At 63.7% G+C, this 52,386-nt stretch overlaps 4 protein-coding genes across 20 annotated transcripts; 2 read left to right on the forward strand and 2 right to left on the reverse strand.

Annotated features, from left to right (window-relative positions):
* The first annotated feature begins 2,885 nt into the window (after nt 1-2,885).
* Nucleotides 2,886-7,467, forward strand: CCNB3 (cyclin B3). Of its 2 annotated transcripts, XM_065846492.2 has the most exons (12): nt 2,886-2,962; nt 3,551-3,669; nt 3,744-3,827; nt 3,977-4,095; nt 4,626-4,707; nt 4,995-5,093; nt 5,270-5,362; nt 5,612-5,749; nt 6,217-6,372; nt 6,629-6,778; nt 6,973-7,103; nt 7,256-7,467. In XM_065846492.2, the coding sequence occupies exons 2-12, from the start codon at nt 3,577-3,579 to the stop codon at nt 7,326-7,328; spliced, it is 1,218 nt and encodes a 405-aa protein (XP_065702564.1). In that variant the 5' UTR covers nt 2,886-2,962; nt 3,551-3,576; the 3' UTR covers nt 7,329-7,467. The 2 variants fall into 2 exon arrangements, with proteins under 2 accessions (XP_065702564.1, XP_065702565.1); XM_065846493.2 differs by lacking the exon at nt 2,886-2,962 and having other exon boundaries at nt 3,115-3,669.
* Nucleotides 7,468-7,644: 177 nt separating this feature from the next.
* On the reverse strand, nt 7,645-29,820 carry LOC136106150 (diacylglycerol kinase delta-like). Of its 6 annotated transcripts, none has more exons than XM_065846276.2 (30): nt 29,751-29,820; nt 28,546-28,790; nt 19,023-19,133; nt 18,856-18,936; nt 18,519-18,623; nt 18,162-18,294; nt 17,860-17,966; nt 17,376-17,501; nt 17,131-17,233; nt 15,011-15,173; nt 14,809-14,917; nt 14,487-14,626; nt 14,264-14,345; nt 13,699-13,790; nt 13,368-13,467; nt 12,848-13,088; nt 12,447-12,548; nt 12,237-12,336; nt 11,670-11,777; nt 11,031-11,124; nt 10,848-10,955; nt 10,556-10,669; nt 10,233-10,367; nt 9,980-10,146; nt 9,720-9,837; nt 9,547-9,633; nt 9,337-9,453; nt 9,142-9,253; nt 8,490-8,620; nt 7,645-8,068 (listed from the first exon to the last, which is right to left on the reverse strand). In XM_065846276.2, the coding sequence occupies exons 2-30, from the start codon at nt 28,741-28,743 to the stop codon at nt 7,994-7,996; spliced, it is 3,459 nt and encodes a 1,152-aa protein (XP_065702348.1). In that variant the 5' UTR covers nt 28,744-28,790; nt 29,751-29,820; the 3' UTR covers nt 7,645-7,993. The 6 variants fall into 6 exon arrangements, with proteins under 6 accessions (XP_065702348.1, XP_065702346.1, XP_065702344.1 ...); XM_065846274.2 differs by having other exon boundaries at nt 11,031-11,127; XM_065846272.2 differs by having other exon boundaries at nt 9,337-9,633; nt 11,031-11,127.
* A 3,727-nt stretch (nt 29,821-33,547) lies between these two features.
* Nucleotides 33,548-45,830, reverse strand: SHROOM4 (shroom family member 4). 11 transcript variants are annotated; one of them, XM_065846359.2, is made up of 11 exons: nt 45,629-45,830; nt 42,115-42,266; nt 40,820-40,951; nt 38,307-40,248; nt 38,032-38,093; nt 37,015-37,614; nt 36,335-36,760; nt 36,069-36,255; nt 35,241-35,513; nt 34,936-35,170; nt 33,548-34,617 (listed from the first exon to the last, which is right to left on the reverse strand). In XM_065846359.2, exons 1-11 carry the CDS (start codon nt 45,752-45,754, stop codon nt 34,388-34,390), a joined length of 4,365 nt encoding a protein of 1,454 aa, XP_065702431.1. In that variant the 5' UTR covers nt 45,755-45,830; the 3' UTR covers nt 33,548-34,387. The 11 variants fall into 11 exon arrangements, with proteins under 11 accessions (XP_065702431.1, XP_065702429.1, XP_065702430.1 ...); XM_065846357.2 differs by having other exon boundaries at nt 38,307-40,290; XM_065846358.2 differs by having other exon boundaries at nt 36,335-36,757; nt 38,307-40,293.
* Nucleotides 45,831-49,149: 3,319 nt separating this feature from the next.
* BMP15 (bone morphogenetic protein 15) lies at nt 49,150-50,927 on the forward strand. The gene is made up of 2 exons (XM_065846942.2): nt 49,150-49,468; nt 49,974-50,927. Exons 1-2 carry the CDS (start codon nt 49,150-49,152, stop codon nt 50,747-50,749), a joined length of 1,095 nt encoding a protein of 364 aa, XP_065703014.1. The 3' UTR covers nt 50,750-50,927.
* The last annotated feature ends 1,459 nt before the right edge of the window (nt 50,928-52,386 follow it).

Raw genomic sequence — 52,386 nt, forward strand, 5'->3', positions numbered from 1 at the left:
CTTTCCTCCAGTCCCTCGGATGGCTGGGTGGGATTCCAGTACGTGGTGTGAGCCACAGCCTGCAGCAGGGTCTGGGTCCCCACAGCCTCCCCAGGAGCGGCAGCACCGTGGGGACTGGAAAATCCGGCTTCCCCCTGCCAAGCCCGGGCAGGACGGGCAGACACAGACCCATCCCAAAGCGGCAGCTCGCCCAAGCCCCACAGAGCCGCAGGCAGATTTAGATGGGGGTTTTTGGCTGATGATCTTATCCCACAGGCCGATGCACCGTGTTTCCATCTGCAGTGGGCTGTGTCCCAGCTCTGACTCGTGAGTACGCGCCCAACTCCTATATTTGGCTGGAGTACACACTGCCCCAACATGCACAAGGAGAGGCAGACAACCGGATCCTATAAGGATCCCAGACCGACCATGAGTGAACCTCAGGGAGCTCCCAGGCCAGGGATGGCAGCGGTGGCACCAGGGGACCTGGGGCTGGAGAATACAAGTGGCCAAGGAGGAAACAAGGCGGGCTGGAACCACAGCAGCCCTGCCCGGTTTGGGGGACTGAAGGTACCCGACATCTGTGGGACGCAGGTTCAGAGCCCTGTGGGCTCCCCTCGGCCATGCCGCACCCCACAGCCATTCTGCTGCTCCTGGCTGTCAGTGGCCCCAGGTCTTGCTGCTGGAGATGTGGCAGAGCTGCCCACATGCAGCCTGAGCTGCCCTGCTTGTCAGCACAGAGCAGTCCCCTTGGAGGCTGGCACCAGGAGGTTTCCCTACCAAGGGTTCATCAGCTCCACCAGCAACAGCAGCACATGGGTCTGAGATTATCCCAAAGGATTTCCTTGGGTTAAACTTAGGAATCTTCTGGCTGGGGAAAGCTCTCCTCTACTGCAGCGCTGAGCTCTGCTGAGCTTATCTCCACTGAGGTTTTCCCTTGAACCTGAAGCCTGACACAGTGGTGAAAGCCCCTAGGAGCTGGAGAGGGGAAGGGACCTCTCCACGACTGGTGGCACATGTGCCACCCCCCATCCCTGTCCCCAAGGGAATGGGGATCAGGTCAGAGCATCCCTGAAGCCTCTGGGACCATGGGAGCTGCTCAGACATTGTGTGGGCTGGTCAGGGGCAGTCCAGCGACAACCACCCTGCACAAACAGGGCAGGCCCTGCCCTCAGAATCCCCTTTTGCTCCCACCAGTGCAGGTCAGCATCCCCCAGTTGAGCTCAGGTGATGGGCTTGGGGCAGGTGCCAGGTTACTGCTGCCACCCTGCAGCTGCTGCCAGCCCTGCTCCCCCAGGTACTTGTCATGGCCATCTGTGGCATGGATGCTACTCGACACCTCCATTCTCCTCCCAGAAAATGAGACGTTGGGGGCAGAGGGTGGCTGGCTGGGGACTCCTCAGCGAGAAGGTCAACGTCCCCCCTTCTGATCTCAGCAGGGGGTGGGAAGTGGACGGACCCTCTGAGAGCAATCAAGCCCAGGATGAACTCTCTCGGATCCCCCGAGCACAGCAGTCAGGAGCAGAAGGCAGGGGAGGAGGCAAGAGGGACGGACCCTTTCCCCCAGCCATGCTGCAAGGGTTATTTAGGGCAAGCAGGATTCCCCCTGGTGAGCATTGAACAGCACTGTTTGAGGTCATTTGTAGCAGTGGATTGTAGCCCTTAGAACTCAACCAACAAGGGTGAACTGGTGGCTACTGGTGCCATCCCTGCCCAGCCTGGTATAACAGGCTTGCTCGACCCCTTAACTGAACATGCGATATTTGGTTCAGGCCCCACAGGAGGTAAAGTCCTGAGCCATAACTGAGCCAAGAACTTCTCTAGTTCAAATCTGTTCTCTGAAAACCCACAAAGGAGCAGGGACACAGTGAGCATCAATGCATATGAGCTTGGAACACCCATCATGCAATTAACTCACAAAAAGTGGGTGGCTTTTTCAAGACTCATTTATCAAGGAACAAAGAAAGTTGTGGGTACAAGAAGTCTCACGCAGACCTTTTGCGTTGCATACAATTTGACTACGAGTCAACCACTTTATTCTGTAGATCTGACAGCCTGGGTGAGGCTTTTTGAGCTCTCCCTGCACAGCGGGGACACCCTCGAGGTTGCTCCTCGAGACTGCTCCTCGAGACAGGACCCTTCACTGCCTGCGGATCTCTGGTACGTGGGCAATGTCTCACATAACCTTGTCACGTGGTAACTCAGATTTGTGCCTTGCTAACTTGGATTTTGTCCTGGCAGCTTTGATTCTGCCTTGGTGGTCTTGAATCATCACTCCAATGATTGTGCAGTACAGTAACAGTGAACCTCACCATCAAGCTTCATTACATTGCACTTTTACAACATCACATTAAAACCACTTTTGCTGATGCCTTCTTTAAGAGAACTAAATCACCCACTCACAGCACAAGGTGACAGGAGCTGCGTGACCAGCCAGGGTACACCCTGGCCCCGAACCAGAAACCCCCCCACTCGGTGAGAAAGCGCAGCCCCGGTGTCCGGACAGGGCAAAGCGGAGACCCACAGCCCTGGCTGCAGGCAGAAGAAAGGGGGTGGAGGCCCCGCCATAGGGATCTGTGGAGGTCGTTCCATCCCCCCATGAAGGACGGGAGAGCCGGGTCTGCCCAGGCACGGCGGCATCGCGACCAACCCACACTCGCCCACGCTCACCCACCGCCACCATAGTGCCCTGCAACGCCGGCCCCGCGAGGAGGATTTAAACGGCAATCGCCCCACCAATCACCGCGCGCCTCGGTCGGCCCGCCCCGCCTCCTCCGCAAAGTCGCCCCTCCATTGGCCGCCTGGGCTGAATTTTAAACCCTGCCGCCCTGCCCCTTAGCAACCGCATCTCTGACCGCTCGCCGATTGGCCGCACCTGGCACCGCCCCGCGCTCTCACTGGTCGACGCTCGACCAGTGCTGGCCAACCGCTGCCGAACTGCTACTTTCAAAAGCGCCGGGGCCGCTGCGGGGCTGTACTGCAGGTGAGCGGGGCTGGGGCTGGGGCTGGGGCTGGGGCTGGGGCTGGGGCTGGGGCTGGGGCTGGGGCTGGGGCTGGGGCTGGGGCTGGGGCTGGGGCTGGGGCTGGGGCTGGGGCTGGGGCTGGGGCTGGGGCTGGGGCTGGGGTTTCCTGGCTTTCCGCCTCCTGCATCCCCGTAGACTTGCTTTCCCCCCTTTCCACGGTACCTCGTGAGATCGCAGGGGTGCAGACCCCTGTACCCTGGGGTGCAGAGGTGTCCCTGAGCTCGCTTCCTCCCTGGTGTTGGGGTGTAGGGGTGGCAGAGCCCTTAAGTTGTTCTGCGGGATGCAGGGGGCTGGGAACTGCCCCTTCCCTGCTGCTCCCAGCTTCCGATGGGTGTCGTGATGCTCCGTGTCCCTCTTCCTCTGGGGGAGCACACCGATCCTTGTTGCACCCCGCTCAGGGCACTCTGCCTGCCGCGCTCAGAGAGGGGGTTGGGATCTGTCCCTTGCTGCACCTCCTGGGGGTACAAGTGCCCCGTGATCCTGCCCCTGGCTGTTGGGGTGTCCCTGGGGACGGCAGCCACCCCCATCAAGCCCTGCTCTGCTCCCAGCTCGCATATAGAGGCCGACAGACAGAATGCCGCTGCCACGAAATGCCAGGGTGCTGAGCACCAAGCAGCCCCGAGCAGGCAAGGTGGGCCCTGCTGCAGAGAATGCCAACCTGGACAAGGTGAGTCCCAAACCGGGGAGGGGGGGCTCCTGTGGGGCAAATGGCCCCCCATCTTCTAACAGCTTCTATCGCAGGAGGAGAGTGCTCAGGCCAAGAGGTCGCCATCCTCGCCCCAGGGTGGGCCCAAGAAGAGGTCGGCGTTTGGGGACATCACCAATGTGAGTGCTGCTGTGGGGTGGGGGCTTTGGTGCCCCCAATGGTAGTGGGGCTGGGTATCCCCTCCAGCAGCAGGAGGAGGGGTCTCCCTGCAGGACGCAACTCGCTGCCCTATGCACCCCTCTGAACACCCCCGTTCTCCCCCAAACAGGCTCGCAAGAGCCAGGTGGTGGCAGGAAAGAAGGAGGCTGTCAAAGCGGCACCACACAAAACACAGAGGGCCCATACTGCCCTGGGGGTGGCCAAGAACAATGAGATCAACCTGAAAAAGTGAGTATCCGGTGGAGATGGTGACAGGGACCAGGGCAGGGGGACGCTGCAGGGCCAGCACCTGTAAATCTGTTTCATGGGGAAGAACATGCAGTGATCGGGGCTTTTTTTTGGCCCATGGAGACCATGAGCCAGAAGGGAGGGGCAGACAGTAGATGAAATAGCCTCAAGTTGCGCCAGGGGAGGTTTAAGTGGATATTAGGAGAAATTCCTTCATGGATAGTATTTTCAGGCATTGGAACAGGCTGCCCAGGGAAGTGATGGAGTCACCATCCATGGAGATACATAGAAGGCCCCTATATGTGGCTCTTAGGGACATGGTTTAGTGGTGAATTTGGCAGTGTTAGGTTTACTGTTGGATTTGATGATCTTAAAGGTCTTTTCCAAACTAAATGAATCTTAGAGTCTCTATGGGGATACTTTAAGGGTGGCTTAGCCCCTTCCTGAGCAGCAAGGAGGTCTGGAGAGCCACTTTCATCCAGAAGATGTGGCCTCCTATCAGCAATGATTTATGCTCTTGTCCTGTCCAGATCAATGAAGAAAACTCCCCCAATTGAGACTCCTGCAGAGCCCAAGGAGGATCCTGTTCCAGAGAAGCCAGTGCCTGTGCAGGTACCCAAGCCCTCTGGGCCCCCAGCCTCATCCTGATGGTGCTGATCTGCAGATGCTGCTGGTGATATTGGGGCACCAGGCAGTGCTTTGGACCTTGGAGATGCTTGGGCCCGTGTGGTGGGAACCCCACCACCTTCTTCCCATGGGAAGGAGTGGGGTGGGGGCTGTGGGGTGGTGGGGGCAGATGGGAAGAGGATACAGAGCTGCAGTAGCCTTGCCCTGAGGGGTTGACCAGCACCTGCAGAGCTTGGGGCCTCCCCTCACCGCTGTCTCCTTTGTCCCACCAGGCACCAGCAGTGGAGGACATAGACAAGGAGCAGCTGGGTGACCCCTATGCTAATGCGGAGTACGCCAAGGAGATCTTTGAATACATGCGGGAAAGAGAGGTGGGTGATACCTGGCCGGGGTGGCAGCCCTGTCCAGGGATGGAGTGACCAAGTGAGCAGGGCCATCTGCTGCCCAGAGGCTCTGAGCACCTGGTGGGGGCCCACATGAGGTGGCAGGGTTCTCATTTGAGGATCGTGGTGTCCAGTGAGTCCCTGACAAGCTCATACCTTGGCAGGAGAAATTCATCCTCCCTGACTACATGGAGAAGCAGCCAGACATCAGCGGGGACATGCGTGCCATCCTGGTGGACTGGATGGTGGAGGTGCAGGTATATGGGCAGGGGCAGCAGGCATGGCCTTCTGCAGCACAGCCCCCACCCTGGGCTGTACCTGTGGGACCCCAGTGTGTTGGCAGAGGCTCCTGCAGCTGTCCCCAGTGCAAAGCTGGTCTTGCTGCTCCCCAGGTTGGGGATGAGACTACATCCCTTCCTCTGAGCCCAGCCCTTGTGGGGGGAAGCAGGGGTCAGCAGGGCCTAGCTTCTGCCTGATACCCTGTCCCCCTGCCCGCATCCTTGCAGGAGAACTTTGAGCTGAACCATGAGACGCTGTACCTGGCTGTGAAGCTGGTGGACCACTACCTGGTGGAGGTGGTGAGCATGAGGGACAAGCTGCAGCTCATCGGCTCCACTGCCATCCTCATCGCCTCCAAATTTGAGGTGACTCCTTGTGTGCTGTCCTGGGGTGCTGGGGCAGAGGAGGCTATGCCTCTCTGGTCCCCATGGGTAACTGGAGAAGGTCAGGTCCCCACAGTGTGAGACTGCTGCCCTGAGGGCTGCTGGGGTGGTATCTGTCCTTGTGTTACCCCTTGCATTAGCCCTCCCTATCCCAAGGTGAATGCAGTTCCCAATGAGCTGGATCCCATCTCCTGGTGTCACTGGAGACCTGGCTCCCCTCTGCCCTGCAGAGACCAAAAGGACACCCAAGTCTACCTCATACAAGCAAGGCTTGTAGTTAGAGCCCAGGACTGGAGCAGTAAACACAACATACAAGCCCCAGGGGATGCTGTAGAGTCCCTTTGGGGTCTGGCAGAGCACAAGCTCTTACAGGGCCTCCAGACCAGTAGGATTTCCTAAGCGTTGTCAGGATGAGCCCATCAGTGTGCTGAGCAGTTGTGCCCCATCAGGAGCGCTGCCCACCATGCGTGGATGATTTCCTCTACATCTGCGACGATGCCTACAAGCGGGAAGAGCTCATTGCTATGGAGATGAACATCCTCAGCACCCTCAAGTTCGACATCAACATCCCCATCCCCTACCGGTTCCTGCGACGCTTTGCCAAGGTGGGTGCAGCAGGAGGGTGGGCTGGTGTCCAGGTGCCTCCAGGGCCCCTTTGTGTTGGCTCCCTGGGCTCCCAGCTGGCAGCAAGGAGCGTTGGGCCAGACCTCCCGATAGAGCTGAGGATGCTGGTCTGTGTCAAGCTTGGGGTGTGAGGTCTGTGTCTTGTGCCCCAGAGGCAGCACTCTAGATCCCCAAAAAGGTTGCGGGGGAGCAGTGTTGCTAAAAAAGTTCAGCCTTTTCCTGCCTGCCTGGCCGTAGTGCGCCCGTGCCACCATGGAGACGCTGACGCTGGCCCGCTTCCTCTGCGAAATGACGCTGCAGGAGTATGACTATGCCCGGGAGAGCCCCTCCAAGCTGGCTGCCAGCTGCCTGCTGCTGGCACTCACCATGAAGAACCTCGGTGGCTGGGTAAGCGCCTGCCCAACCTGCTGTCCGCCTCCAAAGCCCCCTGGTCAGCACCACAGGGGTGCAGGAGCAGATGGATCAGTGTGGGGATGATGTTCTGGGGCTATGCTCAGATTTGGGGGAGAGGGCTGGAGAGGGAAGATGATGGGTGTTCCATCACCGAGAGGGCCCAGCTCAGCCGTGCTGCCCCTTTGCAGACCCCCACACTGGAGTACTACAGCGGGTACCACTCCCAGGACCTGCACCCCCTGGTGAAGAGGCTGAATTTCCTGCTCACATACCAGCCCCATGACAAGTTGAAAGCTGTGCGCACCAAGTACTCACACAGGTGAGCAGCGTGGGTCTCTACCTCGTGTCTGCTCCCTCCACAGAGGGCGGCACCACCAGCATGCACCCTTGGGTGCTGCAGAGAGCTGGGGGGCCCTGGTGGATGGGTGTCAGGGCTGTGGCTGAGCCCTAGTCATTGTGGGTTCCTTCCAGAGTCTTCTTTGAGGTTGCCAAAGTCACCCCCATGGACATGCTCAAGCTGGAGGAGATACTGAAGAGCTGCTAGCCCGGTCTCTGTAAATAAATTGTAAATAGCTGGGTGCTCTCTGGCAGGGAGTTCCATGTACATAAATAATACTAATTTTAACTGATGGGGAGGGAGGGGGGTGGAAAAAAAAAAAGTCATATGAAGCTGTCAATAAAATATTCTGTTTGTGTCACACGCCGGTGGCGGCTGCTGGGCCGGGGCTATGGGACGGTGCTGTGGTTCCCCTTGCCGGGGTGGGGGTGCATGGTGGGGAGCAGGAAGCTGAAGGGGCCCAGTTCTCATCCCCATTTCCCCCCCTCACCCTGCCTTCCCTGAGGTAATGACACTACACAAGCAGCAGCAATGAGTATCTCTTCTCCAAATATTTACACAGCTTAAATACCCACGGAGGGGAGGGGGATCATGGCTTTGGCCCCAGCTCCTGTAGCGACCCCACCATGGGCTGGACTGGCAGTCACACCATGTTCCCTACAGGGCTAGACCTCTGCTTTAGTGTTTCCAGCCCCACAGGCTCGGGGAGAAGCAGCAGCTCCAGGGACGCTGGGGGACAAACAGACGAAGCGAGGCAAGCAGGGGGGCTCCACACGCGTGGGGTGGGGCAGGGAGCTGGAGCCCCCCTGCCTGACCCCTGGTCCTGAGGGGCGGTGCTGGGGCTGGGCTCGGGCTCCTGCCCTGCTGCTGCCCTAGGGAGGGTTGCTGAGCTCCTTAATGGCCTGGAGGATTCTCTTCATGTGGCCCACTTTGGTGATCCCCAGGTCCTGCAGAAGGAGCGGGGAGCTGATGTGTTTGTAGGACCCCAGCCCTCGGCCCTCCCTGGCGAGGAAGCCATGGGATGGAGGATGAGGCTGCCAAGCCCAGCTCCCCATGCTCTTGCTGCCAGAGCAAGGTCCTTGCTGGGAGCCCTCTGTCTTCTGGCAAGCGCAGGAGAGGGCATGGTGCTGTTGATCCTGCTTTGGGCAGGTGCACAGAGCATTGCAAGGTAGGGGCCAGGGCCAACCTTCTCCCCTGCTTCCAGCCCCTGCGTGCAAGCTAAGCAAGCGGTGCAAGCTCAGCCCCGTGGGGCTGGGTGCAGGGTCAGCACATGCCTTTTATCCCCATGAGGGATGGTGAGAGGAGGAATGGAGGACACCATGCTCCCCAGGGCTGGGAGTCCCTCAGAGGGCACAAGGGAGGTTGTACCTTCAGGTCTCTCCTCTCCAGCAGGATCAACTCAGAGCCCTGGATGTCATGTCGGACAAAAATGTCTCTGTACTCCCCTAAACCGAGCGCTTCCAGCCAAGCTGCCACCTCCTCGGAGCCCCACTTGTCCGCTAGCAGGGAGGAAAACCACAGCGGTGGCCCGGGCTCCGGCGCAGGCAGCTGGGCGCGCGGGCAGACCGGGGCAGCGCTGGCAGCAGGCTGCAGACAGCACCCCCGCACCCCCAGCTCTGGCAGGGCCAGAGGCCTCAGCAGGCTCAGCCTGGAGCAGTTTCTACTCTCTTTAGCTTACAGAGCATCCAAGCTTCTCCCCCTCAACGAGACCCCCCCAGCCCTGGGGCAGGGACTTACCCAAAGGGCTGAGCGGTACCAGAGCCCCCTTTTCCCACTTGCAGTGGTGATGGAGTTACAGGGCCGAGGGGCTCCGCATGTCCGTTAGCAGAAAAATTAAGCTCTATGGGACTGTTGGTGACAAAGGTGACATCCCCAGGCAGCCAGGACATGCCCTGTACCCCTCCCATAGGGTCCCTCTGCAGTGTGCCCAGGACAGGAGGCTGATGGATAAGTCAGAACGTGGGGGTCCCGACCAACATGGGCTGTGCCTGTCTCCCCCGTGCCACGCTGCCTGCTTTACCTGGGAGTGCACTGTTGGTTTTCTGCTTTTGCCCTTTGTCTTTGTCCTTCCTGGGCTTGGGGATGTTGAGGCGAAGCTTGAAGCTGCCCTTGTTGGTACTGCCGGCACTTTCCTGTGAGAAGCCAGGCTAATAGGGTGCTACACCCTCCTGGGAACGCCCGGTGGGCTACGCCACCCCGGCCCCCGTGCACCCACCTCCTCAGCGGGGTGGGCAATGGGCCCCAGCCAGTGGATGTCCAGTAGCCGCTGCAGCTCCTGGCCCAGCACGCTCAGGGGGCCGTGCAGCGCCTCCTCCTCCTGCGGCGAGTCCAGCTGTGGGGGACAGGGACCATCCCCAGAGCTGCAGGCCAAGGGCACAGGCCCCGCCGCTGGGGGGCTCGGGGTGCTCTCTGGCCCCCCACTCACCGCCTTCCCTTCCAGGAACGCCCTGGTCTCAGCATACAGCTCCTTGATGCTCAGCACCACCTCCACAGCTGCATTCCTGCTGAGAAACTGGGGGGCGTGGAGAGGTGACCCCTTTAGCAGCAGGGCCTGGGGGCGGCCGGGGGAAGGCTGGTTTGTACCCCAGTCCTGCTCACCTCTGAGGTGCCAGTGGCTTTGTTGGAGAGGGCTTCACTCAGCGCCAGGGAGCTGGTGTTGACAGCGTGCGCCAGCTCCTGCTCCATGGCTTTGTGAGCCTTGGCTGCCTCGTGGATCCTGCGGGTGAGAGGGGCTGGAGCTGCCGGGGCCCCCCCAGGCTGGACGGATGATACAGGACTAGGAGACCCTTATAGCTCTGGGTGGCCACAGTGAAGCTCTCCCCACCCATGCCCACCACATCCCCATCCCGTTGCCTGACCTGGCGATGAGGGTCTCGGCGACCTGCGAGACCTGCTGCAAGAGGCTGCTCTCCTCCTCGGTCAGGTACTCCATGGACTGCTGGGAGCTGAGCCGTGGCCGGGCAGCCGCTCGGTAACTCTCCCCCTTCTGCTTGTCCTCCCAGGACTTGAGGGTGCTTTCAAATGCCTGCAGAGGTGACCCCCCACAGCCTGTCACACCTCCCCATGCCCCAGCACAGTCCCGCCGTGCAGCCTGTGCAACCCCGAGCTCACCCTGTCCCTTGTCAGCATCTGGGCTCGGTTCTTGTGCTGAATCTTGATGATGCCAGGTGGCTGGATCCAGGCTTCTCCGTCCACCTGCACAGGGACGCCCTCGTCCCCCCGGATGGTGATCTTCACCACACGGCACTGTGGGGCACACAGCCCGGGGCTGGCATCGCGCTGGCACTGTGCCGCTGGCTTCAGCCGCTGTGCCGGGGCTGAAAAGCCTCCTGGTGCCAGGTCAGTGCCAGCCGGGAGCCCAGCACAGCTGCACCACGGGTGCCCCAACAGCTTTCTGGCACCACGCAGGGTCCCACAGGGTGCCTTGCCCCTACCTGCGCGATGCGATGGTGCTGGAGGTTGATGACCCGTGACACAGCCATCTGGATGCTGCCAAAGACGGCCACCACCTCCAGCTTCTTGTCATCGAAGGATGGAGCCCCGAAGTTCTGTAGTGGACCAGTACAAGCGAGAGTCACAAACCCAGCTCATTTTGGGACCCAGCTTTTCCCGCTGTGTGTGCCCAGGCGTGGACACCCCAGACCGCTGCTTGAGGGCCTGTGGGTTCCCTGGGACTGTGGGAAGGATGTTGTGCTCCCCTCCCTATCCCACAGCGCTCGCACTCACGTTGTCCTCCTTGGTGCCTCCCCAGAAGTTGATGCCCCCGGCGTAGCTGGGGATGTTGAGGACAGCAATGCCCTGCAGGCTGGGCAGCGAGATGGGCACCCCGTCGCACTGCAAGAGAGGGCTGAGCCTGAGGCCGCCATGCCACCACCCCCCACCCCGTCCCTGTACCCCCCAGGCCAGCACCTCCAGCTGCACCCGCTGCTCCAGGTTCTTGTAGGTACGCTGCAGGAGCTCCTTCGTGCCCAGCACCCCGTACCACATCATGTTCTTGGTGCGGCTGCTGCGGGTCAAAGAGGGCCAAGTGAGAGGGGCTGCAGGCTCCCCCCAGCCTGCCACAGGGCTGTGCCCTCCCCGGGCACTGGGCTGAACCAGCTGGCCTGGAGCACTGGTCCTGCGCCTGCCTTGGCTTCCCCGCTCCCAGAACAGGAGCCTGCCCACTTGCACAGGCTGCAGCACTTGGCATCCTCCCATGCAGGCATGGCAACGTCTCCTCTGCCCGGGTGCAGGGTGGGCAAATCCCACCAAGCTCTTCTGTGCCCATGCACACACCCGGGGGGCATCAGCAGCCAGAGCCTCACAGCATCCCTCCCCACTTCCCAGGCATATTTGCAATCTGTCACACACCCAGGGTGCTCACCCCAGCACCACGGCAATGACTGCAGGAGGAAAACCTGTCACAGAAAGGGGTTCCCAGCCAGGCATGGCAGCCCCAAGCTGACCCCATGCCTCCCAGCATCCCAATACTCCGTCCTATTTGGGGCCTCAGAAAGCCAGGGGGGAGTATATGTTTTTCCCAGTGCAATCTGGGGGGCTTCAGCGAACCTGCACTTCTTGGGGTGCTCATCTCGCTTGTTGTTGAACTCCAAGGAGATCTTCGCATCCAGGCCGATGCCAAAGTAGTTATTCATGACGCATTTCTCCAAGAAGTGGCTGAAAGTAGCGGACAGGGCGGGCAGGTTGGGAGGCAGCTGCACAAAGGCAGCCGCCGGGCTGGGACCAGAGGATGAGGTATAACACCCGCCGGAGCTGCAATGTGAGCTCCCAGAGGGGTTAGCGTTGGAAAGCCGGACCCAAGCCAGTAAGGATGGCTGGAGCGCTTTCAGTCCCGTGCCAGGACATCCCTGGTGCACCCAGGACCTGCTTGTGCTGGGCACAGGGGAGCCCCGAGCTCGCACCACGCGCACGGTGCTGGCCAAGCTGGCAGCAAGAGCTCGTGCAGCTGGCACATGCAGCACGGGCACTGCCAGGCCGGGGCGGGATGTGCCCCGGGGCTGCCGTGCCAGCAGGCAGAGGATGCCCCAGCAGCCATCACCAAGAAGCAGCATGATTCAGGTCTGCTCCCGCTGCCTGATGGGCAGCAAGGGCGGGGGGGCAGGATCCCAGACTCACAGGGCACTGGGGTCTTCGGGGAACTGCAAGCTACCGAAGGTGTCTGGCCGGTCCAGGATGATGGAGGAAGATGCGGAGGTCACCGTCTCGCGCCGGGAGCCTGGTCAGGGAGGAGAGAAGGCAACTGCTGAACTGGCTCCTAGCCTGAGCCCACCTCACAGCTCACTTCCACAGCCCCTCAAAGAGCCACATGCCACACTGGCATCTTACTGAGCCTCTCCTCCTCCTTGTTGAGTTCCTCTGAGCTGTCCTTCTTGCTGGGGCCTGTGCTGCCCCGGTAGGCTTGTGTCTGTTTGTTCTGCTCATCCACAGCTGGACGCAAAGAGAAGCATGACAGCAAGTCCCAGGCAGCCCCATAGCCCTGTGCCCCCTCCCTGGGTCAGCCTTGTGGGCTTGTGCCAGGCACGGCCCAGGGTGGCACCTTTGCCCCATGCTGGGGACCTCCCTTGGCCACATCAAGCATCAGAGAGAAGAGCACAGCACTGCTGCCACCTCAAGGATCCAGACAGGGAAACCGAGGCACGGGTCCAGCACAAACCTGCGGGGGCTCCGCAGCCCGTGCCAGGCTGCTGCAGCATCACGCGAGCTGCCAGCCCTCGCCACCCCCTCACCTTTCTCCGCCTGCTCAATGATTTGCCGCAAAGCTTTCTTCAGGCTGTTCGCCCGCAGCATGAGCTGCTCCTTGGATTTGAAGATGCGAGGCACGGAGTTGGGGTTGAAGCTGCCACCTTTCTCCTGGTCCTTGCTGTTGCCAGGGGCAGCCTGCGCCATTCCCTCGGGGACCAAGATGGCCTGAGCCTCCTCATTCAGCTCCCGCACCAGGGAGTCCAGCTTCTCATTCAGCATGGCACACTGCAGGACACCCCCACGCTCAGCACCCCGGCACAAGCCACTGCCCCCACCAGTGCTGGGCGCTCCCCTGGCACCCCGTGCCTGGCACCGGTAGCGCCTGGGCATCCCAAGCACGAGGGCACTCCATCTCTGCTGGGAACTCCACACCTGACTGGTGACCCTGAGTGCACCCCGAGCACAGTGCACCCCGGTGCATGCACAGCCAGGACATGGGCCAGCGGAGCAGACCCCGCCCCTCCGACGCTGGGGGCTGTGCCATCCAGCTCCCCCGAAACCCACCTTCCGCGCCATCAGCTCAGCCTCCTGTTTGTTCTCCATCGCCCTCTTGTAAGCCCGGCCAACTTCCGCCACAAAGTCGTTGACAGTGCCGCAGAGGAACCTGCGAGGGAAGCGGGTGGAGAGGGGCACACCCCGCTGGGCACAGGTGCCAGTGGGGGGCTGCTGGGGTAATGCCCCCTGCACGGGAGGAGCAGAGCCGGGTTAGCCGCTGGGCAGGCGCTGGTGGCCAGACGGGACAGTCTGGCCTGGGGAGGGCTCAGCACCCCTGGGGACATGCTCCCAGCTCAAGCTGGGGGGGTTTCAGCACCCTCATCACCAGCCGCCTCCTTACTTGGCAGAGGAGATCACCACGGAGTGCTTGTCCGACTCCAGGATCTTGGCCAGGTGGAAGGCAACAGAGTCGGCATAGTGGGAGATGTGAACCTGGAGGGGACAGGGTACCTGGAGCCATGACACCCCACCAGGTGCCCTGCTCCAGGATGGAGCCTTGTCCAGTCAGCCCTCAACAGGAGATGAACAGCCCCCCTCAGCCGCCCTCCCAGCCCCCAGGGCAGCCGTGCCCACGCTGCCACACAGAGCGGATGCTCAGCCACAGCAGGAGGGAAACTGAGGCAAGGGGTTGACGGGGAGCACACAGAGGAGTCCAAAATAGCCTGCTGCTCCATCTCAGCCTGCTGCCTGCTCCCAGGTGCCAGGTTGAGACCTGCCAGACTCACCTCATCACACATGACCAGCTGCCAGCCCCCTCGCAGCCCCAGTCCCCAGGGACCCCTCCATGACCTCTCCCTGTGCGAACCCAGCCTGTGTGCCCCTGAATCAGCTGATGGGGTGAACAGGAACCTGGCCCCCAGCCTGCTCTCTCCCATCTCAAGCCCTCAGTCCCCAGTGGTGCCCACCTGGATGTTGGAGTCCCCGTTCTCCTCCTCCTTCAGGGCCGGGGGGGACTGCTTGGGGGCCTCGTAGGTCAGCACACTCCACCTGCCAAGCAGAGGCCATTGCTGCCTACCACCTCCCAGCACCCCAGCACAGGGACACGTAGGTAGGGGACAAGGACAGGTTGCCTGAGAGGTGCTGAGGTGAGGGGGGAGCAGAGAGGCACACACCCCACACCAAGCTCACCGGTCCAGCATCTTGGTGGTGGCCCTTTCCAGCTTCTCCAGGATCTGCAGCAGCTGGGTGTCATCGTCACACAGGCTGCCCCAGCCCAACACCCGTGCCAGGTCATTGCCGGTCCCCAGGGGCAGGACACCCAGCTGGCACTGTGCGACAGGGACAGGGTGGGGGGCTCAGAGCAGCCCCGGGGGGCACCCACAACACCCCTAACCCCACTGTGCAGGTCGCCAGCAGCACCCCAGGGCACACGAGGGGACTCCCAGCTGCGGTGGTGCCAGCACCGGGACAGTGCCAGCCCACGCCAGCAGTGCCCCGCACTCTCGCTCACTTGTTTGTGGAGGCCAAGGGCATCGATCTCCGACAGCACCCAGCCCACGCTGCCGTCCCCCCCGCACACCAGGATCCGGAAGGTGGAGAACTTCTGGAAGAGGCGCAGCCTGGGCACGAACAGGAGAGGGGGCTGAGGGCTGTGCCAGGTGCCCGCCGGGACCCTGCCAAGGCCACCCCGGCACAGCCAGGCCAGCGCCTACCCCAGGTGCGGGCCCCCGTTCATGAGGTCGAAGACTTGGGCTGGATTGAGAAACTGCTTGAACTTGCGCAGAAACTTGACACCCTGGTTGTCCCCGCTCTTGGAGTTGACAAAGGCCAGGAGAGGGCTGGAGCAGGTGGAGGGGCAGGTGGCCTTCCAGAAACCTGCAGCAAGCCCAAGCACGTGAGCCCCCAGCCCCAGCTCCCACCCTGTGAGGACACTGATGGAGACACCTTGGGACAACAGAGGCCACATGGACACCCCGACTGTGCTGTGCCCAACCTGCAGGGTGCTGGGGCCAGGCAGGAGGGACAGTGATCGAGGTGCCCAGGATATGATGAGCGGTGGGAGGAAGAGATGCCAGTGGGTATGGGGAAGGGGATAAGATGGGAATGAGGATAGGGATGGAGATAAGGATAGGCAAGGGTAGTACTAGGGCAGATCTAAGTTAGGTTCCCGCTCCATCACTGTTCCTGTAGGCACAATGTGTCACCCAGCTGACTCACGTCCCCAGAGAGCCACTCCAAAAGGGGCAGCGGTGGTGGGTGTTCAGGAGGGGCAGTTCCTTGCTCTGCCAACAGTCCAGCTGGGACAGACCCAGCAAAACCACACAGGAATGGGGCACAGTCCCACCTGGGGGTGCTCCCAGGGGTGGCACTGTCAGCTGGCATGACCACAGGGGACCAGCTGCAGTCCCAGGGGACTGTACTGTCACCCATGCTCTGCCGCCTGCTCCTACAAGGGCTCTGGTGGGATGGGGGAGAATGACGCAGAAGCCTCAGGAGGCTTGGCAGCCAGCACCGTGCTTTTAAAGAAATGAGATGAGGAACGAAATGTGCCTGAGGCAGAAGAGGATCAATCACTGGCCCGCAGCCCGCCCCCAACTCAGGCACATCTTGGCCATCCTGGTCCTTAGGCCAGGCCTGCCCTGCTGGCCAGCCCTGCTGGCTCCTTCCCTGGGCAGCCCCGCGATGCCGCAGCGGGGGAAGCACCAGCCCTCAGTGCTGCTGGCACCGGCACAGCCCGCGGGTGCCACCGGGAGCCCTGCTGCCTCCGGAGCGTGGGGAGCAGCATCCTCGCAGCCCACCACCTGAGCACCGCTCCTTCTCTGATCCCAACCCAGCCGAGCGGATCCGCAAAGCAAAACACCGGGAGCTGCTGAGTCAGAGCGTGGGCTGCCGCAGAAGAGCCCGCTGCCAGCGGCACCGCACACTGGGGGGACAGTGCGGCGGGAGGAGGGGGCTGAGGCTCCCTGAGCTGCTTCCTGCAGCAGCACAGCCCAGCCCGGCTCGGCAGCGGTCACAGCTGCCAGCCCGCAGCCACGCCGGCCTCGGTTGACGCGGCCACCGTGAGACGGACGGGGCAGTGATGGTACCGGGGGGCCCAGCCGTGAGCAGCGCAGCTCTGAAGCTGGAGAAGAAGCCGCATGATGGTTACCCTGACAGCATCCCGATGAGTAACGAGAAGCAGATGAGCCACCGGCTGAGCCGCGCGGTGAAAATCATTAAAGAATGAGGAAAGAAATATCCGGAGGAGAAGAACAGATTTTGCTCGGTGGAGGCCAGCTGGGCCCCTCCGGAGAGGGTGAGGGAGACAGGGGGTGGTTCCCACGGGCTGCACGTTGCTTCTGTCCCCAGCACCCCGCAGCACCCACACTGCACTAACCAGAAAAACAGCTGAGGTACAGACACTGAGAAAATAACCCAAGCAAGGGCCTCATCCTGCCCTGCAGGGTGCTGAAGCTTTGGGGTGCAACAAGTGGCATCTCACATCAGGAGCTCAGGGCTGGCACCGCTGATCCCAGCATGGAGGGACCGTGACCAGGGCCACCGTGAGAGGCAGCCTGGCAGGAGCAAGTGAAGCCACAGGCAGGGCAGAATGTCACCCCAAAGCACAGCACTGTCACAGCACAGAGCAGAGCACAAAGCAACACGCGGCCCTCAACCAAAGGTGCAACAGGGAGGGGCAGTGACTCCGGAGCCTCCCGATGCTGGTGTTCCTGGTGCCGCACAGGAAGGCGGGCACAGTCACAAGTCAAGGCCTGCAGAGGAGCTCAGAGCCCTGTCCCAAACAGCCTGTCCCCCCGACCCGCAGCCCAGCCCTGTCCCCTGCAGGACTCACCATCCGAATCGATGCTGTTCAAGGCGGTTGGTGGGATGATAGACACTTTGTACTGGCCCAGGGGACATCTCTTGCCAAAGAGCTCCTTGCAGGCGCTGTGAACCTGGAGATGCAGGGACACGTGCATAAGCAAAGCTAGGGAATGCAGCACCAAAGCCCCCAGCCTCAGTTTCCCCAGCAATGCACCCAGGAGGTGCCGTGCTGTCCGCGCTGTGGCGGGGGGACAGGGAGGGACACATCCTTACGATGGCCTTGCACCAGAGACACCGCCAGTCCTGCAGCCTCCGGACGCTGCCGCAGGTCCGGTCGCAGACGGCGCAGCGCGCACTGACGGGCAGGTTCCCCTCCAGCCACTGGTGGGGCATGGCCACCTGCGGACAGGGGCAGCTGCCAGCGCCACGCCACCGCTGCTGCTCCCGCGCACTTGAGGGACAGCGACACGGGCCACCCCCTTCACCAGGCACCACAAAAGGGGCAGGCAGGGAATGATGCCCCACAGCAGGGCAAGGCAGCCCTGGGACCCCTCCCGTGCCCTCTTCTCCCTGCCTGCCTGGCTCCTTGTGCAGCTGCCAGCGCATGGGACAGGGCAGAGGTGTCCCCAGCAAATGTTTGTGGTGGTCACATTTGGAGAGCAATAAGGGATCCTGATGCTGGGTGCCACTGATGTGGGAACAGGAAGGCTGGTGGCTCTGTTGTGCCAGGGTCCCCCAGGGGGACTCCCCTGCTTACCCCGTCCTCGTCCTCGATGATTTCGGTGCCGATGGAGGCCAGAGTGGTCCACTTGCAGTTGTTGGTGGCTCTGACAGCGCAGCGCTTGTGTGCCTTGAACTTGCAGACTGTGCAGTGGGGAGCAAATGAGGAGCAGGGACGGTCCCCGCAGGATGCGCAGCCCTGGTCCCCCACCCCTCCACAGCTGGTGACAGCAGCCAGTGGGCATCAACCCGCACCCCTCCTGCTCCGGACCAACCTCAGAGGGGTCCCCCACCCCAGTCCCATCCCCATCCAACCCCCGGCAGGACCCCAGCTCTGACCTTCACAGGAGAGGCCGTGGGAGGTGACCCCCGGGAGCGCTTCGCGGCACACGTTGCAGAAGGTGGGGCGGGCGTGGGAGCAGGCGTACCAGTTGTGCATTCCCGAGAAGTGCTCCATGTTGAACTGCGTGGCCTGCTGGGGCACAGCCCTGCCCCATCAGTCCCCTGGGACCCCCCCGCCCCGGCACTCCCTCCCTCCTAATCACCGCGAGTCCTCCCAGCCCCACTCCTGCTCCTGTCCTGCCCGTGGGGCTGCACCAAGGGCAGCAGCTCCTGTTCGGCAGCCAAAGGCACCTCCTGCTCCTGAGGGGTGCCCCCTTGCAGAGAAGCACCCGCACAGTCCCCTGCCCACATCACCTCATGGATCTCCCACTTCTGGACAGATTTCAGGGCACTGATCCAGTCTTCCATCTCCTTTCGGTTCTCCGCACATAGGATGAGCTTCCGGAATGGCGTGATCACCTGCAACAGCCACCGTCTCCATGTCCCCTTGCAAGGCCATCCCACAGCCAGCCAGCCCCGGGAGAGCAGCCTGCACTGAACCCCGGCACACGGCCACCAGTGCCACCTCCAGCAGCACGAAGCCACGCTGTGGGGTGCCCCGTGGCTCTGTGGGGAGGGGGAGGTCTGCAGTGCCCCCACCACGAGGTGCTGAGGTGGTGGGCCACAGCAGGTAGCCCTGCATCCCTCTCACCGTGAAACTGTTGTTGATGTTCTTGGTGCTGGTCTCAGCCACACTGGCATCGGACAGGTCCACCTCGTCGAAGATCAGGGACTGTAGGGGAGAAACCAGAGCCCCAGTTCAGCAGGAAGGGATTTTGCACTCCTCCCCTGAGTATGCTGGCAGTCCCCGCAGCCTACCTTGGCATCCTTGGCGTAATAGAGCGTCCTGCCCCGCAGCTTGAAGTATCGCCTCTTCCACCTCTGGAAGGAGCTCGTCTGCTTCAGCAACAGCCCCTCCTTCACACTCTTCTGCAGGGACCACAGGGTGGTGAGCTCCCGCAGCTCCAGGACCCCCAAAGCCACTCCCCCTCTGGTGACACCAGTCCCTGGGTCCCTAGGAGCTAAGAGCTGCCCAGAGCACAGATGGGACATGTTTGGGTTCACACAGTACTGGCTGTAGCAGGGTAAATGATGTCCATCGCCTGCCATCCCCTGGGCGTCGGGCACTTCATGTGCTTCGGGAGGGTGCTGCCAGGCTGGCAGCTGGAGGTGCCCAGCAGCGCGGAGCCACTGCTGCCTCTCCCCTCCTTCCCCCGAGCAGTGTCCAGGGGAGCCTCAACATGCTGCAGCTCCCCAAGAGCAGAGCTGGGGCTGGGAGAGCTCCCTTGGAGGGGACACCACTGCCCCACAGCCACCAGGACTGTGGCTTGGAGGTGGCATTAGTCGGGCACTGCAGCCCCAGCCCCTTGGCTGGCGTGGGGAGCAGCCAGCCCTGCCTGGCTCCCACAGCCCCGGAGGGGACAACCGGAGGCCGAGGACAACCCTGGGGCAAGGCAGAGCATCCCCTGCAGTGCAGCGCATCCCTGCAGCCCGGCTGCCCGTCCTCTGCCCTCCCCGATCCACAGCACCTGCCAATATTTACTCTCCTCACAGTGGTGTTTACAAGGCTCAATTAATTAGTGTTTGCAACGCGGCTACAAGCCTGTGCCGAGCGGGGTGGCAGAGATGCTCTGCATCTCTGGCACTGCCTAATCTTTGATTGTATCTTCTTTAAACACTGCCGGCAGCCCCATTCAGCTGCTCCTCTGCAATTAGCTGCAACAGCGGTTGTATTAGATTCCAGCACACAACAACAAGGAACATTTAACGGTGAATTAGCACTGGTCACCGAGACCGTTGTGAGAGAACCACGGGCTCAGCGCCCCTGTGTCCAGCCCAGGTGCTGCTGGAGGTGGCACCCAGGTGCCCACCAGCCTGCAAACACACCGGCCCCTGGCCTCGGCGTTAACCCTGCCCCGCAGCTCCACACGAGACAGCCAGAGCACCAGGAGTAGCAGGAGCCTCCAAGCTCACAAAGAAGCCAAAACCGTACCTGGGGTACTCCCCAAGCCTCAGCTCCCCCTGATTCCTGACCCCTTCCCAAGCCCCCCAGGGCACACACCCGAATTTCCATGGCCCTCATAGAATCATAGAATCATTTCAGTTGGAAGAGACCCTCAGGATCGTCGAGTCCAACCATAACCTAACCTAATTCTAGCACTAAACCATGTCCCTAAGAACCAGGTCTAAATGCCTTTTAAACCCCTCCAGGGATGGCGATTCCACCACTGCCCTGGGCAGCCTGTTCCAATACCCAACGGCCCTCTCCATTACGAATTTCAGAGAGGGAGGTTTTAAGCTTTTATTGCTCCCTATCAATGCTTTGCTCCCCCAAGACTGGTGCAGGGTTTGGCCATGGTTTCCCCATGCTGCCTGTGAGTGCCAGCACAGGTTCAAACAGCTCTGCTGATCTCAGTGCCAGCACCCAGGGACCTATCGTTCCCCTCCCCGGCCTCTCAGCTGCAACAACACACAGGGGAGATGGTGAACACAGAGATGTCGTGAGCCCAGACAAGCCACAGCCAGCAAGGGGAGCGCAGCCTTTCAGGGGGTTCCAGCTGCGATCCCCAAATCCACATACAAACCATGCACCCCAGTAGGGCACGTGTCAGGAAGGGACAGGGCAGGGTCCTCCCATGGCCAGGGGGGATCCAGCCACAACCACCTCTTCCAACCAGACCTGCACACATGCAGTGGACACAGGCACAGCTCCGGGTTTGCTGCAATCATTGCTTTTGCTGCGAAGGACAGGCAGTGTGTGCTGGCGAGAGGGACCCCACGATGGTGAGGAGTGGGAGAATGTAATGACAAGGAGAAGAAAAAAGAGGCATTGCCATGCCGGTGGCTCAGGGTTAACACAGCAGGGGCTGGAGCCAGAGCTGCAGCGGGGCGCGGGTGCTCAGTTCTGCCCAGCTCCAGGGTCACGAGGGTGGCAGGACATGGCCAGGAGGGTTGCCCTGGGGGGAAAGGATGCCAGCCCCAGGCTAGAGCAGAGCCCGAAAGGCAGAACTCCCACCTCCCTCACCACACACCCGTTAGAGTTTATGACACCCACAGTGCTGTGGCTGGGGGGGGGTGTGCCTCAGTTTACCCTCACTGCAGACTAAACTAATCACCAGCATCCTACTGTGGGGCAGCAAAGCTGGTGCAGAGGAGCTTGGGAAGCACCTCTCCCCACATCCACCCTTAGGTGCTTCCCAAAACATGTGCGGGGTGCCCCAGGCAGGGCAGCAAAGCCCAAGCCCTCTGCCCTGCCATGCACAGCATCTTGCCACCCTTATGAGGCTGCCTGTCCAGGCTCCGTCACTCCCAGAGCTGACATGATGGGGCACAGGTTCAGCTGACATGATGGGGCACAGGTTCAGTCCGCATGGCTGTTTCCAGCACTGGGCCAGCCAGCCTGCTCCCTGGGGAAACCAGGGCAGGTCCCCCCTTCAAAACGAGCCATGTAGCCCGGTCATGCCACGCTGCCCGGGCAGGCACACGAGTCTCTCTGCCTGGGTGCTGGAGGGTCTCATCGAGGTGAGACACACACACACCTGCTCTTCTGTCCGCAGGTCTCAGCCAGGAGCACCTGGTGCTGCCCTGTGCCGGGAGCAGCTCCACAGTGCCTCAGCAGTTTGGGACGCCTGCTTTTGACACTACGGACCCCAGCAGACCTGCTCATGCAGTAGGAAGCCGTGTTGCAGCGGGAAGCGTCAAGCGAGCCCATCATTTCCCCTTTGCAAACAGAAACACGGTGGGGAAGGCAACTGAGTGGTGGGTGCGATGTGCCAGGGTGGCATCATCCCTGCCATGCTGGATCCCTTGTAGCTCCAACCAAGGCTCCAGGTCACCACAATAATACAATTCCCTATAGCAAGTGGCTCTGAGGTACCCTATAGCTCCCAGGAGCAGTGCAACCGCAGCACAGGGTAGGGGCTGCCTCCTGCTCCTGGCGTGGGAGTTCTGTGCTGGCCGCTGCACAGCCCTGAGCATGGGGTGCCACCCTCACCCCAAACCAAGCCACAGCCCCTCTGCTTACCCCAGCCGCAGCTTTTCTGGCTGGTAAGCCCCAGCCAGCACTGCAGGGAGCCACAGCGAAGCCAATGCTGGCTCCATCTCAGCAACAGAGGAGGTGACACGGTGTGCTGATGTCCAGAGCAATGGGCAACCTGCCTGGCCACCAGCCCAAGGCTGGCTCCCTTCTGCAGGGCTCTGCTCCATCCCAGGGACCCTCCCTGCTCTCTTCAGCCCGGGGAACTCAGCACCACCTGGGCTGTACCTGGCACTGGTGGGGGGTCCCAGAGACACAGGGTGGGGAGGCAAAGGCAAGAACAAAACCATCAGGGGTATGCAGAGAAACCACTTCTGCTCAGCCACAGACAATGGAGGGTGAGCAGCACCGGAGCCTTGGAGGGGACACTGCTAAAATAGCCCCAAGGGGATGGCTGGCCACCAGCAATGTGCCAGGATCACGCTGGTGCCCAGGAGCCATCACGCCGTGGGCTGGCTGTGTGCTTGGCGCAGGCAAGGGGGCTTGAACCACAGCCCCGAGGGAGCTCACGTCCAGCCAGCACTTCCCTCAGCCCCAGGGCAGGGCCCCAGGACGCTGCTTTGAACCCCGACCCCGCTCTCCCAGCTCTGCTGCTGCTGTCCCCAGGAAGCGCCTGTAGTGTTGCCAGGTCTGACCACAGCTGGGATGGGAGGGTTTACCTGCTGGGATCAGCTTGGACAGCCAAGAGGCTGCCGGAGAAGAGCCGAGGAGGCTGAGTTACTCGCAAATGCTGGCACATATGGCTGGTGGGCACCACAACCCACCCAGCTTGCAGCCTTACACTGCTCCTGATGGGATCTGCTTGGCCCCATGGTGACACAACACTTCGTGCGGGCAAGAGGAGAGGGGACCGAACACCTGCCAATGCACTGACCTGCATCACACCAGCAACATCCTGGGCAGCTGTCCGTCCTGAGATGGAGCGTGCCGGGACAGCAGGGCAAAGCCGGCAGCCCTGCAAACAGCCTGGCTGCAGGGCCACCAGCCTCTGCTGGCACCTTGTGGGCTGGAGTCGGTTGGAAACCTTATCAGGCTCTGAGATACAGCAGAGCTCTTCCGGGACCGGGCGGCCCAGGGGCTCGGTGCCTGGGGGGTGTCACAGTCCCACAGGCTCAGCTGCATCCGCACAGCTTGAGGATGTATCCTGCTGCCACTGCAGGACCCCAAACCCCCTTCCCAACGCTGGGAGGATCCTTCAAAGGAGCTTCCAGCATTGGTCCTGATACGCCATTATGTGGTGCCACGAGACATCATCAAAAGTAGATAGAGGATTTACTGGGAGGAAAGGAAGGAGGGAAGGAACCCCCAGAGGAAGGGCAATCCCCCCTACACCTCATCCTTCAGCAGTCATGACCTTCAGCCGCTTTTCTGAAAGGAGCTCATATTTCCCACCTACAGCTGCACCGGTCCCCAGGCATCCCGCCGGCAGGGCCGGCATCCCGTACCAGCTCGCCCCGTGCCCTCCTGCCCCTTGTGCCCACATCCCGGTGGGCACAGCCACAGCTCGCCCCCCCTGCCCAGCGCTGACGGGCGAGAGCAGCTCTTGCATAATGGAAAATGTGAGCGGGGAGAGGGCAGCGCGTCTGAGAAACCTCACAAACATCCGGCTGGCGACACTGCGGCTATCTTTACACTCCAGACACCGGCTCAGTGAGCCCTGATTAAGGAGAGTAAGCCCAGCCTACCCTTCCCTGCTCGCCACCCCCTCAGCTGGGGTGGTCCCAGGCAGTGCCACCGTGCCCCACAGTACAGCCCCACTGCGGGACGTGACCCAGCGACCAGCCCGTCCCCTTGCCAGCCCCCAGCAGGACACATGCCACCAGGCTGGGAGCAACACAGGGCACGGCTGGGGTGGAGATGGGCTTCGGTGACAGGTGGCCACGGTGCGGCTGGGGCTGGCAAGGAGTTCTGAGGATAGAACCTGGGGGGATCACCTGGAGCTGCCCAGGATCACGGAGATACCCAGCCCGGGGGTTCTGAATATCTCCATGGATGGAGACTCCACAGCCTCTCTGACCAGCCCGTGCCGGAGTTTGACCAATGTCACAGTAGAAAATGTGTTTTCTTGTGTTCAGATGCAATTTCCTATTTTTTCATCTGTGCCCGTTGCTGGACACCACTCAGAAGAGCCTGGTTCCCTCTTCGATGCACCCTCCCCTTCAAGTATTTCTCCACACTCCTGAGGAGCCCCAGGCCCAGCCTCCCCTCCAGGCTGAACAGCCCCAGCAGTCCCAGCCTCTCCCCACACGAGAGATGCTGCGGTCCGTCACCAGTGCCCGCCAGGACACGCTGCCTGGGAGCCAGGTGCCACCCCCCAGCAGCAGGAAGGAGGTTTCCAGGCCTGGCCCCAGGAGCCCTATTTTGCTTTCCTTGTCTTTTGGCCAGGATGCAGCCCTCCCCACAGCCTGGCTCTGCAGCTCTGCCCTACCAGCCAGCCGCCCCAACACTCCTGCACCCACAGACACCGCTCACCCATCCCTGAGGCACCGTGAGCCCATGGGGTGCCCAGTGCCTCCAGCAAGGACCAGGACACTCCTCCCTCAGGGTACCAGTAACCCCGCTGACCTCCCCAGTCCCCCAGGAGGATGCTGGTGCGTTCCCCAGCCCCACCAAGCAGCTGTGATGTACCCCAGCATCAGGAATTTGAGAACATGATCCCCTTTGCTAAATGGAAGACAAGCCATGCCCCTACCCACCATGTCATGCACACAGTGCCCACCCCGTGGGCAATGCCCCCATCCCTGGCATGCACCCCCTGTGCCCTGCCTGGTGCCTGCAGCCCCTCAGTTTCGGGGCAAGCACTCCAGGACCAGTTGCTCGCTGCAGCTCCTTGCAGCCGGAGCCAAACGGAGCAGAGTAGCCGGATTGCTCCCCGCCTCCACTCAGCTGCCGGGAGAGCCCGTGCTGAGGCAGCGCTGGGAGCTGAGCGCCCAGCCCACGCAGGCAGGATGTGCCCCCCCGCCCGTTTGCTGGCACCTCAAATGTCTTGATGTACCCTAGATCTGGCACCCTCTCCTTCCCCACTGCCCCCTCCCTCCATGCCCAACCCAAAGGGGACCAGTGCCAGGGTGCAGCACAGCATGCCCCTCCTGCTCTGCCCTCGCGCTCCCAAAAACTGGTGCAGGCAACGAGCAGCCCCTGGTCTTGGTGAGGAGGAGGAGGAGGAGGGGGCGGCAGCAAGACCCCATCTGTCCTGGGGCCATTTAGCCCCGCAGGGGCACCTGCGCCTGGCAGCTGTCATTGTCACCAAGCACAATGGCCTCACCGCCTCCACACCGAAGCTGCACAAAGCACCCCGCGGGGTGTCCCAGCAATTACAGCCTGGAGAAAGCCAAGCTGGGGGTGTGGAGTGGGGAGATGTGATTGATGGGGAGGTTTGAGAAAGGGGTAAGGGAACAGGCATTTTGGAGGAGGCGCTAGGAATGGGGAGCAGTGATCAGGAAGGATTCAGCAGATCCCAAAATGATTCTCACCTGCTCCTGTCCCCGTGGGGCTGGACAGACCCTGGTGCAGGGGAAGCTGCTCACTCCCATGGCCAGGGAGCAGGGTCCCCCCGGTCAGTGCGGGTGGGCAGACCCTGCCCAGCTCCCCAACACTGCAGGCTCCTGCGGGCTCCCTCCAGCACCCCAACTACGACCAACAGCCAAAAAACAGACCAGCCTGTCCCCCCCACCCACCCGCTAACCCGGTTACCTCTTGTGAGCTGCAGCCCTGGCACTAGACTCTCCCTCATTCATTAACTGTGTGCTAATTAGGTACCAGCCCCAGTCTCTGGGGTGCAGGCAATGGTTCCCCCCCATCTCAGCCCCACATGGGTGCACAATAGGGATGTCAACGTGGTTCGGAAAGGTGCCGGCTGTGGCACACGTGCTGCCTGTCCCTCCCTACAGCCGTGGCCGCAGCCAGAGGGACAGGCAGTACGTGTGCCACGGCTCAGCCGTGAGACCGGGACCGCCCGACCTGGGTGGCAGCAGCAATCACATCCCAAAATCCCCATCTCTGTAGGGAAGGAGCCCAACCAGCGCAGAGCCAGGCTGGCAAGCGTGGTCCTGCCTATCCACACCAAGGCAAAGGAATCCTCAGGGAAAACTCTGAACCCCAACACTGAAATCTGGCGGGGGGTGCACATATGGCTTCGTCTCAGCCCCCTCCAGCACCAGCCCTGCCCAGCTCTCATCCCTCTCTCCTCCATTCTCCTCTCTGCAGGCTATTAACCCAGCCGCGCCCCCTCTGCCTGCCCATCCATCACGCCGCCCGCTGTCGCCGGCACGCTGCGCGGCATCACCTCCTGCATGGCTAATTGCCGATGCCGGGCAGGATGCGGGCAGCAGCCGCAGCCGGCAGGGAGCCGGCAGCTCAGCCCTTCCCGACACGTAGCCTGTTGGCCAGCACGGCTGGACCTGCAGATACCACAGAGGGGCTCTGACGCCCGGGCTTGGGACTCGGGGCGCGCTTGTGTCCTGTGCTGCTGCTGCAGGACATGGGCACGGCCTGGCCACCTGCCCTTCTCTCTTGGGTTTCCTGGTACTGACAAATCCCTGCGATATCCCCCACGCTCCACAGCAGGGCAAGCCCATCTGGCATGGCAAATGCTGTGTGGCAAACTGCAGTGGCTGCTGTCACCCTTCCAGGAGGGTGCCGAGGGTTTGCACACAGGGCTAAGCATCCCCAGGACCCTGCCCACAGGCCCAGCCGTCCATCGTGTCCCCTGTGCAGCACCCTGCACTCCGACACAGCCCACGGCACCCGTCAGAGTAGGCAAAGGAGGTGCCAGCCTGCTCCAAAGAAGGGGAAACTGAGGCACATTCCTTGAGCAGCCAGAGGGACTCAGCAAGAGACCCCCTGGTGCCACCTGCTCTAAAAACATCTCCTGACAAGTGGAAACACCCCACAGCACCAGGCTGGGAGCACCGCAACTTCCATTCCCATGGGCAAACGCCCTTTGTCTCCCTCATGTCAGGGCACCAAACGTGGCCCCACAGCCAGGCCTGGGCCAGCAGAGGGGAGCTGGTCCCAGCCCCCGCAGCCCTGACAGCCACCGGCCCCAGCACACCGCCCTGTCCCCATTGCCTCCCTCCCTGCCGACTGCACTCAACACGGAAGCCTGAGGGCACCCCCTGCGTTCCCCCACGGTGTTTTCTCAGCTGTCCTCCCTTCTCGGTGCAGCACGGCCACCAAATCCCCACCGAGGAGTGGCTGGGGCTGGAAGCTGGCTGAGGGAGGATTTCTGGCACAGCCCCTCGGCAGGGCTCCCCCGCAGCGCGGCAGCCCCCGTGTGCCCGCTGCCACTGCAGGCATCGCCTTGACTCACACCACCGCCTCCTTCCCACAGCCGGCAGGTGGATGCAAAGGGACCGCGCACCTGGCACGTCGCCCCGAGCATCCTCCCAGTGTCATGCCCACAGCCCCCCTCTCCAAAATGCCCCCCCAAACCTCTCCCTCTCCTGGCTTCCCACCTGGCCATTCAGCCCAGGTTATTGCTCCCCGCGCTTCAGGCAGGAGGTGTCTGGCCATTTCACTGTCCTCACCTAGGACACCCACAGCCACCCACTCCCATTTGGCCGAAGGCACCACACCCTGTATTTTCGTAGGTCCGACCAAAATAGCTTCCTCTGAGCAAGCTGCACACATACACACACAAGCTGCCCTCATGCCAACAGCTGGGTGGCAAGAGTGTCACGTCCAACCTCAAAGGTGTCCCCATCCACCCAGCAGACCAGCACAGGGGACTGGATGTAGGAGTGGGGCCCGCAGGGGAGCTGGCACAGCCGAATTAATCTGGGGCACTGGGAAAGATGCCAGCTCCATTTTGCCGCCCACCAGGCCCCACACGTGCTCTGCCAGCAGTGGGGTACGGGATCTCAGGAGCCTACAGCACTGCGCTGATCCTAAATCTCACCTCCAGAGGGTCCACGGGGCAGAGTCTTCCTGAAAGAGCCTCTTTTCCCAGGGACAGGTGGAGGGAACCCAAGCGATACAAACATGGGATGAAGGCAACTTGGGGGGGGTGGGTATGGGAGAGATCCTGCCCCCGAAAAGTGGGGTAAAATCCATGCTGCACAGCCCCACGGGACCAACGCTGACTCTGCCACCATGGGGTGTGCACCCTTCCCATGTGCCTTTCCACAGGGCACAGGGGGCCAGACCCCTCCTGGCACTGCCCTGGGCACCGGCTCAGTTGGGTCTGCAAGCAGCAAGCGCCTGGCGCTGATTTACGCCCCAGTGCGGGTGAATCCTCCCGCTGCGTTCTCATCGGGGACCCCGCAGACCAGCCAGCCCCTCGCCCCAGGCCCCCACACCGCTGACCTTGCTCCTCATCTGCCCCGAGGTGGACACCTTCCGGATGAGCTTGTGGGAACTGTCCTCCTGCTCGCCCTCGCTGTCAGACGACTCCTCGCCACCCGCCTCAGGTGAGATGGGTGACAGCTTGTCCGAGTCCAGGGATGACACCGATTCCCGGGTCTTCCTCAGGAACAGGTCCCCAGGCACCAGCTTCTCAGCCATCTTTCCACCGGGCTTGGCTCAGGGCTCCGCTGCCTCCTGTGACAGCCCTGAGAGGACAAGGACACATACGAGTGAAGGAAGAGACCTGAAAGGGCGTCCACAGCCCCTCATCTTCTGTGGCTTGGCCAGCGGGAGGTGCAATCCTGAAAATTGGGGGAGATGGTGCTTCCTCACCCAGGAATGCCCCTCGGAGTGGCTTCCTTGCAGGCAAAGTTTTCCTTCCTTGCCTTTTTTTTGGTGTCTCTTCCTCACCCTGCCTGGCATGCCAACGCCATCCCTCGCTCCACCGTGGGAGACGGCCCTGGCAGTGGGGTGCAGCTCCCCTGCCGCAGCCCCCGCTCCCGTGCCCATCCCGGGGTGCTGGGCTGCCCGCAGCGCCCGGGCTAGAGGGGGAGACTCCATGAAAAGCAGGAGCTGCCTCCCGCCATCCATCCGCCGCGCTCCGGCAGCCGGGCAGGGCTGGGAGCATCTCCCGGCCCCACGCCGGTGGGTCGCCGGTCCCCGGCAGGTGGCTGCGGGTGGGGTGGGATGGAGGGGGGGACGCGGGGCTCCCCGCATGCGGGGGCGGCCATCTCCCCACGGCATCCCTGCCCGCTCCGGGGGCTGCGGGCGGGCTGGGGGGGCACCTACCTGGGCGAGCGAGCTTGGCCGGCTGCAAGGCTGCCGTGCCCGGGCCGGGGGTGGCAGAGGGCACCCCACGGCACTGTGCCGGGCCCCACGCGGCTCCCGCGGGCCGGCTCCACCGGCCCCCCCCGCGGCTGCCGGCAAACGTGGTGCCGTCTCCCCGCGCAGCAACAAGCGTTTCGGGGCGGGGGGGGGGCGCGGCGGAGGAACCGAGAGCCACGCAGCGCTGCCGTCCTCCACCCCTCGCGGTCGCAGCCCCCCTCGCTGCGGGCCTCGCACCCCCCCTCCAACCTCGGGACTGCCGGGTCTCCGCCGAGCATCCCGCAGCACGCCCAGGAGCGGGGAGGCGGGCGGAGCGCTCCCCCCCCGCCCCGCGCACACACCTTGCACACCGCGAGCCGCCGCCGTCGCTTATGCAAGGTCGCTCTTCCTCCTGCCCCCGCCCGCCGCCCCGCAGCCCCCCCGGCCCCGCAGCGCGGCCCCGCCGGGATGTGCCTCTGCAGGCAGCCCCGGCCCTGCCCCTGCGCCGCAAGCCCCGGCCTGCTCCGGCGCGGCGGGCGCTGCTGCGCACCGCGGCACCGGCAGCCCACGCACGGCCCCGAGCACGCGGGCACGGGCGGGCACCCGCGCGGGCACGGGCGAGCACCCGCACCGCCGCCGTGCACATACGTGTGCAGCGCCCACGCGGGCACGGGAGAGCACAGGAACCACGCCGTGCACACACGTGTGCGCCATCCGGGTGCACACAGAGCAGCACGTGCAGGGGCATGGGTGGGCACATGCACGGCGGCCGTGCCCGTGTGTGTGAACGTGGGCACGCGTGCACGTATGTGTGCGTGGACATGGGTGAGGACGTGCGCCGCCACTGTGTGCATACGCGTGCACCACCCACACTGCAAGGCCATGCACATGGGTGGCATGCGCAAGTGTGCACATCATGGCCATGCACATCTGCGTGCACACGCCCACACGTACGTCGCTAGGCACAGCTCAGGCATGGGCATGCAAATGCACTGCTGCCATAAACATACATGTGCCCACACCCCTACAGGCACACGCGTGCACATGTACAGGCATGGGTGAGCACACGCACACTGCTGCCATGCACATATGTGTGCGCATGCCCACACACACAGGCATGCACACCCCAGGCACGGGGAAGCATGTGCATCACCTCCATGCCACCATACTTGCACATGGCCACACTTGCATGGTGTGGGTGAGCACATGCAATGACCCCTCCACACACATGTACACACACCCACACCTGCACACAAACTACATGAGCTGGCAACATGCACTTGCAGGCCAGAAAGCCAACCATGTCCTGGGTGCATCACCAGCAGTGTGACCAGCAGGTGAAGGGAGGGATTCTGCCCCTCTGTCCCCCTGGTCAGGCCCCCCTGGAGCTCTGTGTCCAACCCTGGGGTCCCCAGCACAAGGAGGACATGGACCTGTTGGAGCAGCTCCAGAGGAGCCACGGAAGTGGTTGCAGGGCTGGAACAGCTCTGCTGGGAGGAAAGGCTGAGAGAGTTGGGGTGTTCAGCCTGGAGAAGAGAAGCTCCGGGGAGACCTTATCGTGGCATTTCACTTTATAAAGGAGGTTTCTAAGAAAGACAGGGAGTTTTTACCAAGGCCTGTAGTGACAGGACAAGGGGCAACAGTTTTAAACTGAATGAGGGTAGGTGGTTTATGTTGGACATAAGGAAGAAATGTTGCGTGATGAGGGTGGTGAGACACTGGAACAGCCTGCCCAGAGAAGCTGTGGATGCCCCATCCCTGGAAGTGTTCAAGGCCAAGCTGGATGAGGCTTGGAGCAACTTCATGTAGTGAAAGATGTCCCTGCCCAATGCCAGGGGGTTGGACTAGATGGGCTTCAAAGGTCCCACTCCAAACCTTTCTGTGTTTCTATGGTTCACGTGCCTGCAGACACCCCACAAAGGTATATTTGTATAGGAACATGCTCCGGAGTGTGTGTATGGAGCTCACACGTGTATACACCTGGGGGTGTGCCCCCAAACACACTGCTAAGAGGGTCTGGCCCCACTTTCCAGCCCATGGTGTGCACAGAGCCCCAGGCCCACTGCCTGGGGTGCTGTGCCCCCTGTGCCAGCCCTCACCTGCTGCTGCTCTGGGACCCCCATGCTGTCAGCCAGCCAGGCCCAGAGTCCCACATCCCCCACACCGCAGCTCACACCCCATGGGCCATGCCCTGGGCCAGGGGCACTGGGGCTCCCTTGTCCCCCACCTCATGTGTGGCTTTGCCCTTCAGGCTGTAATAAGCAGATGGGGGCTGAGGGGAACGCTGTGGGGTTTGGACCTCCACAGTTTAGGACTCCTCATTTCCCATGTGGGGCAGGGGCAGGTGGTTTGGCTCTCATTGAAGCATCACTGCCCCGCATGTCCTCATCCTCCCCCAGCACCAGTAGTGCAGTATATGGGGGGGGGACAGACTAGGGATCTGTAAAATGGAGAGATTGTAGTGGAGGAGAGGCAGACAGCAAGGCCAGGGCTGCCCCGGCATGCCTGAGTCCTGCCCGCACCTCTGGGAGACCCACAAGCCCTGCATGCTACAGTGAGCCGGCTGGTCTGCAGCTCTGCTGGCGTCCCATGCAGGGATCCCCGGTATCCCCCCCACATCCAGCGTAGGCACTGAGGGCCCCAGTACCCAGCAGCCTGTTTGTGCCCCCCATGCCCTGGGTCCGTGGTCCAGGCTGGTGGTGGTGGGAACAGCATGTGGGGGCAGGCGGGTCTCAAACAGGCCATGGGGTACACAGTTGGGCTCGATGCTGTGGGTCTTGTCCAACCAAAAGGATTCTATGATTCTATGACACATACATGCATGCAACCCATTCCTGCAGTTATCAGTGCATATGGGCCTGCACAAGTGGCCCTGCCCACGCACACGTACACACCCATATGTGCACGCATTCACCCCTATGTGCTTACCTGCCTGCGTTAGCTCACCTGCATGCGCACACACACTTGTGCATGCATTCACATGTGCACATCACACGTGCGTGGACACATCCACCCGTGCAGTCACTCATCAGTGGTGCTTGTGCTCCTTCCTGTGCATGTGTGCTCACACGCATGGAGTGTAGTTACCTGTGCGTGCACGTGTGTTCACGTGTGTGCATGCATGTGCTTCCTTGTGTGCATGTTCAGTTGTGTGTGCTCATGTGCGCACGCGTTCACCTGTGTGTGCATGCGTTCACCTGTGTGCGCATGCGTTCAGCTGTGTGCACCAACCTGCATGTACCTGCATTCCCGCATGCAGCTGTGTGCTCCCTCAGCGTGCTTGCAGCTGTGCGCCTACATGCTCCCACATGCATGCATGCATTTACCCCAGTGTTTGCTCACATGCATTCACATACACTGACCCTGTGCACATGCTCACATGCATTCACATACACTGACCCTGTGCACATGCTCACATGCAAGCATCCTTCCGTGTTTCCATGCCAACATGTGTGTGCATACACATGTGCATGCACCCACCACTGCATGCCCGTGCCCACCCACATGTGTGTGTGCTCACACACCTGCACTCACACCCCCACGTGTCCCTGTGCGCACTCCCACCCCCGTGTGCACGTGCTCACACACAAGTGCTGGTGCCGTCCAGCTGCCAGCGCTGCCCTTGCACCTTGCCCTTGCGTGCTGCCCTGGCATGGAGAGAGCGTGCCAGGCCCTGCCCTGTGGTGCCCAGCTGGCTCGCAGAGGCCATGGCAAGCACATCTGGCTAGCAAGGGGACGGTGGCTGTGCCCATCCACACCTCCCTGCAGTGCCCAGCTGAATCAGGGCACCCCAGAGCCAGCCCAGCACCAGCAGCACTGCACCATCCCCAGGCATTGCCATCCCCGCTGTGTCAGCCTCTCCTCGGTGCCACCCCAAATGTTCTCGCAGCAATGCCGTGGTGTGAGTGCCAGGGACAATGCTAAAACTGTCACCCAAGTGCTGTCCCCCGTCCATGTGCCGCTGGGGAGGGGTCCAGACACTGCCCCCTTCCCTGGCCCAGCCCGGTAGCACCGGGTGCAGAGGATCCCCCTGCCCACGGCTGCACCCCACGAGCCTGCAGTGCCACGAGGGCACTCAGTGCCCAAGAGCTTGCCCCTCCCAGGGTGGGCACCTGCCACCCCCGCTGCCACAGGGACAAACCACACAAGACAGAACCTGGACAGATGTGCAGCTGCTGCTGCTCCTTTAGTGTGAGAGAGACACAACAGCACGCGGCGAGGCATGGGCACCGGCACACGCTGCTGGTGCGGTGATGAGCTGAGGGCTGCCAGCCCTCCCCACAGCAGCACATCCCCCAGCACCCAGTGGGTGCAGTCTTTGGTCCTCGTAGTGTCCTCGGGTGAGCACGGGGGTAGCTGAGATGGGAGGGATGCAGGGGACCCCACTGCTGCCGGGCACTGTCCCAGGGTAGGGTTAGGTAGGCGTGGGGTATAGTGTTCAATGGGCCGGGGAGGCCCATGCGTGGAGCAGCCCCGCAGGGCTGTGCGGTGCCAAGCGGGCAGGCGTGGGTGCTGCCTGCACCCTGGGGCTGCGCTGCCTGGCTGGGGTCACCCCTAAAAGGGCTCAGCCCACCCTGCCTCCCCAAAAGGCTTCCTCCCCCGCCCCAAGCTGCCGCTGGTTGCACGAAACCCCTGTGCAAAATCAGTGTCAAGGCACTTTCCTGTCCCATGAGGACAGACAGCGGTGGGGCGAGTGGATGACACAGGTTGAGGTCTAAGTGCTATCTGAGGCTGCTGCAGCACAGAGGAAGGGTGCAGGTAACCCATTTTGTTCTTAGCATGGTTTTTCCTCTATTAATTTCTCCTGGTGCCAGGGCAGAGGCTGGAGGCACAGGCTGGATGACACCGGGTATCCCTTTGCCCACAGAGCTGGTGGCAGGGGGTACCTGCAGCCCCTGGTCTACTGCTCCCAGCACCTCCTTCCCTGGCAGGGCACCATCCCTGGGCACCCAGCACCCACCTCAGCCCCCCATGGTGCCTCCAACTGGCGGGGAGCGGGTTAAGGACCTGCTGGCCACGGCCATTGTTTTGGACACAATGGAGAGGAAGAGGATGCCGGAGCCGAAATTCCTCCAGCTCCCACCGGACAGATGGACAGAGCCGGACAAATAGACAGGACAGAGGGCGAGGATGGTTTAACCCTTCCAGGCGCTGCGTGGGGTCGCCCCGAGGCAGCCAGGGGGATGCTGTGGGACAGGCACTGGTGTCCAGGACAAGGTGGAGGGACCCCTGTAGGCATACAGAGACCTCAGGGGGTGGCAGGATGCGTCCATCTGGTCCTGCTGGGCCGCAAGGTGCTGGGTAGCCACTGAGCCCATGGCACCTCTGCAGCACAAACCCCCCACCAGGGCCTGCACTGACACCCCCTCCCCTGCTTGGTACACTGGAAAAATAAATAAAAGGCAGGGGTTGGACAGACGGACAGACACAGCGAGACCCCCTGATGGGCCAGATCCACTTTGGAAGCAAGCTGGGGCCACAGCCAGGGTCCCGGGGGAGATTGGGTGGGGGGCTAGCAGCCCTTGGGGGTCTGGCCAAGGCTCTCACGCAGGCACCGGAGCTGCTCCTGGCCCAGTTTGATCTTCTCCTCCAGCTCCCGCTGCTCAGTGATGAGGGCCGACTTCATTTTGATGAAGTGCTGGTAGTCCTGGAGGTGCTCGGCGGGCAGGTACCGCGCCACCATGGCGCCCACCGCCTCCTCCCGCCGCCCCACGTGCTCCTTCAGCTCCTTGGCGTCCTCCAGCTGCGCCACCAGCAGCTGCTGCTTCTCCCGCAGGGCCAACTGTGGGCAAGACGGGCTGTGTTAGCGGGGGTCCCGCGCCCCAACGCCCCGCGAGCGGCCCTCTGCCCACCTTATCCTCGGCGGGGGCGTGCGGCCCCAGGCTGCCCAGCGCGGTCTCCACCCGGGCCAGGCGCCCCGAGAGGGAAAGCAGGAGGTTGACCACCTTGTCCAGGTCGCCCACAAAGAGGCGGTACTTGTCGAACTCCCCCGGGGTGCAGAGGGCTTGCAGACGGGTGGCCACGTCCTCGCCCAGCGCCCCGTTGGCGCTGATGTCCTCCTGCAGCCCGCGCTGCGCCTCCCGCAGCACCGCCAGCTTGCGGCTCAGGCTCTCGATCAGCTGCAGCTGTTGGAGAGAAGGGGTCAGAGCAACTGGGGCCACCCTCTGCTGGGACCAGGGCACTGGGACATGAGCGCAGGTGTGCCACACTGCATTGGGCCCCACAGACCACAAGCACCTGGTGATGCCCCTGGTGTCCACCAGCTACCGGCAATGCCCCCAGTCCCTGTGAGCATCTGGCAATGTCTCAGACCCCGTGAGCAAACAGCAATGCCCCAGTTCCCAGGAGCACCCAGTGACACCCCCAGTCCTCGCCAGCACCCAGAGATGCCCCTCATCCCTGTGAGTATCTGGCAATGCCCATGAGCATCCAGTGATGCCCCTGGTCCCCAACAGCATACAGTGACACTCCCAAGCCCCCACAAGCACCCGACAATGGCCTCACAGTCATCTGGCAGCATCCCAGCCCCTGTTAGCATCCAGCAATGTCCCTGGTCTCTGTAAGCACCTGGTGATGTCCCTGGTCCCCATGAGCATCCAGCAACGTCCCCAGTTCCCACGAGCACCTGGCGATGGCAGTGGGGAACCCCAAGGGCATCAACCCAGAAGTGCCCACTTTACCTTCTTCTCCACTAGCTCGTGGTCCACCTCCTCCTCCTCATCCTCTGAGCTCCGCTCCACCACCTCGGGCAGCTCCTTCACCTTGCTGAGGGGCTCGGCTTTGCCCGCTGCTGTGCCGTAATACGTCGGGTAGGAGGTGGAGCTGGCAGTGCTCCCAGGGGGTGGTGAGATGGGCTCGAAGCCCTGCCTGCGGGGACAGGGGCTCAGCGTCAGGTGGTGGGTGCAGCCTGTCCCTGGCACACTGCCCAGTGCCACACCAGCCCTACCTGTCCTGCGCCAGAGCCTCCAGGTGCCAGTCCTTCTGCAAACGCTCCCGCCAGGGCTGCCGCTCCCCTGCCACCAGCAGCTCACCCACCACCTCGGTGCCGGTGCTGCGGGGAGCCGGGGGGGCCAGGATGCCGGCCAGGGAGCTGTCCCTGCCTGCCACGTCCCACAGCAGCTCCTCCGAGTCCATGCGGCGGGGCTGGGGCCGGCCCCCCTGGCAGCTCGGCCCCTCCGCTGCTCCAGGGCTGGGCTTGGACAGCTCTGAGGTGGCGGGGCTGGGGCCACCATGCAGGAGCATGGAGCACTCACCCCCGCTGTGGGGCCCAGCCCATCCCTGCTCCTGGTTCTGGCCGAGCCTTTGGGGCTGATCTTCCATCTCCCAGGGGTGCTTCGCCTTTGGTCGCTCCTCCCCGGCCCCCATCGCCCTGCTGACACACACCCGGGGAACCCACATCAGCTCCCATGCCCACCCGTGGGGGATGGCGACACACAGGGCCACATCCACCCCCATGGAAAGAGGTCAGGGACAGCCCCCACCCCAGAAACCACCCCGGCCTGGCGCAGGGGGTGGATTAGGATGCTCTGACACAGGGTTCAAAGGGCCACGTATCCTCAAAAGCCACCCAGTGTCCAGGCTGTGCCCACAGCCCTGGACCCAGCCCCATGCCATGGTGGCACTTGCCTGCAAATCTCAGTGCTGCCAGTATCAGGCTCGGGTGTCCTGCGGAGCGATCCAGGAGGCTCAGGTCGGGGCCAGGCACCTGGCAGGGCAGGGGGGCGAGCGGCGTGTCCCCGGGTCCAGCCCCCCTGCTCCCCGGTGAGGCTCTGTGACCGCTCGCGCGTGGCCTCGGCAATGCTGCGTGTTGGCACCGGGGCGGCGGCGAAAGCAGAGCTGTGCCCGGAACCATCTGGCAGGCGCTGGGACATCCGGCGCTGCCTGTACTTCTCCCAGTTCGGGGGAGGTGGGCGAGGAGGTGGGGGACCCTTCTTTTTGGGGACATCAGGGGGGTCCAGCTTGCCACGCAGAACGTCCCTCCGGTCACGGCCCCGGGGGCTGGCAGGCTCCAGGTTGAGGTGGCTCTCAGAGAAGGCTCTGCCCCGCAGCGGGCGGTGCAGGAGGTCCGGGGGGCTCTCGGGGGAGCGGGGCAGGCGGTCGCCATCCCATGAGAGATCATGCGTGGACGTGGCCCGGTAGCAGGGTGGCCACTCCGGCTCGGTGCTCTCAAAGCAGGGGCGGAATGGGCCGAGCCTTGGGAAGCCCGGTTGATAGCGGGAGAGCTCGCTGGGGAGAGAACAGGGCATCCATGCCCCCCAGACAGTCACCCCCTGGCAGCTCATGTCCACCCCTGCCTCAGTTTCCCCAGCTGGCGTCATCCAGCACCACTGGCAGGGAAAGCCTCAGCTCTCCTGGTGCCCCTGTGCTGGGCACAGTTCCCCAGAGATGCCCCAGCTCCCTGGGGATGGGTGAGGAGGGAACGACCCCTCCCTGCCATGGGCACCCTCTGGGTCTCCCAGGCCCTGCTCACCCCAGGGGGCACAGGCTCTCGCTTCGCAATGCACAGCAGGGCTGTGGCAAGGGCATTACAGGTGGTGCTTTATACATCACCAAACAAAATCACAGTGGTCCCCACCTCCCTGGCAGAGGACCCCACTGAGCAGCATGCACGTCCCGGCACCCTGGCACCCGGCATGGGCTCACCTGATGGACTGGCTGGATTTCCTGGTTATTGCCGGTGGTTCCCAGTCGTCCAGAGGAAATTCCTGCACGGGGGAAGGAGGGAGAGTGTGAAAATAGGGTCAGCATCCCGCTCCCCAGCACGCCACAGTCCATCCCTGTCCAGGCTCAGTAGGCATGCAGGGGGTCTGCAGGGCTCCCTGTGGGCACAGCACCCCCTACCCCAACCCAGGCACGCTCCAGGGGTGCAGGATGGTGCCAGTGCTGCCCCCCAGCACAGTCCCAGGGTGGTCACTCACCGGGGCGAAAGGTCTCCGGGGGGGCCAGGCGTCGCTCTCCTCCCGCCCAGGGCGAGGGGCTGGGCAGCAGCAGTCAGGGCAGCGTGCCCAGGGCTGAGGGTGGCAGCGGCAGGCACGGCCGTGGGGCAGCAGTGGAGGGCACAGGTCCCCTCCGCAGTAGCGGCAGGGCTCGGGGCGCAGGGGAACCCCATAGGGGTAGGAGAAGCCCCGCAGGTACTCCAGCTCCCCCGGCCTCCCCAGCGGCTTGTAGCAGGGGGGCTGCTCCCGGCAGCACTCGGTGTAGTGGCCAGCAGAGCTGGGGCAGCCAGGTGAGGGGGGGCCATAGGGCTGGTCCACAGAGAGACGGCGGGTGTCCCGGCGCTCGGGGCCGGGGGGCTGGAAGGCACTGGGATCCCTTGCCGGTGGCTTGCTGTGCCGGGGCGGTGTCGGCCGGCTGCTCTCCTCAAAGAACCGACGGCGGTCAGCAAAGGGCAGCAGGACGGCCTCATCGCTGCCCCGTGCTGGGGAACTGGGGGCCACTGGGCCCTGCCCATAGCCCTCCAGCTCACCAGGGCTGGGCGAGCGCTGTGGCTGTAGCTTGCGCTCTGGGGACCAGCGCCAGCGGCCCCGGACCATCGGCACCGCCCGGTCGGGGGACGGGGCCCCTTTGGGGACTGGCAGTGGGTCAGGGGTGGGTATGCCCCGGTCCCCAGAGCAGCCAGGGTTCCTGCTGTCATCGCTCAGTGCAGGGCTGAGGCACTTGGCTGGGGTGTGGGGTCTCTCAGCGGGCACACCGCCCTCGGGGGGCTCCTCCTCCACCGGCTCCTCGCCAGGCGGCGGGGCGCCGGGACCCCGGCTCTTCTGCAGCTGGGCCTTGCGTCTCTGGATCTCGTTGCGCAGGCTGGTGGCGAAGCGGTCGCTGCGGCGGCGCATCTGAGCGGAGCGGTGGGGAGGACCTGCAGCCCGGCGGCCCCCCGCCCGGCTCTCCTCCTCCGCCGGCCCCTCGGTGCCATGTGGTGGGTTGGCCCCTGGCCCATCCTGCCCGCAGGCTTGCTGCAGCTCGGGGCAGCAGTGGTAGGGTGGCAGGCGGCAGCACGGCTCTGGGCAGAGCGGGGGGTCCTGGGCAGCCCCTGCAGCCCCTGGCCGGCTGCCCTCAGGGTGAAGTGGAGAGAGGGTCCAGTGGTGCCCGTTGGGGGCCGGTGAGGCTCGGCCGCTGCCAGTGCCCACCTTGAGGGAGCGGAGCTGGGAGGCCAGCAGCTGCTCGGGAGCACTGTGCCGGTGTACTGTGTGGCCCTTGAGCGGGGAGAGCAAAGGGTTGTCACCTGCCGCCATGGCATCCGGCACTCGATGCACGCTGCCATCCGGGTACAGCCGGTTGCCAGGCTCTGTGCTCTCCCCCAGGAGCGGCTCAGCCTGGCACCGGTCCGGGTGGGAGCTCAGCATGTAATACTGGTCGGCAGAGAGACGATCCTTCATGGAGTACAGCACCGGCGTCCTCCTGCCCGCCGCCTCTGCCTCCCTGTCCTGCTGGCAGAGGAAGGTGTCGGAGATCCACCGGCCCTTGGCGTGCAGCATGTCCACCGACACCGATGCCCGGTGCCTGTCCCCTCCGCTGGCTGGGGCTGCTCGCAGGCTGTCCCTCCTGACAGGGGGCTGGGGGGGCACGGGCGCCCGCCAGGCCTCTGGGTGTTGGCTGGCAGGTGGCTCGGCCCCCGTGGTCAGGTAGCGCCCGTCGGGGGGCTTGCAGAGGCCTTGGAGGCTGGAGTCGGCAGAGGCGGCCTCCTCGGGGCGGAGGGACAGAGCGCAGTCAGAGGCGATGGAGCTGGCGGAGAAGGAGCTGTAGGCTGAGTCCCGCTTGCTGTGGTACATGCCCTGGTCAACGGGTGAGGGGTCCCCTTCATAGTAGGCCTGGCCAGGCTGGTCCAGGCTCTCCATGCTCCCGATGGAGCTGCTCCGGTCAGTGCTGCAGTGCCGGGACAGCGGGTTCCACTGCAGGGACAGCTCGCTGCTGCCCGGCCCCACGCCGGTGTTAGGGGTGCCCGCCACCCCCCGCCCAGCTCCCCGCCAGCCCCTCCGATGGGCACGAGATCACGGACGGCCAACACCTCCCTCCACATACACCCCTCCCAGGACAGAGGGGCATGGGCTGGAACAGCCCCAACTTGCCCTTCACCCCCAGGTTTGGGCGCAGCACCAGGGCTGCCCTGGCACAGCCAGGGAGAGCAGGCACAGGGACACAGGGTGTGCACCGCTCTGGCCACTTGGGATGTGTCTGCTCTGGCGGGGGGACGCCGGGACTCAGCTCCTGGCCGGCTCGGCGGAGCCACCGCCCCTTCCTGCCGGCAGTGCCGAGTAAACAGGCAGGGGAAAGGGCAGCGGGCGACAGGACGTGTGGGGATGCCCAAGAGCGGTGTGGGACAGCCAAGTGAGCTCCCGCCCCGCGCCCCCTCCACCCCAACTCAAGCGGGCGCCTCGTCTGCCCCCTCCTCTCGTGCGGTCCCATGGGTGCCCTCAGGGTGGGTCGGGGGTCTCACCTGACATCACACCCTGAGGGCCAGGAGAGGCTGAAGGCGTCAGCAGGGCAGTGCATGGCAGGGGCGTCGGGGCGGCTTTCGGCAAGTTTGGCCACGTGCCAGGAATGGGGCCGGAGAACGGGCACGCTCCTCCTGCCAAGAGCAACAGCGGGAGAGGACAAGAATGGGGAGGAAGCCGGGCCGAGGAACCGGGGCTGAAGTCACTTCCTACGAGGCTTCCTGTCCCCCTCAGGCCAGCGCCCGCCCGAGGGGGACGGCAGCGAGGAGGGTCCAGCCCTGCCAGCACCCGGCGCGGGCAGGGGGATCTCACAGCTCTCCCTGGCTGCTGGGGCTCCCCTGCCTGCAGTGTCCCTGCTACCAGCAACAAGAAGGGACCAAGGACATGGCCCTAGTGCAGCCCATGGACAATGCCCCAGCAGGCCAAGGGTCTCTGCCAGGACTGGAGCAGCTCGGCAGGCATGTCAAGGGACCCTGAGGCCACATCTGTGTCCCCACCACAAGCCTGACCTTCCCCCCTTGTCCCTCAGCATTTACAGCAAGCACCAGCCACATCACATCCTCCGGAAGGGGTCTTGTGTCAGGCCCCGTCCCACCCCCTGTGCCAGACAGCCATGGGGGTCTCCAGTCCTACCAGTGCATGCAGGCGGCGATGTCCTGTGCCACCACACAGACATGTAGGCAGATGCCACCTCCTGTACCCCCCAAGTGTCCAGTGCTGCCCCAGCATCCATCAGGTCAGCAGAGAGGGTGGCAGGGATGAGCTGTGAGGTCAGCACAGGGATCCCTCCCCACCCAGAGCCCCCAAACTCACCATGGATGCTGCTGAGCCCCAGCACAGCTCCGTGGCACCCCCTGCCCTGTGGGCAGTGCCCCAGGCTGCCCCAGCCCCTGGGTGCTGCCGGAGCTGGAGCCGCGTCAGGATGCAGCCAGGGAGTGGATGCGGGTCAGGGAGGAGGGGATGACTGCAGCACCCGGCCCTGCCTCTCCTTCCTTTCCCAGGCAGGCAGCAGGCAGGCAGGCAGGAAGGGAGAGGAGCGGCCACGCTACAAGATACCGCCCAGCAAAAGGAGGTGTTGAGCCCGCCACACTGCCCCGGCTCTGCTGGCAGCACACTGGGCTGGGGAACCCCCCACCGCGGGGTGCTGGGCAGCCATGGTGGGGCTGACCCCTGCCCTGTCTGAGCACGGGGCAGCTCCAGGCTGGAGACGGGCACTGCCAGGCTCCCACCAGTCCTCCAACCGGGCGATGCCCCCCAGCCTTGGCACCACCACCCCCCTACCCGCAGCGCTGCCAACCTGCGGACGATCATCTTCAGGGTGCGGTAGGAGCCCTTGATGAGGATCAGGGCCTCCTGGCGGGACCCATACAGTGGTGTCCCGCTGATGTTCACCAGCTCATCGCCCGGCTGCAGCCGGCGGGACAGCGCAGCTTTGCCCCCGTCCTCCACCTGGGTGACAGAGCGGGGTGTCAGGGAGATAGCAGCCCCCCAGAACACCCCAGGGGGTGTGCCACTGCCTTTGGGTGCCAGAAAGACACTTCAGAAAGGGGTGCCTGCACCCCAGGAACCGCAGAGGGATCTGCGGCGCCAGGCTCCCTCCTTGCCCCAGTCACATGAATTTCTGAGCAAGGAAAGGGCATAAGGGAGGAGGAGAAGAAAAATGTCCCATCCCAGCAGATTCCCCCGCAGGCATGGGCAGCACAAGGGCCCTTTGTCCGCCACAGATGCCAGCCCCCGGCTGCTGCTCCCAGCCCCACGTTGGCCCTGCCCAGGCACCCGTGATTATTCCGATGCCCGAAGGACGCCGTCACATCGTGTAGGCCCAGGAGACCCAACAGCTGGGGAACTGCTGAGCTGTGCCTGGCCCTGGCACACACCTACCCGACCCTGGCACCTATAGCTGAAATGAGCCTGGTGCCCCATAGCACCACAGCTTGGGAGGCACGGCGCCACAGCGCTGCTGACACAGAGGGGCCCCAGCCCACCCCCTCTGCCCCAGCAGGCAGGTGCAGTGCAGGCAGAGTGCCGGTGCTGGTGCCCATTCCTGCCCATCCTGCCGCTCCTAACGTCAGGGATCACCATGCCGTGCCCCTCACACTGCAGTGCTGGCAAATGAGCCTCGCTGCTGGGTTGCATGCTAGCAGCAGTACAGGACATGCAGAAACACAGCACAGGACATGCAGACACACAGCACAGGACATAGGGTGTCTTCTGCCGCCATACCTGGCACAGATGTGGACCCCGACCTGCCTGGATGCTACAGCCCCCCACAGGGTGACGGGCAGAGCTGGCCTGGCACCGTGCTGGGGCTCCTGTGACCAACCTGCCCACAGGCTCCTCACCCTGCCCTGCCGCTCCTAGCCCGGCAGAGAAACGACCTCTGCCCGCAGTACCCACAGCAATGACTCCACAGCCCAGCCTGGGTGGCAGCCAGGTCCCAGTGCCAGGGGGCACCCACGGCTCCCCAGCAGGCCGGCCACCACACATGTGCCCCCAGGCACCTTTTCCCAGCCCTGGTGCTGGGCAGGGCTCAGGGGGCATCCCCCTGCCTGTGGGTGACATGACACCCGCGGAGCCAGGCAGGGGCAGCCAGGCCTCCTGCCCAGCCCGGCACTGCCCCATGGCTCTGTCTGGCACCGCTGTGCCCAGGGCCTCACAGCCCTCCCGTTTTTTAGGGAACTGAGCATTGCAATGCCATGTCCAGGCTGAGGAAAGCATGATGCGCCTGCCTGTGCGGGCAGGGGGCCCTGGCAGGGGGCTCTAGCTGGCTGCAAGGGCTCCTAGTCCCACCATGCACTCGCTGGAGCACCTGGGTTTAACCCCTGCCACGCAGGCAGCTCCAGCAGAGCAGGCACCCAGAGCAGGCTGCACCTTCACCCCAGTCCTCTGCCCGGCCAGATGCCCACTCCATCCTGCCCCGTGTCCACGGGGCTGAGTCAGCGGTAACAGGTCATCCTCCCCTGAGCTGTGCTGCTCTCTGGGCCACTGCGTGTGCCGGGACGGACATGGCTCAGCCCTGGCATCACTCACAAAAAGCTAAATGTGGCACAAACAGTCCCTTGTTTTGCCTTCACCACCAGTGAACTCAGTGCTGTCAGCCAAACCCTGCCGCTTGTCGCCCTGCCAGGCTGGGCCGGCACTGGTCATTTCTCTGACGTTCACTCTGGGCCCTAATGGTGGGCACCAGCTGGCTCACTGGAATATCCGCCGGCCCCAGGAGAGACTCGTCTTAGGAGTCACAGCCACGGCAGTGCCTGCCCTGTGCCCACCCCGGCCACGCTGACCTCCCTCCTTGCCCCTGATGTGCACAGGGGCCCAGCACCAGAGGGCACTCAGCAGCAGCCCCACGGACGGGCCGAAGCCCGGGCCAGTCCCGCCACGGGACTCCGCCACAGGAAGGGATCCCACCCGGAGTGGCTCAGAGATCAAGCTGTCTCACCGAGCACCGGGACCCCCTTCCCCTTTCCGGCGCAGGACGCGGGGCCCCCCGCACCGCAGGCGGGACTGCCCTCCCCGCACGGGCCGGCACGCACACACCTCGGCAGAGCCGCCCCAGGGGACCCTCCCCTGAATGCACAGAGCGCTGGAACAAGCCCCCTTTGTCTGCACGGCACACGCGGCAGCGGCGGCCCGGCCGGGGGAGCGCGGAGGCCGGCCCGCCCTGGCCCGCAAGGACCGCCCCCCCGCCATCAGCAGCGGTGGGGAACATCCTCTGGCCCCCCATCCCCTCCTCCAAAAGTCGGCGGACCCAGCGGGACCCACCGCTCCGAGGCCCGGCAGCGCCCCCCCGCCCCGGCTCCCAGCAGGGCCCCGGCTCCCGCCCGCCGGCGGTGCCACCCCGGCCGCAGGGCAGGGACCGGAGCCACTTTTCCAGCTCCCCCAGCCAGACCACGCTGCCCGCGTCCCGGCGCAGGGCGTGGAGGGCCCCGGGGCGCAGCCAGCCCGGCTCAGGGCAGGGAGGCAGCCCCGGGGCCGCGACAGAGCCCGACCCGCCAGCACCCTGGCCCCGACAGGTCGGTGGCACTGAGCGGGCAGGCAGCCAAGCCGTCCGGTGACAGAGGCTCGGCCGGGCTCCGCGGGGGGCCGGGGTGCTGGTGCACCCCCGGCTGCTGCCCGGCCCCCAGCGGGTTTCCCAGGAGGGCGATGCCCCGGCGGGGCCACGGGAATCGGTGACCCCTGCGTGGCGGGGCGTCGTGGCCGTGGGTCCGGACCCTCGCTCTCCCGGTTCCCGGCTGCAAAAGGTTCCTGGCTCGACACCACAGTCCGACACCAGTCCCCTGACTCGGGGACGGCCCTGCCCAGGAGTTTCGGGGGTGCCGGGACACGGCAGACTGGTCCCCCCCGAGTGGCACCCAACGTCCCCTCAGACGCCGGTCCCCGGGTTACCAGTGGGCGCGGCACCATGGGTGGGCAGACGAAGGGGGGACTTCCCCCCCCGGCTGCGCCCCGCGGGACGGGACCGACAGGGACGTGGGGGCCGCCCCCGCCGCCAGCCCAACGGATGTGCCAGAGGAATTTCTTCCTGCCGCCGGGCCTGGGCTGCCCCTCCGCCCCCACAGCCCCGCTCCCACTCTCCCCCGCGGCTCGGGGTGGCGGATCGCGGGGGAACGCGGGAACGAGCGGCTGCCACGGGCCCGCCCCGCCGAGATACGCGACCCCACGGCCGGGACTCCCCGCGCCCCCAGCGCCGTCGCGCACCGCGCGTCCCCCCCGTCCCGGGTCCCCCCCCTCCCGCGCCCCGCCACGGGTTGGAGGCCCCTCGCGGGATGATGCCGCGGAGCCCCCGCGGGACCGCGTCCGGCGACGCCTACCTTGGAGACGATGAGGGGCTCGCCGTGCTCCAGCCCGCCGCGCAGCGTGAAGCCCCAGGGCGCGCCCCCCTGCAGCTGCACATGCACGTACTGGGGGGCGCCGGGCCGGCCTTCGGCCCGCTCCATGGCCGCTACCGCCCCATCCCGGCCCGGCCCGGCCCGGCCCCGCACCGCGGAGGAAATGACACCCCCGCCCGCCCGGGCAGAGCGGCGGGGAGCCGAGCGGCGGGGCGGGGCCGGTCCGGCACCGGGGCTGCTCCGCCGCCGCCAATGAGGAGCGGGGGGACGGCGGCGATCGGCTCGGCTCGGCGCGGCACAGCTCGGCTTGGCTGGCTAGGCATGGCACGACTCAGCTCAACATGCCGTGGCATAGCTTGGTTCAGCTCAGCATGGCACAGCTCGGCTCAGCCCAGCACAGCATGGCATAGCACAACACAGCTCAGTTTGGCATGGCTCGGTTTGGCTCAGCTAGGCACAACACGGCTCAGCACAGCATGACACAGCTCAGCTCAGCACAGCACAGCATGCAATGGCTCAGCATAACATGGCACAGCTTGGCTCAGCCCAGTTCAGCACAGCTCAGCTCTGAACAACTCAGCTCAGCATGGCATGGCACGGCTCAACTGGGCATGGCATGGCTCAGCAGACAATAGCACAGCACCATGCTACTCAGCTCAACTGAGCTTGGCTTGGCAGAGCTCAGCCCAGCCCATGGACCTGTACTGAGTTGCTTGGCTCAGCTTGGCACGGCCCAGCCAGCATGGTTTGACTCAGTCTGGCTCAGCCCAGCATGGCATGACATGGAGGACAAGAAGGCCAGCATGGGTTGCCTGGCCCAGCACAGCTCAACCAGACGTAGTTCAGTGCAGCTCAGCTAGGTTGATGTGTTCTGCCTAGGCTGAACTCAGCATGGCGCAACATGGGGCTGGCACAGTTCAGTTTGGTTCACTACGGCATGGCCAAGGGCCTGACCTGGTGTGGCTTCACTTGGCCTGGCCCAGTTTTACTCAGTGCAGTTCAGCTTGGGTTGACATGGACAAGCAGGGCTGGCACGGTTCAGCTTAGCATAGCATGACTGAGCTTGGCCTGGCGCGGTTCACCACAGCATGGCCCGGTTTGGCACAGCATCATTAGTGTCAGTTTGGCACAGCTCAGCCCAGCACAGCTCAGCTTGGCAGAGCTCAGTTCAGCACAGCAGCGCAGCGTGGCCAGCGTTTTGGCAGCGTGCATGTGGGTACGAGGGGTGCCTGCTCAGGTGGCGGTGGAGTGTTGCAGCACCTGCTGCAGTTCCTCAGGGCAGGCGGCTCCCTGCACAACCCCACCCTGGCAAACACGCTGGCGCCCTGAGCCCCGCTGCGTGCACTGCCAGCTCCCGTAGGGCCTGCGTGCTCCAGCCCCCAGCCTGTCCTGCTGCGCTCCCTGGGGCGTGTGTGGCAGTATGGCTGCACTTCACCTCCGTCTTTCCCCCACCAGGTCCAGGAGGGGCTGTGGTCCCCACTTTGGAGAAACTGAGGCAGGGGAAGGAGGCAGTTGGGGTCAGTGGGAGAGAGCAGCGCTGGTTCCCGGGAGAGCCCAGAGCCCCTGCTCCTCCCCTTCCCGCCCGGGGCCCCGGCTCTTACTCATCTCCTTCCAGACACAGCCGGGCCGGAAAGCTCAGCGCTGCCAGCACCGCCCGCGGCCCCGGCTGCCTGCGGGCTGGGCGGGCGCAGCGCTGCGGCCCGGGAGGGTGGGCTGGCTGTGCCAGGCTGGTGAGCAGCCCCCGGGTTGCTCAGTCCCGCCACAGGAGGGGTCCTTCCAGTTTCTCTCAGCAGCCCCCATTCCCTGGCACCTGCCTTGAACGCTGTCTGCGCCCTGCCAAGCTCAGCTGCAGGCAGCCCAGTACATGTGCATAGTCCCGGTGCTGTGCTGTCCCAGGGCACAGGGATGGGGCAGTCCCCGGGCTGTTTGTGGTGCTGGAGCCCACCCAGCAGCGATGCATTGCCCCTCTCACACAGCCTCAACGTGTCCTGCCTCTCCTGCTCTCCCCCATGGCTTTGCTGCCCCCTTCGCTGTGACCCCCACTCACAGATGGCTCCTGCCATGCCTGGACTTTTCCCAGCCTCTGCCAGGCTCAGCTGCTCCCATGCCCTTTCCCAAATGAGTAACCAGGGCTGTCCACCCAGGCGTGAGGGCTCTGTGCCCTGGCTTGTCACGTGGCCCCACACCCCATTAAACACCCTAACTTCCCTGCCGCCGGCACCGCCCCCCCCCCCAGCCCTCCCAGCCCTTACTGGTGTGCCTTACAGCTGGCAAGGCACCAACGCACCCCTGCAGCTCCCCCCATGTCCCTTTGCCCACACCAGCGGTTCCCAGCCAGAGCGGCCACCCCCAGCCCTCTCCATCCTGTCAGGAAAGCAGCAGTGCCCCAGCTCAGCACCATGTCAGGCACTCTGCCAGGGGCATGTGCCACAGCTGCCTGCATCCTGCTTAGTGGTGCACCCGTGGAGCCTGCCTCCAGCAAGTGTCACGAAGCCACAGAGCGGCACCAGCGCTGGGGGGACAACGCCCTCTGTAAGGGCAATGCCTCAAATGACCTCTGCCGGTGAGAGGGTGGGCATCAGCCTTGCAACCCCTCAGCCTTGGGCACGTGCTGGTGAAAAGACCTTGGAGCCAGAACGGCCAAGCCTGGTGAAGCTGCTGCCACGGTGATGCCCACAGCTTGGGTACCACCCGCTGACCCAGCCGTGCTCCGTGCCCCAGGCTCTGGGTCACTCTGCCCACTCGTGTGTCTCAGTGCCACAGGCCCTGGGCTCGATGCTCATCTCTCAGCTGGGGAAAGTGAGGCGCAGGGCAGCCTGGCTGTTCTGTGGGGGAGGTCTGGGAGCAGACCCCAGGCTCTGTGCCTCCTCTGGGCAGTGTGTACCAGCTGGCAGCGATGGGCACCAAGTCCACTGCTAGAGGGTTGGCACAGGGCAGGGGGGAAGTGGAGGGGCTCTTAGTGAAGTGGAGCACCCTGCCTGGCTCCAACCCCCTCCCCTGGGACCCGGGGAGCGCCTGGCCCTTTAACCCCTGATTGGGGCTATGCCTTTAAAACGGGCCCCGGGGCGGGGGCTCTCACCCCGCAGGAGGAGGAGGCTGGCCAGGAGCAGGTGGCCTGAGTGAGCTGGACCTTCCCACCCCACTTCACCCCCCCCCTACCTCCACCACACTCTCTTCTCCCCTGCCCTGGCACTTTTCTAGTACCTGTAGCCAGGCTTGTGTCTGGCTGGCTTTGCCCCTGGTCTGGGTTTTAGTCTGGAATTTGCACCTCTTTTTGCATGTAGTGTGCCCCTGCCCCCTCCCATCTTTCAGTTCCTGTGCCAAGCAGAAGCAGCTGGCATGGCAGCCCTGGTTTGATAGTGGCTGCAGGACACTGAGGTCTCCTTTTGTTGGTGCCTGCGACCAGCTCTGCCTCACCAGGGGGAAGTATGACTGCAAGCTTCCCCTGATCCCGCCAGCGGCCAGCGCCACCTCACCCCGCTCACCCCCTCCACACACCTACCATGGCTTTGCTCCAGCCCTTCACCAGCCTTCTCCTCCTCTTCACTCTGTCCCTTTCCTGGGCTGCAAACCAGTCCCTGCTGCCCCCCAGCTCCCTGCCCGCCATCCCCCCGCTGCCGCTCCTGCAGGCCCTGCAAGTGCGGGCACCAGGCAGCCAGGGCTGGCGAGCGGGGCCAGCAAGCGGGCAACCCCTGCGCTACATGCTGAACCTGTACCGGCGTGCCACCGACCGCGAAGGGCGACCCCGCCATGGCCGCAGCCTGGGCACCAACACCATCCGCCTGGTCCGGGCCAGTTCCCCGGGGGGCCAGCCCTGGGCAGGTAAGGAGCGGGTGGGCACCAAGGGCAGTGCAGGCGTTAGTGGAGCCAGTGGGGTGGGATTGAGCCTTGGAGGGTCTCTGCATCCTTCTCCCCTTTACTGTGTTCTGGCCAGAGCTGGCATGTCCTGTGCCCTGCAAGGCTGCCCTTGGCCTTGGGGTCCCCCTTGGTGGGGGCTCCGGCCCTCCCTGCCCTGGGGATGAGACAGGCCCTGTGTGCCCTGTTCCCCTTCCCATCCTGCCCAATGCTGTGCCATGCCAGTGGTGTTGGTGTGGAGGATGGGAATTGTCCCAGTCACTCTTTGCCATTCACCCAGTGGTGAGCAGCTGCTGTTTGCCAAGGCTCCTGCCTTGTGCCGGGGCAGCTGGCTGTCATGGGCTGTTGGGGTGGCAGTGACACAGGCTCTGCTGCATTGTGTGGGGCTGCAGCAGCACCCTGGGAGAGGGTTGCACTGGTGTGGCATCCGCTATGCTGTACTGGGGGGACACTGACTGCTGCTTCCCCACAGGTCGCTGGTACGTGCAGCCCCTCACCTACCGCCTGCAGGGCCAGCCCAAGGCTGAACAGCTCCTCCGAGCTGCTGTGGTCTACCTGCCCAACCTGCCGCTGCCCCACGGCCGCCTCCTGTGCACCCTGGAGCTGGCAGCCACCGGTGAGGGGCCCGGGGTGCTGCTCAGCCCTGCCGCCCGCCCCCGCCATGGCTGGGCTGAAGTGGATGTCACTCCTTACCTGGTGCCAGGGAATGGCAACACAGGGAGCCTGGTCCTGCGGCATGTCTGTGTGCATGCCGGCCGGGTGGGGGGCCACGACACCCCAACGGCCCCCAGCCACCCCTTCCTCCTCCTCTACCTCAATGACACCCAGACTGGGCTGGCACCACCGGCAGCAGAGCCCCACCGGCACCGGCGCGACACAGGGACACTGGCCCATGACTTGTCCAGCTACCTGCGGGAGCAGGGAGGGGAGAAGAGTGACTGCTCCCTGCGCCCCTTCCCTGTCAGTTTTGCCCAACTGGGCTGGGACCACTGGATCATTGCTCCCCACCGCTACAACCCGCGCTACTGCAAGGGTGCCTGTCCCCGCCTGCTCCGCTATGACTACCATGCGCCCAACCACGCTGTGGTGCAGAGCTTCGTCCATCAGCTGGTGGATGCCAACGTGCCCCGGCCTTCCTGCGTCCCCTACCGCTACAGCCCCATCAGCGTCCTCATGATCGAGCGCGACGGTGGCATCCTCTACAAGGAGTATGAGAACATGATTGCAGAGTCCTGCACCTGCCGGTAACGCCTGCTGCCCCAGCACGTCACCCCCAGGCTCTGCCTGTCCCTGCTGGATTTGGACTTCAGGGTTTGTCTTGCTCTGCCTGGCGTGGGTCTGTCCCCCCTCCCCGTGCAGCACTGCTCTGCCGGAAGGTTTTACGATGGCATTTTTATGTAAATTGTGGGTTTTTAAAGGCAGGAGCCTGTGCTGGGGCAGTTGCCCTGTGGCATCTGTCCTTCCTGTAGCTCCGTGGCCACTGCCTGTTTTTGGGGGGTGGAGGGGCTTGGCTGATGCCAAGATGCTCCCAGAGAAGAGCGGGCTCCCTGGACTGGAGCACAAAGCTCTTAGCGGGTGGTGTGGGGTCTCCTGGTGGAGCTAGGGCAGGAAGGGTTGAGCGTTCCAGGTGTCCCTGTGCTTGGCACCCAGCTGGTGCCATCGCTGTCTGGAGCACCCCTGCCTGTGGGATCCGTTCCCAGCTCACATGCACCCCATTCTGTCTAGTCCTGGCTGTGGTGGTGTTGCACCAGGCTTGGAATTGGGCTGGGGAGGGTGTAAGCCCCTCTCCTTCCCTGCAGTTCTGCTCTGGGGGAAGCTGTGAAAGCTGGAGGGACCCAGGCTGCCAGCTCTGCTCCCAGTACCGGGGGCCAGGCTGTGCCTGCTGCTTCCTTTGCCACCCCTGTCCTTCGCCTCCTTGGCTCACCCTCTAGCAAGGCTGGGGTCTCACCTTCTCCCAGGGGTCAGACCCCCAGCGTGGTGTCCCTCTGCCTTTCTGCACCCTTGCTGTCCCATGGGGCTCAGGCTCTGCTGGGCTCCTGGCCAGTCCCCGTTCCTGGAGGGGTTGGTCCTATTCCCAGCACCCCTGCTTTTCCTCTATTTATTGCTGACTGTGTAATTAAATAAATTGATGGATTTTGCTAAAGACCATCTTGGCCTGTTCTTGCTCTGTCCCTGGGGTACAGCAGGTGCCCCCTGGGACAGACTGGGGTAGACTGTCCCTGTGCAGGCACCCTTGTGCCTGCATTGGAGGGAGCAGGTGCTGCTCCCTGCTGTGTGCAGGGGGTAAATCCCAGCTGGTTCAAGCAGGAGCTGGGAGAAGAGGCTTCCATAGAGATACAGACCTTCCTTTGGGCAGGGGGGACAGATGGGGCTGCAGGCAGCTGCCCCAGTGAGGCTGAGGACAAGAAATGCCCCAGATCCCTCTATATGTGTGGCCATAGGGATGCAATGATCTGGGTCTCCCTGGGCTGTCTGTCACCCTGGCCAAGGCATTTGGCTGCCAGGATTATTTTGGGAGAGCGTCTACAGGCAAACCTGCCTGTTCCTGGGCGCAATGCCCAGTGTTTGCAAAGCTAGGACAAAGTTCCCTTTCTTTGAGCAGCAAGGCATGGGTAGCAGCTGTAATCCTTGTCCCGCAGTGTTTGGTGGCACTGCCACCTACTAGCTGGGTACTTCCTCTACATCCTCAGCTCATGACTCTTGTCTGGGTCTCATCTCTTGCGTTGCCTCCAGCTCCATGTAATTGCTGATCCAAGCTCCACGGGGATGTTTCAGCACTTCCCTCCTGTGGGCGTTTGCTGTGGGGCAGGGTGCTGCCAGCTCCCATCCTTCCTCTACCCGCCAACCCCAAAGTTTCCTCCCCATCCTGGCAGAGTGAGGAGCTG

The sequence above is a fragment of the Patagioenas fasciata genome, chromosome 11 (genome assembly GCF_037038585.1).
Source record: "Patagioenas fasciata isolate bPatFas1 chromosome 11, bPatFas1.hap1, whole genome shotgun sequence".
NCBI lineage: Eukaryota > Metazoa > Chordata > Aves > Columbiformes > Columbidae > Patagioenas > Patagioenas fasciata.

What these genes read in the sequence shown, in the direction of transcription:
- LOC136106150 (XM_065846272.2), bottom strand. Translation starts at nt 28,743, where the DNA reads ATGGCTGAGAAGCTGGTGCCTGGGGACCTGTTCCTGAGGAAGACCCGG. An exon ending in GAACAGCATCGATTCGGATG is followed by an intron (nt 15,174 to 17,130) that starts GTGAGTCCTGCA and finishes GGCTTGCTGCAG; the next exon opens with GTTTCTGGAAGGCCACCTGC. An exon ending in AAGCCACTGGCACCTCAGAG is followed by an intron (nt 9,634 to 9,719) that starts GTGAGCAGGACT and finishes CACGCCCCCCAG; the next exon opens with TTTCTCAGCAGGAATGCAGC.
- BMP15 (XM_065846942.2), top strand. Translation starts at nt 49,150, where the DNA reads ATGGCTTTGCTCCAGCCCTTCACCAGCCTTCTCCTCCTCTTCACTCTG. An exon ending in GGGGGGCCAGCCCTGGGCAG is followed by an intron (nt 49,469 to 49,973) that starts GTAAGGAGCGGG and finishes GCTTCCCCACAG; the next exon opens with GTCGCTGGTACGTGCAGCCC.
- SHROOM4 (XM_065846356.2), bottom strand. Translation starts at nt 45,754, where the DNA reads ATGGAGCGGGCCGAAGGCCGGCCCGGCGCCCCCCAGTACGTGCATGTG. An exon ending in AAATCCAGCCAGTCCATCAG is followed by an intron (nt 37,615 to 38,031) that starts GTGAGCCCATGC and finishes TTCTCTCCCCAG; the next exon opens with CGAGCTCTCCCGCTATCAAC. An exon ending in GGAGCAGCTCCGGTGCCTGC is followed by an intron (nt 34,618 to 34,935) that starts GTGAGAGCCTTG and finishes GTATGCCTACAG; the next exon opens with GGGTCCCTCCACCTTGTCCT.
- CCNB3 (XM_065846492.2), top strand. Translation starts at nt 3,577, where the DNA reads ATGCCGCTGCCACGAAATGCCAGGGTGCTGAGCACCAAGCAGCCCCGA. An exon ending in AGAAGCCAGTGCCTGTGCAG is followed by an intron (nt 4,708 to 4,994) that starts GTACCCAAGCCC and finishes TTGTCCCACCAG; the next exon opens with GCACCAGCAGTGGAGGACAT. An exon ending in CGCACCAAGTACTCACACAG is followed by an intron (nt 7,104 to 7,255) that starts GTGAGCAGCGTG and finishes GGTTCCTTCCAG; the next exon opens with AGTCTTCTTTGAGGTTGCCA.